The sequence below is a fragment of the Galleria mellonella genome, unplaced genomic scaffold (genome assembly GCF_026898425.1).
Source record: "Galleria mellonella isolate WM207_F2 unplaced genomic scaffold, CSIRO_AGI_GalMel_v1 utg33, whole genome shotgun sequence".
NCBI lineage: Eukaryota > Metazoa > Arthropoda > Insecta > Lepidoptera > Pyralidae > Galleria > Galleria mellonella.
Window position 1 is genome coordinate 12,108,428 of NW_026442079.1, and position 52,219 is coordinate 12,160,646.

General features: G+C 33.7%; 1 protein-coding gene and 1 long non-coding RNA gene across 2 annotated transcripts; both read left to right on the forward strand.

The window, feature by feature from the left end:
- The first annotated feature begins 29,642 nt into the window (after window positions 1–29,642).
- LOC116413269 (uncharacterized) lies at window positions 29,643–33,336 on the forward strand. The gene is made up of 4 exons (XM_052896617.1): window positions 29,643–29,994; window positions 30,254–30,369; window positions 31,096–31,255; window positions 32,194–33,336. The coding sequence occupies exons 1-4, from the start codon at window positions 29,855–29,857 to the stop codon at window positions 32,369–32,371; spliced, it is 594 nt and encodes a 197-aa protein (XP_052752577.1). The 5' UTR covers window positions 29,643–29,854; the 3' UTR covers window positions 32,372–33,336.
- Window positions 33,337–43,414: 10,078 nt separating this feature from the next.
- On the forward strand, window positions 43,415–45,629 carry LOC116413304 (uncharacterized). Its single transcript, XR_004224051.2, has 3 exons — window positions 43,415–43,632; window positions 43,837–43,949; window positions 45,203–45,629. It is a non-coding gene; the product is annotated as an uncharacterized LOC116413304 (long non-coding RNA).
- Window positions 45,630–52,219: the final 6,590 nt, after the last annotated feature.

The window sequence follows — 52,219 nt, forward strand, 5'->3', positions numbered from 1 at the left end:
CTATAGGTAAATATATTTTTATTATATCTTTTCAAAGTATTCTCCACCAGTCTCTATACAAAGTTTCATGCGTCTGAACCAGTTTTCGAAACACTTTTTCCAGTCACCCGCAGACTGGAGGCCGAGATTACGTAACAATACGCGTATATTCTATAGATAGATGTCTTATCTCAAAAATAACGTTTTTTAATATGTATCTATCTTTATCTATCCTTCTTTATTATGTACTTATTAGCCTATTAATATAAAACGCTGAAAGGCAGAAGTTTGAGGTCGTTGTTTCATAATAAACAAACAAAGTTGGTATGGTATCGTTACTAAAATTTGGGCCCATAATGCTTACTGTAACAATATTATGGCATCGGGCATCTATTGTGACATTATGGAATTCAAATAAACAAATGATTGTGGTCAGCATAATATGTTTCTTCCAATGTAACTCAAGGTTGTGGTATTTGGTTTTACGATCAGTCACCTGCCTAACGACAACGCCCTTAGGATGGCGGGGAAGAGATTGTTAGTAATGCAGACTACCAGTCCTATTGCTAGCAATATACTTTGTCAGGTCGACCTCTACATGGTTCTCCCTAGAAACTATCATGCTAGTGTATTCATCACGATGGGCTAACAGACCTGCTTGTCCATAACACCTCACTGATGCCCAGCCAGCGTATGCCGATATCGTAGGCGTGATTACCATTTCATTGTCATCAATTAAAACCCCCTTTAGGATAATATAATAATAATAATTAATAATTATTTGTCATTAACACTGTCCTAATGAAGACGAATCTAACGATATATTATTTATAAAAATCCAACAAGTCTTTTAAGTTATTCAAAAAGATATCATATTATTAATCATAAAAGGATTAATATTGTTAAAAACAATTGCGCTAACACATTTATTTGTGTCAGCATTTTGTTATCTAATGTTGAAGTAGCGGAACACCAGGCAAGCAGAACTGCTGGAGAGGTATACAGTAATTAGTTTCATATAATAAGTGAAGTAAATTAGCCAATTGTGACGAATTCATCAATAATTAAACCACGATAATTTCCAGCGGGGACCACGTGGAGGTCGATCTGATGGAGTATATCTCTAACAATAAGGATGTTAAATCTCGTCATTATCAATCTCTTTCTCCACATTTAAAATAAATATACTTAAATTGGTATATTTACTTTTGACAGAGGCCCGAGGATAAAGGAATTACAAGTAAAAATGAAATTCGGTCAGTAGGCCCATTGTAACGAATTATGAAATAATGGTATCCACGAAAAATCTCACCAAGGGACAATTTTTAAAAATCGATGACATATAAAACAAATCCATTTGGATTTCTGTCACTCATAACTATAGCTGGCGAAATTAATTATACGAGTGTTGGCAGGTACATTTAGATTGGGGTGAAAGTTGCAAATCTGCAAAAGAAATAGCTTAAGTGGATAATTTTATTTCAATTATTACGCGATATATGTTCATCGAGACAGTATATGAAAAACGTGAAAGAGAAATAATGCGCAAGAGCAACGCGATAGCATGATATCTCCGTCTTCGCTGCGACACGTGGCAACCAAGTACAGCCACTAGCTCGGAACGGCAACAACGCACGAAGCGCGCCATCTGTGCTTTTGAGTATGAAGTATATAAATTGACAATGTAAAAGAGACAAAATATAATAACCTATATATTAGAGCGAGATAGACAATTGTACAACAGTTTGCACAATATATGCTTGGGCTTTTTGGCGGGAGTGTGAACAAATTATTTTTTAGTTTTTACATTTTGAAATGGAATTAGTTTTAAGTGAACGTAGTTTGTTAGAATTAAGTGCTGCACGGGATACGCTGGCGGAGCACCAGTGAAGGGTGATAGATGAGAATGAAAACAGGCCAATTAGCCTATCATGATGAATTCATCAGGAATTAACCATGATAGCTTCCAGGGAGAACCGCGAGGAGGTCGACCTGGTTGGGTATATTGCTAGCAATGGGATTCTCAGTCTCCATTACTAATAATCCCTTTCCCCCCCCCCCCATCATTACGTATTATAAAACAAAGTCCTGTGTTGCGTTTGCCTGTCTGTCTGTTCGCAATAAACTCCAAAACTACTGCACCGATTTCCATACTATTTTCACCAATGAATACAGTGGTTGTCGAGGAAAGTTTTAGTATATAATTTGTTAAGTTTCTGTCTACATTGGCTAAAATATAACGATATTTGTATCTGAAAAATGATTTCGGAAAGAAAATAAACCGTCTGGGAGCTTTCAATGAAAACGTTGTCTAAACTCTTTGAGATATAAGAAAATAATTTATGGTGTAGCATAATTGAATGAATTACAGGTCCTTGAATTAATTACAAATGTTCGGCAATATTTACCACTACTTAGGTGTGTAAATATTATTTTTGGAAATAACAAAAAAAGTACAGTCGTAATATTAAGGAATGCGACAAGCACGATGGGACTATCAATCCGTCCATCTGTCCTATATACGCGTCGAGCTTCAGACGTTTTGAGCTAACTAATCGTTACTTTGCGTTACTTATACTAGATGGCGCTGTAGATAGTAAGAAATTTAACTAATTCTAAAATTGAGAAAATAAGAAATTCTGTTATGGTACCTAAAATTACACATTTACACATGTGTTTTATTTCTTCTTCTGTATGTAATTGTAAGTTTTAAAGCCTAGTTAGCGTAAGTACTTGATGATTAGATTACATATATTAAATGTTTTGAATCTTATAATATTAATAAATAATACAAAAAATAAATAATAATTTACTAAGAATATTTATTGCTATCCTTTAATATACTGGTGGATCTTCAGTACCAGTTTGAATATCATCAGCAATTATGGTCTCGCAAGCTAAACAGAGAAATATCTTGCTAAATTATTTAAACACGTAAATTTTTATTTTATAGTTTATTATAATCACTTCTAAAGAATAAATATCAACACATTAATAAAAGAAAGTACTACATATATACCAAATCACAGAGGTAGACCTGATCACCAACTCGCGCTTTGAAAACTGACGTGAAGTATTCGTTCTCGAACATTTCACGGTACAGGTATGCTTCTTCGTAATCAAGTTCTGAAATATCCATAAAAGTTTCTATTTCAATTTATAAGGTATGAAATTCATTATACCACTCTTCAATTTTAGAAAACCTAAGGATAAGCTCTCTAAGTTGTGCGTTGCTAGGTTTTTCAGAGAAGATAATATTATCTAAATATGAATTAAATAGCTTAATTTTTGTTTTATATGGGCTTCTTATTTCAGCCAACGTGGCCATAATATTGAGAAATTAATACACCTTATATATAGTATAGAAGACTGCATTTCTACGTACGGGGTCACCTCTCAAGAACCTTTCTTCCCCATCGATTACCGGTTCTTTGAACTGTATTTCTAGTTCATTGCCACTTCAGCTTGCTTATCTTTCCTTAAATAGACAGTAAGCTAATGCATACTCGTAAAATGTGTGTCTTAAAACCCAAATACAGATTAGAGTAGGAATTAAGGATTGTATCCGCATAGTATAAAATGGACATATACATCTAATATTGTTAATTGCAATACCTAAGAGCATGCGTGAACACAGGTAGCAAGCATTCCGCGAGAACCGCTGATTGGGCGGCGTCCACTGCGGCGCCGGCGCAGCAGCCGCGTGAACAACGGCTGACCCGCGTGTTGAGCTGAAATGTGATGCGGAAAAGAAGAGAATAAACCTCACAATATAGTAAATAGACATGTTTGAGATGAAATCCTAAAGGTGTATTTATAAATCATTAAAGAACTATCACATTTGCTGTGCCTGAAGGTTAGAAAATAGAATCTATGTTACGTATTTCAATGGTTTAGACTAATTTCAATACAAAGTTACTGAAATTAAATTAATAATAAGCTGAAAATGCGGGTATATGAAAAATAATATGAAGCGAACTCACAATGCTTCACCTTTCCAGATGGTTCTCGTAGTGGATATCTTTTTTTCTATAAATGTCTTCTTGTTTAACCTTCTTGATACAAATGTTGATGCATGATGATTATTGCTGCGCTGCATCATATTTCCTCCGCAATTTTCCATTGTGCCGCTGGTTTCAGATGTGGATAGTTGTGGGTGGGTGAATTTTCTTCTCTGATTTCGAGATTTTGATCTTGAAGTCCGGGAGCCATTCCAAATTCAAATCAAAAATCTGTGTTTAAGATATTGTCGTGTTAATTCGCTAGCCGGCTGCGAGTGCCGGCGGCCACTCAATGCCGCGAATGATTCTCTTGTGATGTGCCACACTCGATTTATCCGCGTTAATACTTTATCTGTATTTTATAGTTTGGTTTTTTTCTGTAAAATGAAATAAACAAACTAACCAGTTTGTTTAAATTATTATATTTAAATATTTAGTAATTAAATTACTTAATAAATCTTGTTCCTCTACGGTTAAAATTTCTTGATCTGAATTTATATAAAAAAAAAAAGAATATTGTAAGTATACCTATTCCACAGCCGTTTATAAAGTATTAAGAAATTATTTTTACGCTGCATAAACGTAACATAAAAACCAGTACTTTAATTTGTCGAAGTCCATAATAATTTGATATGGATCCATGGCTATTTTTTTATTATAAATATAACAATTATAATTATAAAATAGATTATAAACTAATCAATATATCAAAATATTATTACAGTACATAATGTAAGTATTCATATTTTCATGCTGTTACCGCGGTGTAATAACAATTTCTATAAAAAACATAATAGATCACGGTATATATTTAGATTTTTTTTTATATTACATCCCCAATAGTTATTACAACATATAATTATGGAATACTTGGCCTTTTCTTTACAAAGGCTTGTTCTGGTAGATGGCTTATTAAGTTTATATAAAAATAATAAGAAACCCCACCTCCTGCCATCTATCTTACAGAACACCGATACTTATCCAATTATCAATAAATTTATCCCCTCCCCACTCTTAAAAATACTGTACTCACATCAAGATGGATTCAATTATATAAATTATTCAAGAAAAATATTGACTACATGAAGAGTAATCGATATTAAATATGGGCTAAAAGGTAATATCCAAAGTAGTAAAGTTATATTAAAAAAAATTGAAAATGTTGTTGATTGTAAAAAATATAATTATTTCACTCACACAATGTGGGATGTCCTTGTCTCACCCGAGACTATGGGTCTCTTTACTATTACTGTATTCCTGGTAGTGCGACCTATTTTACGAGCGAATGTTCTGTTTTGTTTGCAATTTAATCGCGGTGAAAAGCAGTGGTGAGGAATGTATTAGGAATGTTATATAAATGCGAAAGTTTGTAACGATGGATGACTGCATAGATGGTTAGAAGTTTAGACATAATACGTTACAGTGGGGGGAAAGGGATTGTTAATAATGGAGACTAAGAATCCCATTGCTAGCAATATACCCAATTAGGTCGACCTCCTCGTGGTTCCCCCTGGGAACTATCATGATTAATTCCAGATAAATTCATCATGATGGGCTAACTGGCTTGTTTTCATCCTTATCGATCATCCTTCACTGGTGCCCCGTCAGCGTATCCCGTTAGCGCAAGCGAGGTTACCATTCCATTTTCATCCAATAAAAAAAATACGTTACACTAAAACTGTGGATGGATCTTTGTTACTCTTTCTACTCTTGAACGAATTTGAATATAATTTGGTATACGGATAAGTTATATCGTAACTTAGTACATAGGATACTTTATGTACTGACCACACGGCTCTAGCAAAATAAAATCTAGGAAAATATGTACTGATTCACGCGGGCGGAGCCGCGGGATACACCTAGTACGGTTAAATACGTTACATCATCCCTCTAGGAAAGTAAAATAAGCCTGTAAATATTTTTTTTATATAGTTTTTCTGTTATACGTCTACATGTTTTGGTAGATTTATGAATTACTTTGCAATCAATTTATATGAATTTCAATATGTTTTCTAATGATTTGTCTACATTTAAATTTATATTTTATCAATGCCTATACAAGTCCTGTATAATGGAAATAATATTACCACTTACAGTCATATAGAGAATTGGAATGGATTTGGATTTACAATATCATTTGGTCGGTTCGTATCGATTGTAATTGTTTCATTCTTGTCACATTTAAAATAATCAATATTTATTATCTCTCCGTATGAGTAAACTTTCGATCTGACATTTTCCATCATAGTAACTATGTACAAGTATTTATGAGGCCGGCACTTCTCTTGTATCTTATATTATTATTTCAGCCATTAACTAACAACTGCTGAACTAAGCGGTTACCGTAGCCTATGAACACCTGCAATACCAGGGACATTACGTGCGCGTTGCCAACCCTGAAGAAACCTCTTTATTCCCCATGATGGCAGGAGGATCACCTCTCGTGTCTCAATCCATCTAGGTCCATAATTAATATTCACGTATGGATAGCGTAGCGTTTTCTTTTTATTATTAAAAATGTAAGCTAGCTCGCCTGTACTATCGGTATATGCTGGTATGGCGCCAGTGACAGGTGACAAGAGAAAAATATGAAAATGAAAAATATTTGTTTCAAACAAAATTAATACTCTGCAGAGATCATTGTTGTGACCTTCTAGTAAGTGATATCACCTGTATCAGAAAGTCGCACTCCTTCGTAACCACGGAATAAAAAAAAAACGAGAAATAATAATTGTAATATATAGGAATAAGTTACCCCTTCCCTTCTCGTGGGTGTCGTAAGAGGCGACTAAGGTAGAGCGAGGGATGGGCAGCAGCGTTCCTCTTAAAACATCTCCAAAGCCTAGCAGCGGTTGCCAATCCGCCTGCCAAGCTTATAACCTACTATATTAACGTCTATAATAACTTAATTAGTGTGTAACTCTCTGGAAGCTCTGTCCGCCTGGTGTTTATGAACTTGATATGTACTTGATAACAACTTATTGAATGATTCATTTTTTTCGATTTCATTGTGTTGGTACTTTTTCGAAGTACCATGAAAATTATAAAAATAGAATACCCATAGCGTTGTACCGCTATATGCTTCCACCCAAAATATCAATATCTACAGTTGCCATAAAAATACCTAGCTACTTCATAATAAAATTATCAAATTCAAGTATCTATCAATGTTTAGTCACTTTATTTTGCTCAATGTCAATTTAAAAAATATATTTTATTACAGGTGAGTAATGCAAATTCATTTTGACGCTATGCCCACAATTGAATTAAAATTCCTGAAATGAGATGAATTTTCATTAAATTAAATTACATATTAAATTAAATTACATTGCTAGGGCACAATTACTTGAACTATTAATAAAAGAGCCATCATTTTAAAGTGACTTTAAAAAGATAAAATCTTTATCGCTTCGTCTATTCGTCATTTTGTTATTTAACCAATTGCAATCAAAATCTATATCCGAATATCCGTATATACTTCAAACATGTATCCGGCGTCACAATTAATAAAAATAGTTGTAATTTTTAATTAAAGTGATAAAATAACATTTAAAATTAAAATTGTAGTTTTTACATTTATTCTACTTAATTACAGTTATTTATATTTCATATTTAAAATTAATTATTACAATTACTTTACTCGTATTATCCGTACATATATATTTCTAAAAACCTGCATTTAATTAAAATGGCTCCCACTTCCATGAATTCTTGATACCAAAACATATTTTAATTCTACTAAGAGTATTTATATTAAAAAAAAATCGGTTACTAAACAAAATTCAAAATGGCCGTCACTTTTAAATTTACCTTAGCATACCATATCATACAAGCTGTTAATTATTGTCCATTGCTGAACATAGGCCTACCTCCATCGGGGGGTTTTGCCAGTTGGTGCCACGTTTGGTAGGTGGGTTGGCAACCGCAGTTAGTCGTTGGAGATGATTTAAGAAGGATGCTGCTACTCATCCCTCGACCATTAGATTCCCTTAATCACTTCTTACGACACCCACGGGCAAGGAATTGGTGGACTATTCTATGCCGGGACCAATACGGTATTACTATTTACCTTAATCTAAAGTAATATGTATTTTTTGACCTGGTAACCCTATCACGCATGAAAACGCTGACGACTGAAGGACTTGATGAATAAATAAAAAAAAATTAAAAACGTTGAATTGTTTTTTTTTTCATGCATTTTGCATGGAAACAACCATATATAATCTAAAGTTAGTACTAGGCATACATAAGTAGATAAGAAGTTCTCTACTTACGTTTATGAAAAGTTTTATTTTAAAATCATCAATGTCTATTTTAATTAAAATTTTATGCACCTAGAAACAGTAATGACTCAAATATGCGGCCGGATTCACGGAATAAGCATACATCGCATCTTAGCGAATACAATGTGTTATTTCAAAAAAAGTGCTATTTTAAGTATATAAAAAAATGTCCACCGTTTGATAGAGATTTACACTGAGAGTCCAGTGATCATGCGCTGACGGTTTGTTTTACAATCAGCTTCTATCCGCGAGTTGGTCCGCGTGACCGGGATATGTTCATTGATAGTGATTAGTTAAGGCGTTAAGGTGCTTTGAAGTAACAAATCAACAAACAAACTCACTCTCACATTCATAATATTAGTAAGGATTTTAGTTAAAAACTTTAGAGCTCGATTTAAAACTGGAACTGTGTAATGACATAACATTATACAACTCGTATATTATTCTTGTGCTTTTATAATACACAAAAGATATAAAACAAACTGTCGACACGCATACATCCACTCTCATTCATAGTGATTATATATAGTGATGATATAGAGTGAACAAATTAAGTAACAAGTTTAGTAATTAATTAATATAATTGTATTTTAAAGTAATCAATTTTGTTAATGTTATTGTGACTGTATTATTTCAGTAATTGTAAAAAAAAAAAACATTTACACATCTATGTATTGGTAAATATTGCTGAACAATTATAATTAATTTTAAGATCTGCCACTGGCAATCACCAATTTTTAGTGAATAAAACAAAGTCATTCATTACAATCAAAACAGCGTGGTATTGTATTAAAATAAATGCAAATAGTTTTATCGAAATTCTATAGAATCATGACATAAGAAATAATGTAAATTAGTTTTAAGTTCGAAACATAAAGGACTTGTCTATTCGTTTTTTATTAAAGAAAAACTCATGGAAAATAGATAGGTAGGGCCATAGTTATAGGCTAATAGTATTCTATTTAGCTATAAATGGCTAAAGAACAAATAGCATAGTGCAGACAGGATATAGGAAAATAGGTGTAGTTCGAAAATAGGTATAGCGGCCTAGATAGTTGAAAATAGGGTACAAAATAGTGTCAATTCTGTCAACCGCGGAATTAAGAAAATATTTTCATACCATATAAACAGATAAATAAATATAGAAACGATGGCAGGAACAACACTAATGGGTTTTAGTTAATTTTACAAGTTCATCAAAATTGATAATTTGGTACAGAAATTAGCTCCGCTACTATAAGTGAATCAATTAAATAAATAATACATGAAAACTATAATTATAGTTAACATCGTTTATTCAGAACGAAAATATGTTTATATTTTTAATTATCAATACGGTATTTATCAAAATACATATAAATTATATTAATTAAAAAAATATTTAAAAGTGAGTATCACTGCTTTAAAAATTTAAGATGGTCATGACGCGCCATAATGGATGGTAACATTGGTAACATAGTTTCATACACAAACGTCATTACAATAACAGTGCTCCAAATGTCGCAAGCCTGTTAATTAATACTACATGATTTATGCATTCCTGGTGCTAGACAGGATGAATAGATTTAAAAAAATAAAGTTGGATAAAAAACGTTGATCGTAATGTGCATGCGCCTGAAAACGCTTACGTTAGTGGAAAATTTATTTTAAAAATGTCGATATCTATTCAAGTTCAAGTTATTAGGCATTCAGAAACAATAAGGTAGTGGCTCTAATATATTATGCTGCTGGCTTAATTCTTTACACACGCTTATGGTTATTTATATTATACGTAAATATTTATACAGTTAATCAGTATCTTTAAATTTGTAATAAGTATTACATTTATGTACATCCTTATTTAGTAAAATCAGCGTCATGTTGGAAAGAACATGGGATACAGTTGAGTGACACCATTTTAGTGCTTATTCTTTCATTATTTTTATTTATTGTCAAATGTTTTTATTTTTGTTTTTTTTTATGTGAAATTAAGCACAAATTAATATTTCTTTCTTTATTTCTTTTTCTTATTTAGAATATTAGAAGTATCAAGCATAGAGATATAGCCCTTTTAGATCTATTAAATATAATTTAGATGTGTTATGTTATTCTCGTCCAGTATTTTTTTATCAGCTATTTTTTTGTCTCCACCAAATCATAATTCCTATCAGACATTGAAAGGTTGACTGGAAGGGATTCCTTTGTTTTAGAATAATTCCGCCATTATACTCATTATTTTCTTAACAACTCTGTATTTTATAATTTAAAACTTTATTGTACAATCAAGTGTTATAAACAAACAAACACATAACATAATGGAAAATATCAGTGATACAAAATGTTATTACTGATATTTTATAAGATAATTCGCGAATAAAATTTGTTTTATAAAAAATGCATCGAGGCCATTTCACCAATTGTCAAACAAATGTATAAATCCTAAGTATTTGTATTTGTCACCATATTATGTTATTATCTATATTACAAAAGACTAGGAATTTAGTTTTACGCCCGGCCGCATGCCTGACGTCGACCCCCCCCTTTGGATATATAATTCATTGTCATTAATACTTACATAATTAAGACGAATCTAGTGACATTTTATTTACAAAAACCTAACAAGTAGTTGCGGTTACTTCAAAACATTCAAAATTGTTAAAAATATGGTGCAAATATGGTGACCTAGATAGGTCCTGAAACACCAGGCGAACAGAACTTGCGAAGAGGCATACACTAATTAATTCTTTTTATAATTGTGGCTATCGATAGTTTCGTAGAAAAATTCTTCAGTCCAGTCTAAATAGAACTCCGGATCATATTAGATAACAATGTGTATTGAGGTTTTATTTATATTACTTTTGAAAATAGAATTATTTGTTTTCTTTTTCTGTCAATGAATATTTTGTTATTAGAGCACGTTATTTTTAAATATCACTATTATTGTACTAGGGAAAAAATATAATTTATTTTTATTCAGTATTTTCTATTTTATTGTTCTATCCAACGAACCCTTCACATTGTGTATTAGGAAACTGCAAAGTTCTCACCTGCTCGATTAAATAAATATCTATATAAATAAAAGTTTTTTTATGGTTGAAAATGGAATGGTAACCCTGTTTGTTCTAACAGTGTACACTGTCTGGTTACCAGTAAAGAGTGATAGGTGTGGATGAAAACAGGTCAGTTAGCCCATCGTGACGAATTCATCAATAATTAATTACGATGGTTTCCAGTGGAGACCGCGTGGTGGTCGACTTGAGTATATCACTAGCCATGAATGAATATTAAACCTCATTAAACATACATTTTTTTCAAAATTTTCATTTTGGAAGCTGCGTAGTCCAGCTGTCACAGCGCTTTATCTCAGTAGTTAATAATGCTATTGGCTTGTAAATTTGCATAATTGTAGGCATCATCGGCACACACTTTTTCTTTAATGGCTTACTTTGTACTTTTTAAAATTACATTTTAATTATTATTCTTTCCTTTAAATATTAAAAAAAAAGAAATACAAAAACATTTTCCTATCTTTATGACCAAAGTTTTAGTAATGTTTCATAAGCAAATCCGTGAAAAAAAAAAACCAATAGAGAGCAATAGGAAGATGTTTCAATTTCGAATTTAGTAAATTATAATAAAAGAACTGTAAATAATATTACCACATATTGCCCACCTCGTTAGGCTCGCCTGATAGTAACGTAGTCGTGAAGAACAGGCGCACTTGTGTCATAGACAAATGTTATATATAAAGCTATTTACAGAATGCTCAGTTTGATAATAACTACAGAATGCCTAAAAGATGTGGCTACCTCCTCCACACTTACTGTTCCATCATGTCACTTTTGTTAGACATCATAAAAATATTTTACTTACAGAGCTGGCCCATAACCTGATGTAAACAGTAGAATGGAATGGTACAATTAATTTTAATTGCATTGTTGTTGTTGCCTTAAGATTCGTCCAAAATTGAGCGGGCAAAGAGCATGGCCCATACAGCCTAGTCAGAAGTTATATTCAATTCAATGAAAAAGAAAAATACTGGCATATTTCAGAGAGACTGCTACAGAACAAATTTAAAAAACAATACGTGTTCTATAAAATTTGTGTCAACAGCCAGTATTAAAATTGCAACAAAATCATTCAATGCAATTTATGAAAGCATTTATTTATACTTTATTGCACACATAGATTACATGATTTCAAATTATTTTAAACTCTGTAAGCGTTCTCTTCCAGCAAACCCTACCCTAAGCATTCATATGTTTTTCTTTTAATGATTTGCCCGTATATAATGTAGTTAGTTATAAATAAATTGTTGATTTCAAACGATAGATTTCATAAAATAATATGTTTCTCATAATTATTAAATGCAAGTGCTTTCCTTTTTGTCTTAAATTCTGTGTGTTGTTTAATGTATTTCTTGGTGTGTGTGACATACCATTGATATATACCTGTCCTTATCTATCATCAAAAATCAACAATTAATGTATTTTCTGGTCACTTGCACATAATAACAAATGACACAAGTCTCTTATTTAAGTGGATGGTTATAATTTCTGTATAAAATCGTCGATTGTTGTCCATTTTTATAGACCCCACTGGCGTTGCATCGTTAATTGAACTGCAGTTTTTTCTATATTCCTGGTACTTTTGTAACTAAAAATAAACTAAAAATAATACCTAAAATACTCGGCTACAGTGGCGTCCGCAGCTATGTACCGCCTACAGCTGCAAAATTCGCGTCGGCCGCGTCGACACATTCTATCGGAACCGGACATGAATGTTACTCCTATACCTTGTGATGAGATCGTATATAATACAGTTTTATCTACATTAATTTTTTTTTCTCAGATCTTAGCTTTAATACCTGAATGCTCCGCGATTGATTTTCCATTCAAAAATTGGGTAGTTTGCAGACGGAGCCTACGAGTTTTAGAAAGGATTGCTTATTTTCCTGATAAATCAGTGTTTTTATCAGAGACAGTTTATCAGTACATTCCCATAAGAGAGAACCATTTATGTAGGTAGCAAGTATTACGAATAATGCAAGAAAATTACAATATCAGTCAACCTCCATAACTCAGTAGGATCACCTCTTGCGCCTCAGTACATGACAATCCCATCACACAAAGTAACAAAATCGACCTACATTCATTATAACAAAGTACTAGGAAAACAGAACCGTGTAGAAGGTATTAATATTAATAAAATAACTAATGTAACACATTCTTATCAAACTATGAAAATTATTGCTAAATTTAATCCACTGTTATTTAGTGAAATTATTATTTTTATTTACTGCGACGTCACTAGAAAGAAATTACAAAAAGATATTTTCGTTAACAATAACTTAATGTCGCCCTCACTACTATTTGCTATTGAAACTGAAGTATGAACTATGATTTTAATGATAAGAGCGAGCAAATAGAGACTTTAAAGCAGTGTGATTAAATTTCTATTCGCTCGCTCTTTACGGAACAGTCAGCCATCAGCTGCGATTTCACTTCTGTGATAAGCGTGCTCAGAGTATGCATGATCCGAATGCAGCAACTATCCAATAGCCAATATCAACGAATTTACCAAAAAAAAAATAGATTTTTTATATACCACTGAGGTGGCAAACAAGCATACGGCTCACCTGATGGTAAGCGGTTACCGTAGCCTATGAACGGCTGCAATTTCATCCCTTCTCAAAATTAAAGTCATGTGTAACACACTTCGGGTAGAGTAGAATGGCGTAGCTTTAAAGTCGTAGACGGCACTACGACTTTAAAGCGACGCCATTCTTTAGTCATTTTAAGGTCGAGATCCTGACGTCCTAAAAGTGTCCTGAAAATTTTCGGTGTTTATATCGAATACAATATTAATTATGTAAAGTAGTTTCTTAATTGAATTCTGCAATGTTCAGTTTAGTTAACGTCACAGTGTAATGTTGTCTGGACGAATAGATAAAAAGAGAGTAAACATATAGTTTTATTTAACCGTTACTTCTTAAGTAAGTTACAGGATACAGGGGTACGAGTATAATACGAATCCTCAGGAATTTCAACGAAGTCAAGAAGAAGTTTCAAATGAAGAGTACCGTAGGCAGCACAGTGTGTTTTTTGTTCTGAGATGCCCACGATGTCATCCGTGGCTATAGACGACTGTTACCACTTTCCCTCAGTAAGCTGGGAGGCTGGAAATGAGTGAAATATACGAATTAGTAATAATTAATTTAATAATAATAATTTATTTTTCTTCATAATCTTACGTTATGATATTTATTTAATATTTATAGATGTTAATGGAATGGTAATCCCGCCTGCGCTATGGGTATATGCTGGCGGAACACCAGTGATAGATGATAGGTGAGGATGAAAGCAGGCCAGTTAGCTCATCGTGACAAATTCACAAGAATTAACCACGTGGAGGTCGATCTGATAGCAATTGCTAGCAATCGGGATGTAAGACTCCGTTATTATCAGTCCCTTCCCCCACATTATGATATCATAATATGGGGTATTAAATACATAAGGTAGGTTGATGAGACTGGGATCAAATTAGGCTCGAAGCTATATATATTGAAATATATATACTATTCGAAGCTATATATACTATTTACTACACACATATATTCTGGCATTTTCTATATCATAAATACCCATTTTTCTAGAATTCACCATGACTCAAATAAACGTATCAACTCGTTATTTACCTACTATTCCAAAAATGTGAGTGTACGTCACACTTAGTACGTTGCAATATCACCACAATATGTCTGAATAAAAAATACAATGACATATATCTGTGAATAATTTAAAATTACAAATTTTATTGAAATACATTTATTGATGTAATCTACATTTAAATCCGCGACAGCGCTGGCGGTCTCCTGCACTCTGCATCCGATTTTTATTAAATTTTTTTCCAATAACTCGGGAAACCACAAATATCCGCAGCAAAATTTTATAAATGTCTTTTGACAAATTAACATTAAATGTCTCAAAAAATTCTCGACGAATACAAATAGTTATGATTTTTCTCCTATTAAATTGTTTTATTATTTACACAAAAAAAAAAAAAAACAGATTGAAGTAATTGAAAACCTATGGAAGTTTCGAAATATCCACGACACGAGCTTTTCGTTAATACGCAACACTTCATATTTTCCTATAAAATAATATACAAGACATGGACTTTACAGTCATGAAATCAACAGTACAGCAATAACGCTTGGAGAATAAGAAACTTCATGGTATTATAAAAATATATTTAGTGACTAATTATATAAAATATCTATATTATAGTGAAACTGAACTATTAAACAAACAAATAAAATTAAAGTGTGTCACAACCTACTTAGGTAAAAATTATTTTTGGTCGGGATTTTGGCGTTATTTTCCACAGTGCGTCGGCGCACGAGCTACCAGTACCTGTCTCAGGTGGCAGGGCAAGACGCGCGCGCAGATACGATGCACTCGGTAGCATGCCGGACTAGCTCCGCCTCTTGCCTCATGCACCGATGTGCAATTGTCCAATCGCCAATAATGATTTAGTTGTTATTGTTGAGATGACCGTGTTTTGTAATTACATTGTAAAAATATAATTATTTCATTCGCACAATGGGATGTCCTTGTCTCACTTCCGTCTGTGGGCCTCCTTACTACTTCTGTGTTCCTGGTAGTGCAACCATTATTAATGAAGTAAAACGAAATCAATACATATATATAATAAAATCGTAACTGCTCGCTGTCTGTAAAGATAATAGGGGCTTTATGAACGCAATAGAATCCAAAACAATGATTTTTAGAATTTTTGTCTGTTTGTCTTTCGTTCATAAATTCGTTTGTAACTGATCAGTTCAGTTGGCTGAAATTTTATGAAGATAGGTTTACAACATATTAACTCATAGAATATTTTATATATCGATTCGCGCGGACAGCGTCGCGGGAAACAATCAGTTATTTAAATAAAAAATGTACAGAGAGTAATTTGATCCGTTCGAATAGCGAGACATCCGGACATGAGTGAAAATGTACATATATTGTTATACTCTCTCTCTCTCTTTCATTTATCAGGCATTGCCTTAATGTTATAAATGTGAAAGTTTGCTACGATGGACGGATGGATGTTTGTTTCTCTGTCATGCAATACCTACTGAAGGAGTTTAAATCAAATTTGGTACACGAATAAGTCATATCGTAACTTAGTACGTAAGATATTTTTTGTACTAATTTACGCGGACGGAGCCGCAGGATACAGCTGGTATGCTATAAGGTAGAACGTATACTGCACCATCTCTTTAGGAAAGAAAAAAAATATCTGTCACATTGTTAGTATTATTTATACATGTTTTGTGGTTTTATGCATTATTTTCCAATCAATTTATACGAATCTTTATGTTTTCTAGTATGTGATATCACCTGTATCAGAAGGTCGCGTTCCTTCGTAACTAGGACAATAGAAATCATTTTGCAATATACGTCTATAGTGTAAAATCCTCAATGCAACATATACATTAAAAAAAAAACATACTGAAAAAAAAATAAGAAGGAATTAAAAAATATATATGTTTTATAGATGTAACTATTACCTGCGCTGATAGGAGAGAAGAGCGGCGGCAATACATAAATATTATTATTAGAGAGGCTTACCAGTATAATGTCCTTGAAAAAAGACATGTACAAGATGTCAATCGAGTAAGAAACAAAAAAGTTATCAAAAGGCATATTCGAAATATAAAAATATAAAATCTAAAAGGTGAACTTATATAAAAAGAGGTCTATCGCCAACAGTAACCGCTACACAAATTTTCCTGAACCTGTTTCTATTCAGTCTTTGGCAGATCGTCGAGAGAGATGAAATGGACCTGATGTTTTTACGTAAGCTCATTCATGAAGACGATATTTTATATACCATCGCCCCAATATAAACAATAGCTTTACTGACCAAAAGAAAATATAGTACAAAGTGCGGTCTCAATGCTAGCAGCATTCTCTACCAATCAACCTTCACGATGAACAGTGGATCACGAAGGTGGCCTGGCTTAGTACAGTTGAAGACGATACCTTCCTGGGTTTCTAGGGTTCTATTTAGACTGGACAGTAAGAAATTTTATATGAAAATATGAATAGTACAAATATAAGAAGAGCCATGCCTATCATCACTTAATTACTATATAGCTCTCCGGAAGTACTGCTCGCCTCATTGATTTAACCACAAAATGGTAAATAATATGATTTCAAATAAAACCGGACTAAACGTTGGTGTTGCGGACTTTTTTTTAATGCCGAATGTAAAAAATATCTTTGGGGGAAAGGGATTGTTAGTAATGGAGACTGAGAATCCCATTGCTAGCAATATATCCAGCCAGGTCGACCTTCTCACGGTCCCCCTGGAAACTATCATGGTTAATTCCTGATGAATTCATCATGATGGGCTAACTTGCCTGTTTTCATTCTCACCTATCACCCTTCACTGGTGCTCCGCCAGCGTTTCCGTTAGCACAGGCGCACCATACCATGTTCACCCACCAAAAAAAAATCTTTGTTATAGATTGTATTCTTTTATTTTCACACGTTCAGACAGCGCACGCCATATTATAAAATTTTTAACGATAGTATTTATTATAAATAGTATTGAAAATATATATTTACCAAAATAAAAAGTAGTCTATCTATAGCAATATACTCTCCAGTGACATTACACTTTTGTTAACAGTGAAAGAAATTTTTAAATCGGATCGATTACTCCGAACATATATTAAAAACAATGCAAAGTATATATGTGGCGCATTCCTCAAATCATACGAACGGAGATATAGTTTAACATAACAATTGCTTTACACGTTTATTGCGTCTGTATGTGTGTACTCATAACACATACGGAACTTAATTGCACCTCAATTCGGAACTTATAATCCTCTTCGTAAATTAATAGAAAAAATAGATTAAAATAGACAATAATAGATATATCAAAATATTGAAGTACTAGGCGAACAGAACTTCCGAAGAGGCATACAGTAATTAAGAGGCTATAAGCAGGATTCTTCTTACAATTGTGGCAATGGATAGTTTCATATAAAAGTTCTTACCGTCCAGTCTAAATGGAACCCTTGACCTAAGTGCAAAGTGAATCATAGATCATCAATTGTAAATGTCTTTTGGGTTACTTTAAAAGTTGCATTAGTATGAATCTTAGATTATATAGATAGAGCATCAAGCCTCAAAAACGGACCAAATTTTTGTCAGCTTATTCACAAATTAGCTGAGCCGTTTTTTTTTATCAATGTTCTATATACTAACGTATAAAATGTATCTATGTATGTAATCTAAGGCAAGATTAAGAAATATTCTGCTTTATGTCATGTAGTACATGTAACTGTCTATTAATTTACCGATCAATAAACCGCTGGTGTTGTGAGCATATTGGAAATGCCAATAAAATTTATTACTGGCAAAAAAACATTTTGTTATTTTTTTTTTACAATTTTAAATATATATCAATTGTCATGAACAAGAGAACGAATAATATTGTATTACTATTTATTTTTGGCCTTTATATATATATATATATATATATATATATATATATACATATATTTCGAGAAATTCAACTTGGAGCTATTAAATGAATTTTACTTAAAAGTTGTGAATAATTTATTTGGTTTCTAGTTAGATTTATAATAAACATGGTATCTATAAGTTCTCGTCTCTTGTTTAAAGATAAAATAAAACATTTTTTAAGCCTGTCGGTGTAGAAGTTATTCAAATTTACCAATATCGATAGAAGCTAAGTACCACGTAAATGTTTTTGGAATCCTTTCTAATAATCTTAGCCAAATTTGAAGAAACCTTTGTAGATATCTTATAAATAAAATAAACTTATTATTCTAATATATAAACTTACACCCTTGTACCGCCGTTAAGATGCATTGCATTGTCCCTCGCATGCACCTATCCGCAGCCACAGATAATATAATACTATACTAGCCTCAGCTATACCTCGGCTTTATAAAATAATACATGAAAATAGTGTCATTTTTTCCATTTACGGAGACTCAGTCCCTATTTTTAGATACAAATTTCTTAATTCTTTTTCTTCTACTAGTATGGAGGAGATAGATAATGTTGAACGTTTTGTACGGGGGCCGAGTGTCCCCGCTCATCTGTCATATCACACATGTCAACTTGACACGGTCCACTTAAACTTCGATAAAAAAAAATAGATTCTAGAGTAGTATTTTGAATTAGTCAGTATATTAAAATTTCTTGTTTTTTATAAGTTTTGTATAAAAACAAGCTTAAGCATATGATCACTGGACTGAGAGGCATTTTGAAAGTATTACCAGGGGGACACGATGACGAAAAAAAAATGTCCGCGCGGAAAAATTTTTAATAGATGGCGATACTAGTCACAATTTACTATTAATGCTTCCGTAAGTCTTAGAAAACAAACAAAATCATTTATAAAATATATATACTTTTATTTTAAAAATCTCCTAAAAACGTAAAAATGAATAAAATAGATTCTTAAACCAAATGTCATTAGTTACATTAAAATTCAAAAATTGTTTTATTCCTACCAGGAATCTATTGTGCTTCGATCTAATTAGCATCGTTTTAATTAGCGAGATCGTGCTACAAGTTTGTGCACGTCATTTCACAGATGGCGCTACTTCTATTTAGAGAACTACTAAATCTGTTTTACGCGTTCACCCGAAATTCTAGATACAGCATTGCCAGATTGGATATTTTTCTTGCAATACGCTAGTTGACAAAATTTGGAAATGAGTTTAAAAATATAGCTTGGTACCCTAAAAATATATTATTTTAAGAAAAATAAGCCATTTTACCTAGGAATTTTGCGTTTTTAGTAATGAATTCAAAATTGACCTCGAAAAAGGACAACACTGTCATGGCGTCTTGAATGACGTCACGCCTCGCAACATTCGTGTTTGTTTATGACGGTCAATTGTTTTTATTAAGAAATAATGAATCCCTTATATTATAAATACTGTGCAATGCCCCAATGTAAAATACAAAGATAAAAACACCGAATAAATTATTTATATACTTTCCTAACAATAAGCAAATACGTAACGTGGGAGGGGGGGGGGAAGGGATTGTTAGAATTTACTTATTTTGTCGACCTCCACGCGGTTCCCCCTAGAAACCATCTTGGTTACTTCTTTTTGAATTCGTCACGATGGGCCAACTGACCTGCTTTCATCCTCACCTATCATCACTCACTGGTGCCCCGTCAGCGTATATCGGCAGCGTAAACGAGTTTACCATTCCATTATCACCCATTGAAAAAAAAATCTAGTTGGGTATCTACACTGCGTTTGCATGAGAGCTTTTCTTCCCATTGGTTGACGATTATTCGAGCTTCATGTCCAGCTCATTGCCACTTCAGCTTGCTTATCCTTCCTTAATAGACAGTAAGTTAATGAAATGACAGTACAAATGTAGTAAGTGTTTGTATTGTACGTTAAGTTATAAAATATGTGCGTCCTAAAACCCCAATTTTATTAATACAACAGAAGGGACTGACAAATCCGTTCTGTTCTACTGGTGGAACAAAAAAAACATAAACAATATTATATATTGTTAAAAGTATGTGTGCCTTAATACTTATATATATATATATATATATATATATATATATATATATATATATATATATATGTATATATATCTGTCACGCCTGTCTCCCATTAGGGTAGGCAGAAACATTGGAACGCCAAATGCTTTGATTCAAACAAACCTCTTTCGCTTCTTCCACATTCATTAATACCTAAATAAATTTAAAACATTTTTTCTTATATAAGCATTAAATATAATAATTAATTAGCATAAATATATTTAGTATTATGCGTGTAGAGTTAAATGTCCGCCTAATTTTAAATAAGGTTTAGATAGTTTAAATTCAAATTATTTTTTCTTGTTTTAAAAAAGTGCAAAACTTACTTGTAAGCGTGAAGTGCCGAACCAAAGACAGGTAGCAAGCGGTCCGCGTGAAAAGCTGACTTGGCGGTGGCCGGCGCGCCACTGCCGCAGCGGCGACCTGAAATGTGATGCGGAAAAAATGTGAACAAATCTCACAATATTGTCAATCGGTATATCTGACGTGAAATCCTAAAGATCAATTATAAAATCAATAAGGATTTATCAAATTTATATGTCGTGAAGGTTAGAAAATATAATCTAGATTACGTCTTTCAATGGTTTAAACTAAATAAAAACAAAATGTAATAACATAGAATTACGAAGTGGAATGGACAAATTAAATACCTTTAATGTATTTTTAATGCGTAATTAATAAAATCGAATTAGTAATAAGCTGGTACTGGATGTATATGGACATTAATATGGAATGAACTCACAATGCCTTCCAGATTATGCCCGAAGTCGATCCTTTTCTTCTATCATCATCATTATCACTGACACTTCGTACTAATAGTGATTTATTGTATATGTAATTGAGAATTAAATATATGATGTACCTGTATAAAATAGAAAATGGATAAATTCAATAATTAATATTTGCATGCCATTTGATGTGGCGAAACATAATGGACATCTTATAAACTTCACAAATGCAACACCTTTTCTACAATGTTTCTAGCAAATAAATTTCATTTCATTTCATTTATTTTCATAATCTCAGCCAAAAGTCCATTGCTGAACATATGCCTCCTCCATACTCTGCCATAAAGAACGTTCCGCTGCATGCCTTTCCTGAAGCTCTGTTCGCCTGGTGTTAGTAACCTTGATATGCACTTGATAAACACAAAATTATAAAAAAAGAGCGAGTAATCACTACATTATAAGAGATGGCACTGGCCTTATATGCGCGGAACTAGGAAATTGAATGCATGTTACCATTTCGAAGTAACAACACTAAGAAAATTATAAAGAAAATAAAATAAATGAATACCCCTAGCGACCTACCACTATTTATATATGCTTCCATTCAAAATATTGATATCGATAATTACCATAAAAGTACCTATTTCATAATAAAAATTATCATATTTTACGAGAAACATGGACAAAAAAATAAGTTTCTGTGTTTAGCCACTTTATATTGTTCTATGACAATTCAAAAATCTATATATTTTTACAGGTGAGTAATACGAATTCTTTTTCATGTATTAGAAGTGTTGTGGCGAGTTATACAGTATCAGAAAAAAAACACGTATACATTTTTAAGAATATCCTATAATAATATCCTAAAATAACCTTATTTTTGTTATAATATTACTCCAATAACATACAACTATAATATGACTAAAATTATTTTTATATTAAAATATGACATTTTAACGGGAAACAAACTACAAATATAAGTGCATAATTATTTGTACATAATTTTAGGTACTATCTACCTTTGTAACATATGATTACTTATAATTCAATTTCAGTTTATATTGATAAATATGAACGATGGTAGTCACAACGCTAATGGATTTTAGTTAGTTTTACAGATTCCCCTAAATTGGTAATCTATCTATATACATAATATAAAAATTAATGCCACTTTTCGTTGTAATTTTATAACTCAAGAACAGGCACACCTATTCAAACCAACTGTTTAGGCTTTGTTCGGACTGTTTAGTAGATGGATTATGTGTTTTGTTTGCACAAAATCGGTCGAGCGGTTCATCATTTATCACATTTTTTGTAACAAATGAATTCAACAAATGGCAGATCATTTTGTTAATGGGGATTTTTGTGTCAAATTCAAACTTTTTTAAGATGGGGATTGTGCTGTCAAGTTGAAACTTTTTTCAGTGTTGACAGTACAAACATGTTGTTATATCATTCATGCGGTCATTTCATTTTGGATGTGCTTCGATTAAAGCAAATTGTCAGCGATAATTATTACCTTGTGTTCATATTTTTAAACATATTGTTTAGTACTTTTATAAAAACGGTAAGTCTTGAATAGTTTCAGGTTTTTAGCGATTTTTTTTTAATAAATGAATTTGATGTTAAAATTATGTGTTTTTGTTTTATTTCACTTTATACGTAGCGAAGCACGTACGGGGCCGCTAGTATAGCATAGAAATTAGCTCCGCTGCTATAAGTGAATTAATCAATTAGATAATACATGCAAACATTAATTATAATTTACATTATTTATTTAGGATGAAAATATATTTATATTTATTACTACTTAATTTATCAAAACGCATATTTATTACATTAATTTAAAAAAAAATATTAAAAAGTGAGGCACTACTTTCGAAATTTAAGATAGTCATGATCCGCCCTAATAAAATACAGTTTGGTAACATAGCTTTATACAAAGTTGTCATTCCAAAAACAATGTTCCAAGTGTCGCAGACCTGTAATTGACTACTACATGATATATATATGCCTGGTGCTAGACAGGATGTGGATAGATTTAAAAAAATAAAGTGGGGATTAAAACGTTCATCGTCAATGTGTATGCGCAGTTTACTAGGCCTAAAAACGCTTTCGTTTGTGAAAAATCAAAACTGTCGATATGTATTCAAGTTCAAGTTATTAGGCATTCATAAGTAATAAGGCTCTAATATATTATACTGCCGGCTTATGAGACACGCTTATCGTTATTAAATATATACACACCTATATATTATTTTACCTTTTCAAGTCCATTTCAACTAAAGCGAATGCTAGAAAATTATGGTGATTGGATTGTGCAAGCATAAGCGACACATTAGAATATATATATATATATATATAGCAAATGTTGTTTTATCATTATTTTTAAGGATTACTTTAGTGGAAAAATAACTATAACTTATTGTAATTGTATGAGAATGTGGTATACGAGTGGACGATTCATGGAGCGCTGTGAACGGGGATATATGGGTTATATTTATAATTCTTTAAAATTTACTACTTGTAAGTACATCCCATTCAGTGGTATCAATACTATATCGAGTCATATGTATCTTCTAAATATACTTTACCAGAGGGAGACTTTGTACAAAGGTCGATTGTTTGGGTACCTCTGTCCTATTCGTGTTTCTACCGTGAAGCAGTTGTGTTTGCATGGCTGTGTTTCGATTTGAAGGGTGGGATATGGCGTGAATTTACAGGGTACAAAGGAATAACACCTGAGTCCTCAGGAATGGCAACGCATGGGGGTAATCATAGGTGAAACAGTATGTGTCTTTACTGTTATGTCCATGGTACTGCTCATGTCTATAGGCGACGGTTACCACTTTCCATCAGGTGGGTCGTCAGCTTGTTTGCCATTCTAAATCGTATAAAAAAAAACTTAAATCATAGAAATACCAACTGACATTCGTGAGACATGCCCAGACCATCGAAGCTGCCGCAGCATCAGGCATGCTACTACAAGGACATCACACTTTCTAAGTACGTCGGTGATTCTTACCCACTCCGACCATCTGATGTTCAGTATAATCACGAAGGCATTTCATGTGAAACCTGTCTAGCGTGCGGATATGCTTTCGATATATTGCCTCGGAGGAATATAGTAGTTATAAATATCGTTATTATTCATTCATCATTATCACTATTGTTAAATTAACTGGTTCGTTTTTTTTTTTTTATTAATGGTATACATATTCTATGATTTGATTAAAATAATTAATTTTAGATTCTTATGTATTTAGATATTTATTGTTTAAATAAAAAGAGTTTTAGTGCATTTAAAAGTTACAAAAATTATAAGACAAATAAAAAAATAGAATTAATAAGGGAGTACTTATTTCCAGTACCTTTAAATTTATGCATAAATACAATTATAATGAAAATATTACACGCCGGTTTTTAGTTTTGCAAGTATACAAAAAAAAATTTCCCTACAATTGAATTGAAATTCCTGAACTAAGGTGAATTTTTTTTAATATGTATTGAATTATTTTTTATTTGTATTTATTATTTGTATATCTACACTATTTTCTTACGTCATATAAATATAGTGTTTATATAGGTATTTACATGGAGATATTATTGATATTAGGTACCCAAGCAATCGACTTTTGTACAAAGTTTCCCTCTTGTTTATATTATAAAGGATTAAATACTCATTAATATTTTAAGTTACAACATTCACCTATTAAAGTAATAAGTTTTTACCTGGTAACCCTATCACGCACACGTGACTAACGATGACTTGTTTTTTATTATCTCACGTGTTACTAGGCACACAGAAGTCGACAAGAAGTTCTCTAATTACGTTTGTGGGAAGTTTTATTTTAAAAATATCGATGTCTATTTAAATGCGAATTTTATGCACCTACCTAGAAACAGTAATGACTCAAATATGCGGCCGGATTCACAGAATAAGCATACATCGCTGCTTAGCGAATACAATGTGTTATTTAAAAAAAGTGCTATTTTAAGTATACAAAAAAAATGTCCACCGTTTATTAGAGATTTAAACTGAGAGTTCAGTGATCATGCGCTGACGGTTTGTTTTATAATCAGCTTCTATCCGCGAGTTGGTCCGCGTGACTGGGATATGTTCAATGACCAGGATACAGTACGTGTATAGCAAATATAGTCATTAGTTAAGCCATTAAGGCGCTTTGAGGTAACAGACCAACAAACAAACCCACTCTTACATAATATTAGTTAAAGCTTTAGAGCTCGATTTGTAACTGCAACTATATAATAACATACAAACAACCGTTACTGTCATTTTATAAAACGTAAAATATTATCAAACGATAATTGCTAGTGCAGGCTTTTTATAAGTAACCTTATACGTAACACTATACGAATACTCTAATATACATATATAATAAATACATTATGTAACTCGTATATTATTCTTATGTCTTTAAAATAGCTACATAATTTAATATAAACAACCAACACGCATACATCATCAATATTAATTTACACATAAGCCTTCCTCACAAGGGGATTTTTGCCAGTAGTTGCCACGCTCGGCAGGCGGGTTAGCAACCGTAGTTAGGCTTTTACAGATGTTTTAAAAGGGACGGTGCTACCCATCCCTCGCCCTCCCTTAGTCGCCTCTTACGACACGCATGGGAAATGGCAGTGAGCCATTCTATTCCGGGACCGACACAGCGATATTAATATTATAATACAATATTGTATAATATACAAGCGAATTCAGAACCTCTTTCTGAAAAAATCCCGCGATTAGATTGATTTATTTAAAATCCATATTCCTATGTGTTGTCGACGTAACACGGTGAGTGCGAGCGAGACGAACTATCTCTTCACACGCCGCGCCGTAGCATGTGCGTTGAAACGATCTGCTACGGCGCTTGCACTGCGAGCGTGCCGCTACGACTCTGTGACGTCATCCGTCTGTGCTACGAATACTCACCTATCCGCTACGAGTGTGTTCTACGACGCGCGCTGCTATAGTAATTTACATTTGCATACATTTGGTGACGCATCGCAGAAAGCAATGTGTGCATTGCTTGTTGGTGTTGGATTCTAGCATTATGTAATGCAAATAAATATAAAATACTCGAGGTCAGCACAATATGTAACTAGTCAGGCCATAAATACTGTTATATAAAAACTTTTCTTTTAATTATATTAAATTTAGAACATGTTTATTACTTTAAAAACTTTTTCGATTTCGCGCTTTTTTATATTTTAGATACATATTTTCGTGCAGTTTCGCTATATTTAAATAGTACAAGATTCAGTAAACAACATGTTTTATATTACTAAAATAGGGTATCTGTAAAATAAATTACAATGTTGTATCAAGAAATGTGCCATTATTAGTCAAATAGATGTCTAACTAAAGACATAAAGATAACTAACTCTTCAACATAGGGAGGAAGGGATTGTTAGTAATGAGGGTCTAACAGCCCCATTGCTAACAATGCACCCTATCAGGTCGACCTCCACATAGTTCCCCCTGGAAATCATCACGATGAATGATGATGATGAAAATGGTGAGGAATTCGTCACGATGGGCTAATTGACCAGCTTCCATTTTCACCTGTCGTCCCTCACTAGTGCGTCGCCAGCGTATGCCGATAGCGCAGGCGAAGTTACAAATCCATTTTCATCCCATGAAAAAAAAACTCTTCAACATAACATATGGGAACATGCCTTACGACACCCACGGAAAAGGAAGGGGTGGCCTATCCCTATATACTACAAATAGTATTTCTTCGCTTTTTTATTTCGTGGTTATGAAAGTGCGCGAACTTCTAATATAGGTGATATCACTTACTAGAAGGTCACAACAACGTTTTCTGTATTTTGTATTTTTTTTTATTTTATTAGACAAAAAACACAAAGTTACAAAAACAAGATACAATGGGCCCCACACTAGGCGAGCCTGTATCGTGGGCACCCGACAAAGATTAACAAATCGCAAATGTGTTGTAATAAAAAGTACATAGTGGGCGGGTATTAATATAAAAAGGAATATAAAATTGAAATAGTGAAAAAAGTAATAAAATCAACAATATAGATACAGAAGCAATTATAAAACACTAAAGTACTAGTTTTGTTTAAAAAAAAATATTTTTATTTTTCATAATTTTCTCTTGTTACCTCTCACTGGCGCTGTAGATAGATAGATAGGTAGATAGATAGATATACATGTTCATAAGAGTAGATAATACATAATACAACATAAGATTTATAAAATTGTGTTATTATGTGTGATCTGCAGCAATACAAAAAGGTCGAAGCTCAGCGTGGAACATTGTTCAAGGAACAAAACACTGATTTTCAGCTTTAACCCATTTGAGGGTACGTGAAAATAATAATTAAAATAAATATAAAATAAAAAGAGCAATATTACTGTCTGATCTGTATTAGTATGTGCGGTGTGTGTATAATAAAAATAATGTAAATAGTTCAGAGTATAATTTGATATAATTTTAACTGAGTGGTAAGGATAAAGTGAAAAAAAAAAAAAGAAAATATTAATAAGAGAAACATAGAAAAAAAAATATTAAAAATCATTACATGAGATTGCAACCGCTAGCCAAGAAATTTTTGTGGAATGCCTAAAATTTGTTTTTTTAATAAGTATTCTTCGTGATGTTTTTTAAAACTGTGTACAGTAGTCTGTTCCAACGTATACGATACGATATGACAGCACAGGCGGGCTACCATACATGACCTCGTAACCTTCAAGAAAAGAGCATATTCCTTTTTAAAAGGCCGGCAGCACACCTGCAGTGCCGTATGTGTTGTGGGTGACCATGGGCGGCGGTAGTCACTTACCATCAGGTGAGCCGCAAGCACTTTTGACCCCTGTGTTGTAAAAAAAAATACACCGGCGGGGCACCAGTGAAAGATGATAGGTGAAGAAACTCCATTGCTAACAAACCCTTTCCCCCCAAATCTGTAATATTATTTCCATTATACAGGACTTATATAGGCATTGATACAGTTTTAATTTTAATGTATACAAATAATTAGAAAACATATTGAGATTTGAATAAATTGATTGAAAAATAATACGTACTCGTAAAACCACCGAAACATGTACAATAAATAATAAAAGTTAAAAAAAAATACTTTCAGGCATATTTTTTCTTTTCTAGAGGGACGAAGTAATGTATGTTCAGCCTTATACGATACTAGCTGTATCCCGCGGCCCCGCCCGCGTGGATCAGTGCATAAAGAATTCTATGTACTAAGTTACGATATAATTTACCCGTGTACCAAATTACATTTAAATTCGTTCAGTAGTTTTTGCGTGAAAGAGTAATAAAGATCCAACCACAGTTTTAGTGTAACGTATGTAATATTATATGAATATGATTATGTTACCTTACAAACTTTCGCATTTATAATAACATTCCTAATAAATGAAACAGTAACATGATATGGTGGTACCCTCACTCCTTTTTCCCACGATTCTTTATTTAAATAATTTCAGAACATTCGCTCGTAAAATAGGTCGCAGTACCAGGAACACAGAAATATTAAGGAGACCCATAGTCGCGGGTGAGACAAGGACATCCCTTTGTGTGAGTGAAATAATTATATTTTTTACAATCAACAACATTTTAAATTTTTTTTAATATAACTTTACGGCTTTGGATATTACCTTTTAGCCCATATTTAATATCGATTACTCTTCATGTAGTCAATATTTTTCTTGAATAATTTATATAATTGAATCCATCTTGATGTGAGTACAGTGTTTTAATAGAGTGGGGGATCAATTCATTGATAATTGGATAAGTGTCGGTGTTCTGTAAGATAGATGGCAGGAGGCGGGGTATATCGTTATTTTTAAGAAGAAGAGGAACAAGACTTGTTAAGAAATTAAATTACAAAATACTCAGATACAACGATGCAAACAAACTGATTAGTTTATTTATTTCATTATTTCTTTTACTTGATTGAACGTAGTGGCATTAATTACATATTTTGCATCATTTTATACGAAAAGTTAAACCATAGAGATAAAGTGTTAACGCGGATGAATCGAGTGTAGCGCATCACTAGAGAATCTTTCGCGGCATTGAGTGGCCGCCAGCACTTGCAGCCGGCTAGCGAATTAACACGACAATATCTTAAACACAGATTTTTGATTTGAATTTGGAATCGCTTCTGGACTTCAAGATCAAAATCTCGAAATCAGAGAAGAAAATTCACCCACCCACAACTATCCACATCTGAAACCAGCGGCACAATGGAAAGTTGCGGAGGAAATATGATGCAGCGCAGCAATAATCATCATGCATCAACATTTGTATCAAGAAGGTTAAACAAGAAGACATTTATAGAAAAAAAGATATCCACTACGAGAATCATCTGGAAAGGTGAAGCATTGTGAGTTCGCTTCATATTATTTTTCATATACCCGCATTGTCAGCTTATTATTAATTTAATTTCAGTAACTTTGCATTGAAATTAGTCTAAACCATTGAAAGACGTAACATAGATTATATTTTCTAACCTTCAGGCACAGCAAATGTGATAATTCTTTAATGATTTATAAATACACAGGAAACATACAGGATTTCACCTCAAACATATCTATTTACTATATTGTGAGGTTTATTCTCTTCTTTTCCGCATCACATTTCAGCTCAACACGCGGGTCAGCCGTTGTTCACGCGGCTGCTGCGCCGGCGCCGCAGTGGACGCCGCCCAATCAGCGGTTCTCGCGGAATGCTTGCTACCTGTGTTCACGCATGCTCTTAGGTATTGCAATTAACAATATTAGATGTATATGTCCATTTTATACTATGCTATGCGGATATAATATTTAATTCCTACTCTAATCTGTATCTGAGTTTTAAGACACACATTTTACGAGTATGTTTTAGTTTACCATATAAACAGCCACTATATTTACACTGTCATTTTATTAGCTTACTGTCTATTTAACCCTATTACTATTGGTCGCAATATGTGTGTCACCAACATGTTTATAATTTTTTTCACTTTGTAGCACCATAACCTTAAAAACTTGGCAAGGATATTGCCAACATATTTTTTTCTTCTACTAAATATGATTTTTTTTTTATTAAAAGTTATTAAAGTACCCACAATAAACCTAAAAAAACGAGTTTTTAATTTTGCGAAACAAAATTGTTTCTACCAGTTAAAGGGTTAAGGAAGGATAAGCAAGCTGAAGTGGCAATGAGCTGGACACGTAGCTGAAGAACCGGTAACCGATGGGGAAGGAAGGTTCTTGAGAACTGACCCCGTACGTACAAATGCAGTCTTCTATACTCTATATACAAGGTGTATTAATTTCTCAATATCAGCCACATTTAGATAGCATTATCTTCTTTGAAAAACGCTAGGTTTTAACGCACAACTTGAAGAGCTTATCCTTAGTTTTTCTAAAATTTAAAAGTGCTATTATTTTTACAAATATATTATTATTACAAATTGAAATAGAAACATATATGGATATTTCAGACCTAAATCGTGAAGAGGAATACCTGTACCGTGAAACGTTCGAGAGAGAACACTTCACGTCAGTTGTCAAGGCGCAAGTTGGTGAGCAGGTCTACCTCTGCACACTCACGCGCGAACGACGAATCACCGTTGGCAGTATCCGGGGGAATCCTTGCATCAGGTGGGCCAAGCTTATATTTATTCACTTTGAAAGCATTGCTGATGATTGAAGCTGCAATTGTAATCAGCTGTTCAGGTTTTTCTGCCAGCAATTATGTGCACGTTATCACATTAAAAAGTCCTCATTGTCAATCATATTCAAGCGATCATTACGACATTTCGACACAGTTAACAGAAATCTTAGGTCCACACAAAAACACACGACATTAACACACAAAATTGGAATATTTTATTTATTGAGTTGGATTCTAGAAAATTGGACAAATTGATTACATATATTTATTGTCAATAAACCACAAATCAGTCTATACATGTTCATATTGTAAACGAAGTCATGCCAATTATTAATATCATTTTAAAACATCATCTGTTGATGCAAGAATTAACAAGGTAAGACAATTAAAACATTGTTTTAATTGACTGCGTCAGGGACGTGGTTTAAAAGCATGTAGGATCTCTAAGGTTAAATTCCACAATACATTCTTACACAGTCATAATCAGGTGCACGACACGCATGCATCGCACGAGCAGTCTGCCATCATGCATTCAGCATCATGCACATGTACACCGAAGAACAGAACAATGAGGCGGTTGCTTTCCTCACATCCGACAGCTCTAAGGTGGTGGACTTAATTTATTAGAAAATGAACACTGTTTTCATTCAAACAGAAAAAAATCTCAGTTGACATCCTTTAACTCCGCTACCGTCACATCCCAATGATCTTGTTTTTTTAACTCCGTCTCACATTCGCATGGGATGAACATTCACAATGTTGCCTAGATCCCAGCTTGAACAGGAGAGGACACAAATATGTACATTGCCCATGTATTGTATCTTTTATTTATTGTATGTACTGCCTAAATATGCAACAGGGAGCACGTGCTCTCGTAACTAGTTTTTGAAATAGATACTATCGAGAATATATTTATGAACTACAGGTGCGGACGAAATGGCAGCGTTTTACTGGAAGAGAACTACTCATCGGTGACCTGGCTATCCCAAGAGATGACTGTCTCCCACCAAACCACTGGCTCCTTGGACGCGTCAGTCGTCTCTAATCCCGCAGTGACGGCATCGTGCGTGTCGTCGACGTCAGAACGTCAACAGGAACTTTAAAGGAAATGTGCAATTGTTTTTGTCTTCTGCGTAATATTTCTTCTTTAATTTTGACAGTTACCACTTTTTTTGTTAATGGATGATAATGCAATGGTAACCCCGCCTGCGCTAACGGTATATACTGGCGGGGAACCAGTAAGAGATGATAGGTGAGAATGAAAAAGCAGGTCAGTTAGCCCATCGTAATGAATTCACTAGAATTCAGTACATTGGTTTTCAAGGAGGACCACGTGGAGGTCGACCTGGTTGGGCATATTGCTAACAATGGGACTGGTAGTCCGCATTATTAACAATCCCCCTCCCCGACAGTTAACAGTTACACTAACTGGTAATTTAACCGACTTACCTACATATTTGTATGTACATCATCGAAAAGCTAAAGTTAATAGTCAGGATAAAAGACGTACAAGCGAATTATTTACTGAACGAAGCACAGTTTTATTGTGTTTCCGCGTTGTTTTATAGCAGGTACTGGCATAAGAATCATTTATTTATACTACATTAGTATATAAATATATTTATAATAAAAAAATAGCCCTGGCATTATATTAGAATATTGCTGAGGTTAGATAATACAAGTACATGTATTATAATGCTAGGTTGCCTCGGCGCAATCACAATTTCTTAAATAGCCTCGAAATATATTTTACGTTATTTTTTGTCACTGATTCAGTTCTAACAATTTTAACATAGACGTACAAGACTTTGTAAAAATTACAAAATATACAGATTAAATAATGTAAACTCGACGAATAACATTTACACATAGTATTTTCTCTAAATAATCTTTTAAAAATTTGCAAATAATAGATTTATGTTAATGTTTGAAGTTAATTTACCACAAAATGTGACTGTAGCCTAAAATTAGATTTACCTGTTAAATTAAAAGTAAACTGTCAATGTTAAAGCTGAAACATTACTACTACTACTTACTATTGTTAATTTCGAAAAGTTGATTATGTATGAAGCACACTGCTGTTAAGAGTTAACAATTAAAATTGAAAATACATCAAGGAATTTCATTTTCCCATTCTGGAACACCTTCGCTTGACAAGATTCCCCAATATAAAGCGCGCATTAAATTACATGCAGATTTCAATTCACAAAGTGGTTCATGTCGAACTCTTGCTCAATTAAACTATAAATGAGAAAACATCAAAAGTGAGGACAAAAAAAAAGGCAAGCTGGAAGTAGACCTGCATCTTCAGACTTAGATGATACCACAAACTTTTTGGTTAGTGTCACAATAGAAGGCATTCAAGGACTTCCTTAAACGTTTGATAGTGACAAATGTGATGAAAGAGGTGAGCAGTGAATATGAAATATCAACTACGTTATGCACTGCTACAACCACTCGAGTAATCGTCGTGTAATTTGGTACATATGTAGTACTTTCTTTTATTAATGTGTTGATATTTATTCTGTAGAAGTGATTATAATAAACTATAAAATAAAAATTTACGTGTTAAAATAATTTAGCAAGATATTTCTCTGTTTAGCTTACGAGATCATAATTGCTGATGATATTCAAACTGGTACTGAAGATCCACCAGTATATTAAAGGATAGCAATAAATATTCTTAGTAAATTATTATTTACTTTGTGTATTATTTAGTAATATTATAATGTTCGAAACATATTATTATTCTTTTCTAATTTTTGTGCAACTTTCTATTTTATTGTTTGTAAATGGATTAGCAAGCACAAAATAAATCGCCTCCTTTAACATAGTAACACTTTCACAAAATATTGCATTCACACATAGGAATTTCAAAGTTGCATTCACCAAAAATGTCTTTAAAAAGAAGACAAGAATTATCTATGCAATAAGAACCACTCCACCTTAGACAAGTTACCAACACTTTAACTTTTTCAGTTATTTTTACTTTAAATGAAATTGTGCTGAAGAAGGGCCAAATTAAAAGTACCCGTAACCGGCGAGCGTTTATGAAAAGATTGATGAATGTGGAAGTAGCGAAAGATGTTTGTTTGAATCGAATCATTTGGCATTCCATTGTTTCTGCCTACCCTAATGAGAGACAGGCGTGACAGATATTTATGTATGTATGTATGTAAATAAAATGTTTGTTTATTTTCATATCAGTTGTTCCATATATATTACTCTATCCAACTTCTTTTTAATTGAATAGGTAGCAGCAAATATCAATACTACAGAAAGCTGAATACGATGTCGGAACGGAGTCATGGTACTAAACATTTTTTTTAATTTACTTATTAATACACCGACAACTTAGGCATTAAAACTTACAAAAGAAGAAAGAAATAACATGCGGAGGTGAGTGCCGCAACAAGCAATAATATAATTAATAATAAGTCTATTAATAATGTTAATTCCAACCAGGGCGTCGGGTATGCGCTCCCCACCCTCCCTATCCAGCCTAGACATCCCCCTGGATTCCCTCCGGCTCCGTCCGCGACTACGCCTGAGGTGTCGGCGGCGGACCCATTACTAGTTGTAGTGGGTTTGCTGACCGAATTTCTAAAGGCGCTAGCGACGGGGGCGGACATTAAGTTGGTCGCGCTCGGTGGATTAGCCTCCAAGCGGCTTCACGGGCACGGCTGAACTCAAGATAGCATATGGAATCCCAGGGGAGTCACTCACAAAGCAGGCGACCTCCGCCTCTTCGCCCAGCAGCAGGACTTACATGTCATTTTGCTGGGTGAAAATAAGCTAGCCCCACATTTAGATTTCAGTGTGCCCAATTATCACGTGTATAGGCGGGATGAGATCTCTCCGGCGGGAATGCGGTACCGTGGTACGGCAGTTCTTGTCCGGAGGGATGTCGTCCATACTGAGATTGGTCACACTGAATATCGTTCCCTACATTCCAACGGGATATCGTTGAACGCAGGGGAGTCGAAGTCCGCCTGTTTGCAGGCTATCGTTCGCCCGCCGTTCACTTCTGCTCGAACGACATCCGAGCCATCATGCACAGCGACAAGCCGACTATTCTGGTGGCCGACCTCAACGCGAAACACACCGCGTGGGGGTCGTCCCGCGTGTCGAGGGACGGTTTGTGGCTGTTTCATGATGCCGAGAGCGGCGGTTATGAAATCCTTGGCCCATCCTCTTCACTCACATTGGTGGGGACCAATCCTAGGTACGCGTCCGACGTTCTGGATATAGTGTGGAGGTGTTGTACGATTTTAATACGTCTCACCTCCCGATATTGATCACGCTTGACGTAGCGGCCACGTTCGTTCCTGCGCCGCGCTCCAGAAGGAGGATCGACTGGGCGGCGTTTCAGCGCGAGCTCGACATGTACTCCCTCAGCGGCGAGCTCGCTACCCCTGAGGCGATCGAGGACGCCTCCACGGCCATAATGGACGCCTTTAAGGCCGCTAAGGAGGCGGCCACGGTCGCCCAATCCCCCTCAGGCACGGCGGGCGTATCTCGCCGCCGTGAGAAATTACCCGTCAACTTGAACGAGATGCTCGTGCAGAAGCGCCGTCTTCGCCGCCTATGGGCGCGCACGCGTTGTCCGCGCGTCTAGCGTGATCTCAACTACTGTTGCCACGTGTCACAGCGAGGACGGAGATATCATGCTATCGCGGTGCATTTGCGCATTCTTTTTCGTTCACGTTTTTCCAAGCAGCAATATACTGTCTCGATAAACATATATCGCGTAATAATTGAAATAAAGCTATCCAGTTATGCTATTTCTCTTGTAGGTTTGCAACTTTCACCCCAATCTAAATTTGTCTGCCAACACTCGTAAAAATAATTTTGCCAGTTATAATTATGGGTGACAGAATGCCATACACATCGAGCACAGACATAACGATTTGTTTAAATTTGCCTCTTGGCACTTTCTTTTCTATGTTTTCGATAAACGTTTGAATGAAACGTCAACTTTTTTTAAACCTTTATTCGGCTCCCATATAAGGTCGAGTACACGTTCACTTACGAGGTTTAACATTGCTAGCGATATATTTCATCAGGTCGACCTCTACGTGGTCCCCGCTGGAAATCATCGTGGTTAATTATTGTTGAATTCGTCACGATGGGCTAACTTACTTCACTTATTATATGAAACTAATTACTGTATATCTCTCCGGTAGTTCTGTTCGCCTGGTGTACCGGTACTTCGATATTAGATAATGCTGACGCTCAAGTTTGCACGAGTCGCATTGAAGTTGTATGTAAAACGTAAATAACGTTTATTTGCGCAATTGTTTTTAACAAATCTTTGTATAATGACATGTTTTGGAGTAAACTAAACGACTTGTTGGATTTTTATAAGTACGTGTAACATGTCGTTACATTCGTCTTAATTAGGAAAGTGCTAATGACAATAAATCATTATTTATTATGTATATGTATTATTTCTCAGCTATAGCTGATTCTGTAGAGACCAGAACGGGTTTGTTACCGACTCACTTGCTCTTATAATTTATTTTATTCAGTGGGAATATTAGCAATTGGACTATTTAAAAATTTCTTGACTATGGACCATGTGTCTGACAAATGTTTGTCAAAATTTTTTGTATTATTTTACAGTAAGCGAAAGCATAACAGGTGCCAGGTGCAGTATTGAAGACTTTTGTCTTTTAGACTTCACAAAGTTAAGGGCTACCAGTTCATGTTCATGTCAATATACCAAACAAAGTAAACTCGTTTAAACTACATGTTAAAAGTATACCATTGAAATGAAAATTAATACAATTGCATACAATAAATACAAGATGATTTAATACAACAGTCGGATACATGTATTTAAATATATTTGTATTTATTGAAATCATTAAAAATTTTTACAAATTGCAAAAGTAGGGTAGTGTAGCGTAGCGAAACAGTACGAGTATACTCTGTTATGTCCATGGTACTGCTCATGTCTATAGGCGACGGTTACCACTTTCCATCAGGTGGACCGTCAGCTTGTTTGCCACTTTAAGTTGTATAAAAAAAAAAGTGTATGATAACAGCCACATTAGTTAAAAATAACTGTGTCGTGGCTGTCAATGACCACCTTCTAAAGGCAGAGGCGCTAGCGTTCCAGTAGAATAAATAAAATTACATGATTGTCGTGTTCATTTGTTCAACATATTTTACTTACGCCAGGTAGGTGAGCTGCTTTATTCTATCTCATTAATATAATACAATTGTAACTATGTGATGTCTGTACATGTGAGATATTTAAGGAAAAGTAATATCCCCATATTCTTTTGGCATCTCTTAGTCTATGTAAGACTAATAGATGCCATAACCATGTTTTTAGTAATTTTGAACATTTGCCTGTCTTTATGATATTTCTGGCATCACACAAAAACTTTTGCACTAAATTGCATACGATTTCTAAAATTGGTATCTGTCTGTCAGTTTGTTGTATATCATGAGAGGAAAATTACTGAATGACATGAATGAAATTCAAAATAAAAATATGGAAACTGGGTGCTGTGTTGAATAAAACTCTTTATTTATCTAAAGGTGAAATACCTACTCTCATGGAATCAGGGAGCGCGACAGTATAGCCATACCAACGTCTTCTCACTCACTCATCTCAATTACGGCACTTTTGATCCCTGTAACTTATAAAGCAAGAAGTTTGATTTTTAGGTGATCAAAAGGAATTAAGAACATACTATTTGGCATGATTTCGCGAATATTTAGTAACAAGTTTGAATGATAAAATTTTATATGACTTTGGCACTTAAAATGGATTTGGTAAAAAGTTGTGTTCAACTATAACCAATTCATTTAACTATTTGGTTTGAAAATTAAAAAGAAATGACAATGCGGTCTCATTTTACTGAATAACTTCTAAGTTTTAGTAACAATATCATACCAACTTTATGTTTGTTTATTAATAAACGACGACCCCAAATTTCTGCGTCTCTGTGTTTTTTATTACACAGCTAGTAAGTGCTCACACATAATAAAGAAAAAGTGACAATTTAAAGAGGTTTTTGATATAAGTTCTATCTTTTTTTTTATACAACTTAGAATGGCAAACAAGCTGACGGCCCACCTGATGGAAAATGGTAATCGTCGCCTATAGACATGAGCAGTACCATGGACACAACAGTACACACACATACTGTTTCGCCCATGATACCCCCCATGCGTATTCTGTACCCTGTAAATTCACACCATATCCCACCCTTCAAACCGAAACACAGCCATGCAAACACAGCTGCTTCACGGTTGAAACACGAATGGGACAGAGGTACCCAAGCAATCAACTTTTGTACAAAGTCTGGTATCTATACAATATATTATATATATATATATATATATATATATATATATATATATATATATATATATATGCGTATTGTTACGTAATACAGTAGTGGAGTCACACTAAAGGAAACGGCGTTCGACTGTGAGCCCCTACTCCCTCGTTATATATAGTACGCGCCAGTCGAACAGCTAACAGAGCTGCCTGTAACTCCAATCGCAGTATCGTTGCACATTTAACATGTGCGACAATGCATTTGCTAGCTATTAATGTAATACATAAATTTTACCATTTTGTCTCTAACCCAAATAAGCCACTGCACACATTGTAAATTACTATTTACAATGTGTGCAGTGGCTTATTTGGGTTATAGTTATAGAATTAGAAATTTTGGGTTATTGCGTCGTAGAACACACTCGTAGCGGATAGGTGAGTATTCGTAGCACAGACGGATGACGTCACAGAGTCGTAGCGGCACGCTCGCAGTGCATGCGCCGTAGCAGATCGTTTCAACGCACGTGCTACGGCGCGGCGTGTGAAGAGAGTTCGTCTCGCTCGCACTCACCGTGTTACGTCGACAACACATAGAAATATGGATTTGAAATAAATGAATCCAATCGTGGAATTTTTTCAGAAAGAGGGTACAATTCGGTTGTATATTATATAATATTGTATTATAATAATATCGCCGTGTTGGTCCCGGAATAGAATGGTCCACTGCTATTGCCCGTACGTGTCGTAAGAGGCGACTAAGGGAGGGCGAGGGATTGGCAGCACCGTCCCTTTTAAAACATCTGTGAAAGCCTAACTGCAGTTGCCAACGCGCCTGCCGAGCGTGGCAACTACTGGCAAAAATCCCCTGAGGGGAAGGCTTACGTGTAAATTAATATTGATATTTTTATAATGTGTATATGAATGAAAGTGGATGTATGCGTGTTGATTGTTTATTTTAAATTATGTACGTATTTTAAAAACATAAGAATAGTATAAGAGTTACATAATGTATTTATTATATATGTATATTAGAGTATTCGTATAGTGTTACGTATAAGGTTACTTATAAAAAGCCTGCACTAGCAATTATCGTTTGATAATATTTTACGTTTTATAAAATGACAATAACGGTTGTTTGTATGTTATTATATAGTTGCAGTTACAAATCGAGCTCTAAAGCTTTAACTAATATTATGTAAGAGTGGGTTTGTTTGTTGGTTTGTTACCTCAAAGCGCCTTAATGGCTTAACTAATGACTATATGGTATTTGCTATACACGTACTGTATCCTGGTCATTGAACATATCCCGGTCACGCGGACCAACTCGCGGATAGAAGCTGATTGTAAAACAAACCGTCTGCGCATGATCACTGAACTCTCAGTTTAAATCTCTAACAAACGGTGGACATTTTTTTTTTTATACTTAAAATAGCATTTTTTTCAAATACCATATTGTATTCGCTAAGAGGCGATGTATGCTTATTCCGTAAATCCGGCCGCATATTAGAAACATTACTGTTTCTAGGTGCATAATATTCGCATTTAAATAGACATCGATATTTTTTAAATAAAACTTCCCACAAACGTAATTAGAGAACTTCTTGTCGACTTCTGTATGCCTAGTAACACGTGAGATAATAAAAAACAAGTTATCCTTTGTCACGTGTGCGTGGTAGGGTGACCAGGTGAGAAATTATTACTTTAATAAGTGAATGTTGTAACTTAAAATATTTATTATATATTATTTATATATTATCATACTTTATTTATTTATTACTATTATTGAAATTAGAACTTAACTACAATAATAGTAATAATTTGTTCATATTGCTTTAACACGAATCATTTGATTTCGATTTTTGAAATTAATCGGTTAAATAACATAACGATGAATAAACGAATATAAAACATCCTTCTTTTTGAAGTCATTTGATAATGGTAAAATTAATAAATAAAATTATTGTGTCCTGACAGTGTAATTTCATTTAATATGAATAACATGAAATAGTCTGCAAAATACTCAATAATATCTCCATGTACATACTTACATAAATATTATATTTATATGACGTAATAAAATAGCGTAAATATTCAAATAATATTAGAAAAAAATCACCTCATTTCAGGAATTTTAATTCAATTGCGGGATTTTTTTGTGTACTTGTAACACTAAAAACTGGCGTGGATTATAATTTTAATAATTGTATTTATATTTAAAATTTAAAATACTGTATATAAAGACTCTCTAGAACTAATAGTTTTAAAAATAAAACTAAATGTTATTTATTTATTTATTAACACTTTATTGCACCATTTATAAAATAGTAAATACATTTAACTGTAATAAGATATGATACAAAAGGCGGTCTTATCGCTAAGCAAATCTCTTCCAGACAACCTTTGGGTAGAGAACATTGAGAAAAAAAAGAGAAATAGTTATAATTTTTTTATTTGTGCTATAATATTTGCACCTTTTTATTGCGCTAAAGCTCGTTTGATTTAAACAATTTAATATAGTTTCGTCATGATTTAAATATCTAGAAGACTAGTAGGGAAAAAACGAGTCAGCTAGTTTGACAACGATGATAATGATGAATGAATGATAATGATTATAACTACTATATTCCTCTAAAACAGTGATTCTCAACCTTTTTTTTTTGTTGCGGTACATATTTACCGATTTCAAAATTTGGCGGCACACAAAGAAAAAGATAAAAATTATTTACACACTGAATAAATAGTTTATGACAAAAATTTTAAATATTTGCAAAATTTGGTGGCACACTTTTAAAATTTTGCGGCACACAAAAGTAACGCGGCACAGTGGTTGAGAATCACTGCTCTAAAACATGGGCAATATATCGAAAGCATATCCGCACGCTAGTCAGGTTTCACATGAAATCCTTTCGTGATATATTGAACATCAGATGATCTGAGCGGGTAAGAAACACCAACGTACTTAGACAGGCTGACGTCCTTGGTATAGAAGTATGCCTGATGCCGCGGCAGCTTCCAATATCTGCATGTCTCACGCATGTCAGGTGGTAGAGTAGCGAAGAGCATTTGTTTTCTGTACTTGAAAATGCGAAGCGTAAACAAGGCGGTCGATTTCTACCATTTAAGAATATCAGAGGGAGACTTTGTACAAAAGTCGATTGCTTGGGTACCTCTGTCCCACTCGTGTTTCAACCGTGAAGCAGTTGTGTTTTCATGGCAGTGTTTCGGTTTGAAGGGTGGGATATGGCGTGAATTTACTGGGTACAGAAGAATAACACCTGAGTCCTCAGGAATGCCAATTCCACGCATGGAGGGTATCATGGGCGAAACAGTATACTCTGTTATGTCCATGGTACTGCTCATGTCTATAGGCGACGGTTACCACTTTCCATCAGGTGGGCCGTCAGCTTGTCTGCCATTCTAAGTTGCATAAAAAAAATATTCAGAAAGGACACATGACTCGTTTTGGTATTGCCAACGCTAAATGGGAAAAACTTGCAAGTAGTACCTTGAAAGGTATATACATATGTACAATAACGATAAGCGTGTCTCATAAGCCGGCATCATAATATATTAGAGCCACTACCTTATTGTTTCTGGATGCCTATTAACTTGAACTTGAATAAATGTCGACATTTTTATATTTTCCACAAACGTGGAAACAATCTTTACTGCGCATACACATTGGACGATGAATGTTTTTTAATCCAACTTTTTTTTATATCAGTCCGCATCCTGTCTAGCACCAGGAATGCATAAATTATGTAGTAGTCAATTATAGGCTTGTGACACTTGAATCATTATTGTTGTAATGACGTTTTTGTATGAAACTGTGTTACCAAACTTTATTATTCAATAAGTTTGTTTTTTGAGCCATCTTTTTCGAAAACAGTGCTTCGCTTAATATATTTTTTCAATTAATATTATTAATATGTGTTTTGATAAATCACACAGAGATAAATAAAATGCATTCTGAATAAATTACGATAATTATAATTAAAGTTTGCATGTATTAGCTAATTAATTAACTCATTTATTTATATAGTAGCGGAGCTAATTTCTGTGCTATGTTACCAATTTTGATGAACTTGTAAAATTAACTAAAATCAATTAGTGTTGTTCCTAACATTGATATGAACTGAAATTGAATTATAAGTAATGATATGTTACAAAGATAACTAATACCTAAAATTATGTACAATTAATTATTCAATTATATTTGTAGTATGCGGTTTTCTGTTAAAATGTCACATTTTCATATAAAAATAATTTTAGTCATATTATAGTTGTATGTTATTGCAATAATATTATAACTAAAATAAGGTTATTTCTCATATAGGATAAGATGTTCTTAGAAATGTATACGTGTTTTTTTCCGACGCTGTTTGACTCGCCACAACACTTCCAAATGTACGGCATAAAGAATTGCATTACTCACTTGTAAAATAATATAAATTTTTAATTGTCATATAGCAATATAAAGTGACTAAACACAGAAACTTGTTTTTTGTTTTTTTTCTTTTCATTTTTTATGCGACTTAGAATGGCAAACAAGTTGACGGCCCAACGAAACGGCCCTGATTGAAAGTGGTAACCATTGTCTTTTGTCCATGTTTCTCGTAAAATATGATAATTTTTATTATGAAATAGCTGGGTACTTTTATGGTAAGTATCAATATTAATATTTTGAATGGAAGCATATATAAATAGTGGTACAACGCTAACGGTGTTAATTTTTTTTTTTATAATTTTCATTATGTTGTTTTTTTATTTTGGAAAGGTAACATGTATTAAATTTTCTAGTTATGCGCACATTAAGCCACTGCCAACTCTTACAATGTAGTGTACTTACACTGTTATAAACTCGCACTAATTAAGTTTTCTAATTTCGTGGTTATCAAGTGCATATCAAGGTCTCTAACACCAGGGAAACAAAGCTTCCGGAGAGGTTTACAGCGACAGCTCTCTAGAGGAGGCCTATGTTCAGCAGTGGACGGATTTTGGCTAAGATTATGATGATGATCATAGAACAAAAGGATCGAGTTTGAGCATAATCTGGAAGGCATTGTGAGTTCATTCCATTCCATATTACTTATTATATACAACCAGTATCAGTTTAACTATTAATTTGATTTTATTATTCATTAATCAGGACATGTAATTTTGATAAATCCTTATTGATTTCTTAATTGATCTTTACGATTTCATATCAGATATACCGATTGACAATATTGTGAGATTTGTTCACATTCTTTCTGCATCACATTTCAGGTCAGTCGGGATTCACGTGGCCGCTGCGCCGGCGCCGCGTCGGTCGCCGTCCAGTCAGCTTTTCTCGCGGACCGCTTGCTACCTGTCTTTGGTTCGGCGCTTCACGCTTACAAGTAAGTTATGTACATTTTTAAAACAAGAAAAAATAATTTAAACTATCTAAACCTTATTTAAAATAAGGCGGACAAAATTTAACTGTACACGCACAATACTAGATATATTTATGCTAATTAATTATTATATTTAAATCTCATATAAGTAAAAATGTTTTAAATTTATTTAGTTATTAAGGCACACATACTTTTAACAATATTATATGTTTAAGTTTATTTTGCTTCACTAGTAGATTATAAACAGAATGGATTTTTCAGTCCCTTCTGTTCTGAGTAAAACTAAATCACATACATCTTTATTTCCTACTTTAATCTATATTTGAGTTTTAAGACGCACATATTTATGTTTTAGCGTACCTGTATGGTGCCACTCTCTATATTCACACTGTCACTTCATTAGCTTACTGTCTATTTAAGGAAGGATAAGCAAAGTAAAGTGGCAATGGGCTGGTCACATAGCTCGAAGAACCGACAACCGATGGGGAAAAAAGGTTCTTGAGTGATGACCCCGTACGGGCAAACTAGATGGAGTGACGACCTCAAATTCATTGCAGGGAATCAGTGGATGCTGGTGGATCAGGGCCGTACTTTTTGGCGTTCTAGGTTAAAGGCTTATATTCAGCAGTGAACAGATAATGGCTGAGATGATAATGATATTTAAAACGATATTTAAGTTTTAAAATGCACATATTTTATGCTTTAATGTAACATGTAAATACCTGTCCAATCATTTCTTCTATGGCCCATTTTTTTTTTGATGGGTGAAAATGGTATGGTAACCCCGCTTGCGCTAACGGGATACGCTGGCGGAGCACCAGTGAAGGGTGATAGATGAGAATGAAAACAGGCCAGTTAGCCCATCATGATGAATTCATCAGGAATTAACCATGATAGTTTCCAGTGAGAACCGCGAGGAGGTCGACCTGGTTGGGTATATTGCTAGCAATGGGATTCTCAGTCTCCATTACTAACAATCCCTTTCCCCCCTATATGTCCTATATTAGGTGTATTTATTTACTCATTCCTGTGGCAATTAAAAAGGAAACATGGCTCATATAAAGCAAAGCCTAAGCTATGTAATTCATATTCAGTATTATCGTCTCTGAAAACCCTAGCAACGCACTACGTTGTCTAGATTCCAGCTTGAACAGGAGATGGTCCAAATATGTGAACTGCCTCGCTATTGGAGAGCACGCGCTCTTGTAACTCACTTTTGGAATACATATTATCGAGAATATATTTCTTAATTACAGATGCGGACAAAATAGCAGCGATTTACGGGAAGAGAATCATCGATAGCCTGGTTATAACGAAAGATGACCGTTGTACACCAAATCGTCGGCTCCTGGGTCGCGTCAGTCGCCAAATATCTAGCAGTGATGCTATCGCGAGTGTTACCGTCGTCACTACGTCAACAGGAACTAAAGGAAAGCTTACAATCAGCTTTCCTTCAAGTCCAACATGACTCCACGTCGATCCCATTTCTAAAACTATTGGGTAGTTTCAGAAATGATACAGCTACCTCTTCTACAGGTTTTCATTTCACGATGATTACACACGTACTGATTATAATTTTTGTCGTTTTAGATCATTTAGTCGTCTGATTTAGTTATTTCAAGGTCAAGTCGTTTGGCAATAGCTATCTTAGATTAGAGGACAATGACTACCTAAATCAACATAACATTTAAGTTTGTTGCCATTGACCATAATATCTATGATATACTTTTTATTAGTTCCGTCAATTGTACATTCTGCTAATTTGTTTCATTACTTCCCCTAATCTGCTTTTAATTTTTCTTTTAATATTATTGTTGCCTTTATTTTTAAAAGGTGGCTATTATGAGTAATAATATGGCTGTTCTAGTGGTTTCACGGTATTCTATATCCCTGCATTGTACTATTTTTACAGTTTTAAAGCATTTAAATACTTGTTCAGGTTCAGAGAACTGAACCATCTACACTCGCCTTTACTGCTCTATTCTCCATTCCGTACAGCGCGTATGTTACGGAGCCAGCCGCCTGTCTACCAAATGTCTTGCATCAGTGCTCCAACGATACATCAAAACGAGCCTTTTTAGCAAATACCTTAGTCAAAAGCTCAGTATAAAAACAAAAACATATTATTACTCATAATAACAATTATAAATAGTACTTTATTTAAAAAAAATCTTTTAAACGTTTGCAAATAATAGGTTTATGTTTATGTTTGAGGTTAAATCACAGATAATGTGAATGCAGTCAAAATTATGTTTATCTGTTAAATTAAAAGTAAACTGTCAAAATTAAAAGTGAAATATCAGAATTTTGATCGTAACCACTAATTTAACTGCAGACAGCTGATTTAACAGGTAATGAATTTTGATGCACACTGCTGTTAACCTTGTAACATACAGTACAGTTATAAAGTGTTAACAATTATAATTGTAAATACGTCAAGGAATTTCATTTTCCCATTATAGAACACCTTCGGCCGACAAGATTTCCCAACATAAAGCGTGCATTAAATTACGTGCCGATTTTAATTCACAAAGTGGTTCATGTTGAACTTTTCCTCAATTAAACTATATATGAGGAAACATCAAAAGAACTGCTCGTGAGGTATAGTAACATTCTTATAATTATGTTTATTTTACTAGAGAAATACTTTCTGCAAAAGATTTTGTATCCAATGATTTCCTGCGAGTCGTTTGAGGTGGTCGTAATATACGTGGAGGAAGGGATTATTTGTACAAGTAATATACTCTGTCAGGTGGATCTCCGCTTTGTCCCCCCCAGAAAACATCATGGTTAATGTTTAGTGAATTTGTCACGGTGGACCATGTCCCATCATGAAATGTTATGCTGAATGTAGAATAGTGGGTATCCATTACACATTTATGTATGTAAATGACAATTAAATATTTCCATCAGCTGATGACCCACATCAACTTGTTTGCTATACAAGTTTATAAAAGGTACATCAGTAGTCAATAGCATTATGGATAGGTACCAATAACAGACATAATTGTTTACATGAGGAACTATGCTACTCATAAACAAGAACTAAGACGAACTGGAGGTGGGCCTGTATCTCCGGATTTAGATGATACCAGAAATTCTTTGGTTAGTGTCACAGTAAAAAGCATTCAAGGACTTCCTTCAACATTTGATTATGGCAAGTGTGAAGAAATAGGTGAGCAGTGAATATGAAACGTAATCCTTATTGCCTTTAACATAGTAACATTTGTCCAGTAATATTTATTCCTGCATCTAAATTTACATTGCACGAGAGAATTGAGCAGCTAGTTGCATTATTTATTAAAATGAAAGTGTCTATTGGTTATTAGTACAGTCTGATAATAGGCTCTACACAAATATTACAAATATTTGTAAATTTGTCAAATTTTAAGTTACAAATTGAAATAGTTGAAGAAAAATTGGAACATTCTAAGAAGGAAAACATGAACATTGATTTAGAAGTAGCCTTATTAGAAAATAAAATGAAATGTTAATTGTTAATTTTAATTATTAAAAATTGTTAAATATATTACTTACTATTTATTTATACACTTTATTGTAGTCGACGCCGCTAATAATTTTAGCTTCAGATCCTGTAAATAAGATCACATTATACTATTACTAATATAATAAAACTACAATTATGTGATTTTTGTATATAGGAGTAATACAGCAGTATATATAGCATAGTAGCAGCAATGACAAGCGTTGATGCAGGAGGCTGAACACAATGTCGAACTGGAGTCATGGTACTAAACATGTTTTTTAATTTACTTATTAATTCACCGACAACGTAAACATTGAAACTCACAATTACATAATAATAAAAAAGAAATAACAAATGTAAATGTATATTTATTAGTAGTATAACAGAATTTATTTTTATTTTACAAATTTAAAACTAGATGATCCGATGAACTTCTTATCATTTACAGCGCCATCTATTATAAGTGACGCAAAGTAGCGATTAGTTAGCTAATAACGCATAAAGCTCGACACGTATGTAGGAGCACAGAGGAGCATATATACTTTACATTATATTAATATATATTCTTATAGCATTATTTATTTATTTATTTATTATAAGACATACACTACATAAAACAAACAATCAACACGCATACATCCACTTTCATATATACATTATAAAATATCAATATTAATAATATCAATTTAATCCGCAAACATAGTCAGGCGAGTCCCATAGTATGCGTCTGCGCATAATGTTTGCATGGTGCTCGGAGCTTTATGGATGATAATGGAATGGTAACCCCGCCCGCGCTATCGGTATACACTGGCGGGGCACCAGTGAGGGATGATTGGTGAACGTGAAAAGGCAGGTCAGTTAGCCCATCGTGACAAATTTAAAAGATAAATTAGTCACGATGGTTTCCAGGGGGAACTGCGTGGAGGTCGACCTGTTAAGGTATATCGATACCAATGGGGACTCACTTCCCCATTACTAACAATCTCTTCTCCTCCCTGGTGCTCGAAGCTAGGTACCTACACATGGTGCGCTGTCGCTGCGCCTAGCCCGCTACCGCTCGGTCACGGACAGTCGCGGTTTCAACGTCTAGCGCTAAACCTGTGCTCGTTGTATGAGACTCATCTGTGATACGTAATATAATTATAAATTTTTTTCAATCTTTTTATCTTCAACCCCATACCACTTTACCCCACTTTAGAAAGAACCAAAAATATATTTTTTTATATGCCTATATATTTTTTCAACTTCAAAAATGGAGGTTTATAATTGGGTATTTTTTTAAATTTGTTACCTCATAACCCCGCCATTATGAACATATTTAAAAAATTCTTTTTTCTGAAAGGATATACTTACGATTACGCCACACCAGCGTTTTATTAATGGGTAAATTACCGGACAGTATTATGTACTATATAACATACAACCGAAAATGTCTACTTCATACCTTATATTATATTCATATTTTATTATGTATCTTAATATTTTATTTAACTGTATATTTGTTTATGTACTCTAAATATTAATAGTTGTAGCACTTCAGCTGCCCGCTAACAACATGCTTTCTAACTGCATTGGGTTGACTGGAAGAGATCTCTGTCAGAGATAAGTCCACCCTTGCTCACAATATTTATAAATGCATTAACAATGTAATTTACAAGTGCAATAAAGAATATATATACCTAACATTATATAGATAGAGTGTCTCCATACAAATGTTTCGAGAAAAACAAGTCTTTTTCATACAATTTTGTGTGATAAATAGTTATAAGTGATTCCTTTATAACTTCTATATAATAATAATAATTTATTCAACAAAAATATACAAATGCAATTACAAGATACATATACATTACATATTGATTTAGATGAACACTGATAAAAAAACGAGTCAGCTCATTTGAGAATTAGCTGACAAAAAGTTGGCCCGTTTTTCAGGCTTTATGCTCTATCTATATAATCTAAGGTTCATACTAATGCAACTTTTAAAGTAACCATATCTACACTACTGCAGCGGCCAGCAACTGAGGCATTGATGGACGAACGTGCAAATGTGGGCCGAGGCGTAGCCGAGGCACACATACGTGAGTCTATCAATACCTAGTTGTGGCCAAGGCTTGTATAGTACTTTTCTCAAATAATGCGCGGAAATCAAAAACACAATTTTACTTTTTAAGTTCAATGACGAATCTCTTTTCATTTAAGAGTTTCCTCTTGTCGGTGCAACTAATTCATGCTATCAATGACGAATAACGAACAATAATAATTTTTCACGCGCCATAATGTTCCTTTGTTTTTTTTCAATATACAGCCTTCTATTTGCAAGCCAGTTCGAAATTTAAATAAAACCTTTTATTAGTTACCTCCTTGGTAGCCATGTTTCGAAGTAAAATGTCATTCCATTTTTACAGATTAGATATGAGTTTACATAGTAATTTATGTAATTTAAATTTAGTAATTTATCTGGCCGCAAAACACGACAGATATGGATTTTCATACAACTTTTGCCGGCCGCTGCCCGCATATATTTGGTCAGTACGCCAATTTTGATTTATCTCGAAGAAGATTGTCAAAATAATGCTCACATTTCCAAGCATATTTGAAAAAAAGACATTTACAATTGATGATCTATGATTCACTTTGCACTTAGGTCAAGGGTTCCATTTAGACTGGACGGTAAGAACTTTTATATGAAACTATCGATTGCCACAATTGTAAGAAGAATCCTGCATATAGCCTCTTAATTACTGTATGCCTCTTCGGAAGTTCTGTTCTCCTGGTGCATCGATATTTTGATATATCTATTATTGTCTATTTTAATATCCTATATTAAAAATAGACAATAATAATAATTATTATTGTATTTATTCTATTATATCTGTCACGTATCTATTATTCATTACCAAACGATGTCGCATTGAATAGATGCGATGAATTTCATATATGTCTGTGTGTGTGTAATACACACATGCAGACGCAATAAACTTGTAAGGGAACTTCGTATGATTTGAGGAATACTTTTTTATGTTTATGCGCCATTCTATGCGCCATATACATATATTTTTTTATTGTTTTGTTTATATATTTTTTGTATCAATCTATTACAAATCTATACTACTATGAAGAGGTAAATTATGTATGACTGAATGTTTGGAGTAATCTCCAGTACTACTGATGCGATTTTAAAAAAGTCTTTCACTGTTAGAAAGGTATAATATTACTGAGTGCTATATAGACTACTTTTTATTTTGGCAAATATATATTTTCAATAACTATTTATAATAAATACTATTGAAGTCGGTAAAATATTTATAATAATATGGCGTGCGCTGTCTGAATTTAGTTATTCGCAACACCAACGTTATTCACCATTTTGTGGTTAAACCAATGAGGCGAGCAGAACTTCCGGAGAGCTATATAGTAATTAAGTGGTGATAGGCATAGTATTTTCATATAAAATTTCTTAGCGTCCAGTCTAAATAGAACCCCCGGTCTAAGAGGACAGATGTCTACATGTGTATTGGAAGGTATCGTCTTCAACTATACTAAGCCAGGCCACCTTCGTGATCCACTGTTCATCGTGAAGGTTGACTGGTAGAGAATGCTACTAGCATTGAGACCGCACTTTGTACTATATTTTCTTTTGGTCAGTAAAGCTATTGTTTATATTGGGGCGATGGCATATAAAATATCGTCTTCATGAATGAGCTTACGTAAAAACATCAGGTCCATTTCATCTCGACGATCTGCCAAAGACAGAATAGAAACAGGTTCCGGAAAATTTGTGTAGCGGTTACTGTTAGCGACAGACCTCTCTTTTTATATAAGTTTACCTTTTAGATTTTATATTTTTATATTTCGAATATGCCTTTTGATAACTTTTTTGTTTCTTACTTTTTGACATCTTGTACATGTCTTTTTTCAAGGAAATTATACTGGTAAGCCTCTCTAATAATAATATTTATTTTCTGCCGTCGTCCTTCTATATTTTGTCGTCGTCTTCATATATTTTTTCAATTCTTTCTTACTTTTTTTCGGTATTATATAATGTATATGTTGTATTGAGGATTTTACACTATAGACGTATATTGCAAAATGATTTCTATTGTCCTAGTTACGAAGGAACGCGACCCTCTGATACAGGTTATATCACTTACTAGAAATAGAAAAAAATGCATAAAACCACTAAACATGTATAAATAATACTAACAATGTGACAGATTTTTTTTCTTTCCTAAAGAGATGGTGCAGTATACGTTCAACCTTATAGCATATCAGCTGTACCCTGCGGCTCCGTCCGCGTGAATTAGTACAAACGTAAGTACGTACGTACTAAGTTACGATATAACTCATTCGTATACTAAATTTGATTTAAATTCCTTCAGTAGGTACTGCGTGACAGAGAAACAAACATCCATCCGTCCATCGTAGCAAACTTTCACATTTACAACATTAAGGCGATGCCTGATAAACGAAAGAGAGAGAGAGAGAGAGTATAACGATACTCGTATACATTTTCACTTATGTCCGGATGTATCACCATTCGAACGGATCAAATTAATCTCTGTACATTTTTTATTTAAATAACTGACTGTGTCCCGCGGCGCTGTCTGCGCGATTCGATATATAAAATATTCTATGAGTTAATAAAATATGTTGTAACCTACCTTTATAAAGTTTCAGCCAATTCAACTGATCGCTTACAAACAAACTTAAGAACGTACAGACAAACACACAAAATTCTAAAAATCATTGTTTTGGGTTCTATTGCGTTCATAAAGCCCCTATT

What these genes read in the sequence shown, in the direction of transcription:
- LOC116413269 (XM_052896617.1), top strand. Translation starts at nt 29,855, where the DNA reads ATGGAAAGTTGCGGAGGAAATATGATGCAGCGCAGCAATAATCATCAT. An exon ending in ATCTGGAAAGGTGAAGCATT is followed by an intron (nt 29,995 to 30,253) that starts GTGAGTTCGCTT and finishes ATCACATTTCAG; the next exon opens with CTCAACACGCGGGTCAGCCG. An exon ending in CGGGGGAATCCTTGCATCAG is followed by an intron (nt 31,256 to 32,193) that starts GTGGGCCAAGCT and finishes TATGAACTACAG; the next exon opens with GTGCGGACGAAATGGCAGCG.